The following is a 70,885-nucleotide window of genomic DNA, read 5'->3' as shown; positions in this document are numbered from 1 at the left end:
CATGGTTTATCATACAACGAGTACTAGTTTTAAAGACAGAGAGTCATGATTTATCATACACCGAGTACTGGTTTTAAAGACATAGATTTATGGTTAACCACATACCGAGAACTTGTTTTAAAGACTCAGAGTTATGGTGTGTCATGCACCGAATACTGGTTTTTAAGACACAGGATCATGTTGTACCATTCACCGAGTACTGGTTTTTAAGTTACAATGTTATGGTTTGACATACAATTAGTACTGGTTTTATAAACACAGAGTCATGGTTCACCATACACCGAGTACGGCATTTAGACAGAGAGTCACTTTAACCTTACAACACGTACTGGTTTTAAAGATACAAAGTCATGGATTACAAAACATTTAGTATTGGTTTAGAAGACACAGAGTCATGGTTTAACATACACCGAGTTCAGGTTTTAAAGACACAGGGTCATGGTGTACAATACATCGATAACTAGTTTTTAAGACACGATCTTATGGTTTACCATACACTTAGTACTAGTTTTAAAGATACCGAGTCCCAATGGGTTGATAAAATCCAAACGGAACAAATTGGCTTATTTATTTCATGAAATGATATCAAGTTTTAATTCATTAAATGATATAAAGTTTTTTTTACTTTGTATAAAGTTTAAGATGTGTAATAATGAGTATACATTAGAACCTAGAAATGTAACAAAATGTCTCAGTTTCAATTCATTACATATATTTACAACAATTGTTCACTAGTTCATTCAATAATTGTTAAAAAAAATACTTCATTTTATTTTAGAAAATCTTTCAGTAATCCTTTCTTATCCATTCTGTAAATCGAACGACTCGACTTTAACCGGAAACATTTTTTCAAATGAAGTCACAATAACGCGGGAACCCCCCCCCCACTTGAAATCCCTTTTAAACGTTACATTTAAACACTTATGGTAACAATATATTTAAAATATGATAAATTAACACTTTCTAAAATGTTGATTTATTCTTTACGGGACCTGCGGACAATACAAACAATAACAATATCAAAAGTGTTCATGTATAATGTTATGCGATGAATTGCAACCCGAACATATCCGAAGATGTTGCGTTCATCTTTTGATAAACGCCATTGCCGAAAGGTAGTTCATTTAAGGAATGGAGGTTGAGGTGTAGATATAAAGATGTAAATCTACCTTTAGGTTTTATCTTTTTCTTCATCAGCTTTATGTTTCATTTTGCTTTTCATCCTGCAATCCTACACTTTGATGGAGCAGTATTGGTGATGTCAATTGTTGTCAATATATCGAAACCTTGAACATTAGATTATAGAGATCGCAAAGCTGAATGACTATTTACAAATCTCCCTTATGTCGCTATTTTACTATGATGCGCCTTTTAGAATAAAGGGTTAAGGTTTGTGGAGTTTTGTGCTGTTGTTCAATGTTTCTTGTTTGTGATTTTTTGTTTTTGTGTCATTTGCGTTAACCCTGTGCTGTTAAACGGGGTTTATGTTTATGTTTAAATTTTGGCTACTGAGCATGTTTCCGTAGTTTTTCACATAAGTATTGTAGAATATAAGAGACAAAAATGGCAGCAGGACAACTATATATTTGTCAGAAAATATCACAGCATCCCCGCATGTGCGGAAGTTGGGACCAGTTTTGTTCTTTATGTCCCTCTAAACCCTACGTAACCTTCTCAGGATATCTTTCTGATGTAGAAGACCTGCGTCCCTGCCGTTAATCGGTAACAACTCCCACCTCTTACACGCTTTGCATCCCTAGGTCTCCCAATGAAGTATATGTTAGCTATAACCTTTATATCAACTCGGTATTATCGAGTACCTTTTTAATTTCATAAGGAGCCTCATTTTTACTGAAATCGTGAGCCTAGGGTCCCTTTAATGAGATTATCCTGAACATCCATTCTTGGGCTTATCAAGGGATCGATGATCTCTGCCAGGTATTTCATGAAATCCTTGCGTACTCATCTAAAGGCTTTATTAGAGATACATATTTTATTGTACCTTACAAGGCGATGTGTTGTAGCATAAATCCCCTATTTTGAACGTCCAAGGTCAAGGTCATTTACTTAAAAAGTCCTAAATCATGCATTGGACATAACTTTCCCATGCATACTTTGATTTAAACAAAAACACATTTTACAGATGACCATTATAACAAGAGGGAGTTAAGAGCAAAAAGATTCAAATCATCGGTCAAAACATTTCTTTAGTAACAATCCTGGATAAACATACCTATTATATACTATATATATATATAGTATGTATGCACTGTGCTGTTTGTGGAGTTTTGTGCTGTTCTTACATGTTTCTTGTTTGTGATTTTAAGTTCTATGTCTTTGGCGTTTACCAAGTGCCATTCAACCGGGTTTATGTTTAACCTTTTTGCTACTGAGCTTGTTTCTGTAGCTTTTCGCATAAATATTGGAAAGCATGATTTATTTTAGACAACAATTGTGTTACTGAGTGACACAGGGATTGACGGAGAGAGTAATATAGGTGTACAACCTTTTCATCTGTTTGCACCCCTTTTTTTACAGCTGTGAAGGTTTCTGTTTCAAAATTGTCTTCAACAGCATGTATCATATTTTTGAGAGCCTCTCTGTGAGGTAATGGAGCGAGAGATGGTACAACAATATCTTCCTCTTGATGTGTCTGCACTGGTCAATCAAAATCAACTGCATACACTTTGCTTCCAGAAACTAATTATTGACGTTAGAGTTATCACTTACTAGAGCTATTATTGAACGAGATAAATATACCCCTTACATTTCAGGTTATAGTCCATGAGTGACACTCAAAAATCACCTTTGCAACAATTCATTTCAAATGGATAATTTGACCCAATCATCATTAAAAACACGCTGTAAAGTAGATTGAATCTTAAAATTCTCAACTTTTTCAAGTCAACTTGGTATTTCTCATAAGAATCTTTGTTTTCGACCAGTTTTCTGCAACCAAGCGTCAGATCACACACGACCTTAATATCATTGAAGTCAAATATACTTATTTTATTTGCATGTAGAATAGAAGCTTTTTATTTATACCTATATATAGCTATATCCTACCTATATAAATATTTTGACACCAGTATGCTATAATTTTAAACTGTACTATTATTGCATATAATATTATTCATGTTCTACGTCTATCAATGTTTGGATATATTATGAATATGTCTAGCCATGGGGAAAATTAAGATATTGAGTTGATTTGAGATGGGAGAGTAAGTGTGCATCTTTAAATAGATACTATAAGCTCATTTTGTTAAGGGTTGTTATAGCTTACATACAAACACACGCACAAAACGTACAATAAAGTCACGTACGCAACCACGCGTAAAACGCACCCCACACACCATCCCACACTCAAGCACGCATGCACACGCATGCATATATGCGCACGCGCTCGCGCTCTCGCACACACACACACACACACACGCACGCACGCACGCACACACACACACACACACACATGCGCGCACGCGCGCACACACATACACACACACACAAACGATCATACGCACGCCCATGCACACGCATGCACACACACACGCTCTCACGCACATGTACGCTCTCACACGCCGGCATGTACACACACACACGCGCGCGCGCGCACGCACGCACGCACGCACGCACGCGTGCATAGCCATTGTACGCACGGCAGGGACATTGAATGCGGGATAATGTAGCTATGTTGGCTTCTGTATTAGGGCAATGAATGCATCGCCGAAAGATGTCTCATGAAGTTGCTTGTACGCGAAGCTTGATTGCGTGGTAAAGTTAGGAAAACAAAATAACTCGGTATGGATAAAACAAACAATGCATTGATTAACAAAATTAAAAAAAATACTGCACTAAAAACATTAACTTTAAGATCATCATTTAAACCATTTAGAACATATATTTTATTATAGTGTGTTTGTGTGAGTGTGTGTGTGGCGTGTTTGTGTGTATGGGCGTGCGTGCATCTACGAGTATGTGGGCGTATACGTGTGTTCGTGTGAGTGCATTTGTGTGAACTATAACAGCCCTTAATAAGATGAGATAAAAAAAAACAATTCAATGTGATCATTTACAATCAGTGCAAACACTCGTGTTAAACACAAATACGATTTACCACAACTAATACTATTGTTATATGCCTTTAAGAATAAATACATATCGAAAACAATGGTTCTTATGAAGAATACCGAGTTTAATTTGAAAGAAATATGAGACCATAGTAAAGTCTTTAGCATTCACCAAAAAATGAATCATTTTTGCGCTTTCTACTATTAAATAAACAGTTACAATCTTGTAATCAGTGAATAATATTTTGTATAAGTGTATTACATTGCCAACTTTGGAGCTTATCAGGGTAACGACCGTCTCTATCAAATTCTCCTCTCAATGCAATAGAAGTCTTAAGATACGCTAGTTTAGCACTTATTTATCTACAGGACGCAGTGTAAGATTAAGGCAGATAAGAAATACAGAATTTATGAGGGTCATAAAGTTGACCCGTCCTTTTATTATTAGTTGCGATAGAAAATTTCAGTTTTGGATTTAGCCATAATTAGGTAGAGCTGTTCTATAGGGGGAACGTTAGTTGATAAAGTACTGATATATCAAATCATCTCTGATAAACTTACTTCTTTTACAAATTACATTCCGTGTCTTTTTGTTAAAATCTATAATTGATCGTGTATCAAGACATTTAATTGGGGCCGTTTCCATTGAAGTCATTGATTTATAAAGCTGGTTATTCAGCGCCCATTCTGTGGAATTAGATATTTTATGCAACAACAATAACAAATATCCCTAACATAAAACTGATCAGACACTCTAAGTTTTCTAATCTTTCCATTTAATAAACAAAAACAATTAGATTGACGTCATGCTAAACGTTTAAATACACTACTTAAAATAAGTCACATACTCGTATTATAAATTGTCTTGATTAAAAGCAAATACAGAGACAATCCCATTAAGCTAAAATAAGGTATAAGGTCAATGCTCTGTTTAAAAGCACAATGCACATTGCAAAACCGAAACAGAAATATGGACAAACATATTATTAAGTACTTGTAGTTTGATCACCATCCCCACCATCATGAATCACCATCGATATCAATAGTATCATCGATCGTGAAATACACAACATCTTGATGAACAATATGCATGACTTGTACTCACATTCAATTTATTGAAAAACTACTAAGAATTGATCAATACCACGAGCTCAATATTTAGTATTATGAACGAACATTGAAAACTTTAAAGGAATGAAATGATATTTTTAACATGGAAGGAAAATATTCGTACTAGTACTCAATTGTACAGTTCAATATTTGCCGTTCATCAAAGACCAAACAAAAACAAACAAACACGCTTTTACAGAACATTGAGACTGAGACAATACGGTTTGTTCCAACCCGCACAAGCTAAAACTTACAATGGTTAAAATGTTGATAGCAAGCAATGACATGCATGTAACTTACACGAAAGCTGTTAAAGAAGTTAAAATAACAATGCATCAATTCATGATAAAAGGTCGGCATTGTTTATCATACTTTATTATACTTATCAAACAATTCATATTTTCCGCATTTAGATTCCTTGTTTCATATAGTTTATAAAGATCATCCCGCGCCTATCGGTCGCTCTAACACATTATTGAAAGCCACAGGGCAATAAGGGCACTCAATGTTAATGGCGTAAAACAAGCACGTATACCGGGTTTAAAAACATTCGAAAAATCTGTTCTTCTTAGAGAACATTAAAACTAAATCTGATTTAAAACTTGTTTAGAAATATCAAATTATTATTCTCCCTGTGCAGGCCATATACCCATCATTTACAATATCAACTTATTATTGCACAATAATTCGGTTACTAACAAATACTAACTATCAGTTGTTTTAAATCAGATGCACCAGATTACACCATTTATAGAAAGGACTGGGACTCCCTTTCCCAAACTGCCTAACTAAAGTATGTAAAACTATAAATGTATCACTGTATAAATGCTCAGTAAACGGAATGTGTTAATGTCTCATAAGAAGGTTATTGTAAAACCTGTACCATACACCCTGTTTTTTACATAACTTTTAAACAATTGGAGTAATTTAAAAAAGCATGATCATAGTTAAGGGTTTGTAAATATTCAACCTTTTGCTTTTGTAATGTTTTTACACTTTCCATAAAAGGGAAGTAACTTTGTCATTTAAGTTTCTTTTAAAAGTTAAACAATACCGCCTTTCATGTGCTGCGATAAATGCCTGTCGATAGAGATTTATGATCACCTTTATAAAACACGTAAATACATGCATTGCATTTCCTTAAGATTAAAGCGCGAGTTCTTTTTACATTTTCTTAAAGTTAGTGTTTTTTTCTTCCAAATTCAATTCGGATGTAGTAAAGCTTTTAAAAAATACAAACCAGCGGATACGGTACTACAAACATACTTGCATATGTTCGAAACAACTTTTGAAAATCACGCTTGAAGCTTCTCTTTTAATTTTTGATGTAAATAAAAATTAGGAGTAATATACATTTGTACTTCATACATAACTACCAGTAGGTATGTTTTATTAAACAGGACACAGTGCAAAAATCTAGGGCAGGATTAGATGTATTTTGAGGTGAAGGCAGCAAAGAAAAGCTTTGGCGTGTTGCAATGTTATGTATTTACATGGTTTTATTCAATATATATAATGATTGTAATACGTCACATGCTCATATTATAAATTGTCTAAATGCAAACAGAGACAATCCGTAATTAAGCCAAAATAAGGTCAATGCTCTGTTTAAAAGCACAACTCTTATGGCAAAACCGAAACAGAAGTATCGAGGAACATTTCTTTTAGTTCTTGCTGTTTGATAATGGGAACAATGTTCTTGTGTTTCAGCACCAATTCTCCATGTCAACTTTTGATGAGTTTTGAGTGACTTTACCAATGAAATGTCATGTTACACACATACGCACGTAAGGAAGATTGGCATTTTTGGCCGGAATCGGTTGAGTGACGTTGTCATAAATACTACCCACTACTTTTAACAGACATTTGAAAATTAGAATTTATTTTTGCATCAATTCGCTATTAATGATATATTTTACACGCAAGGAAAATATTCGTCCTAGTACTCAAGTGTACAGTTCTATATTTGCTGTCCATCAAAGACCAAACAAAAATGAACACAAACACGCAAATATAGAACATGGAGACTGAGACAACACGGTTTGTGCAAATCCGCACAAGCAAAAACTTACAATGGTTAAAATGTTGATGTTGAAACTACTCTCCATTAATACTGATAGGAAACAATGACATACATGTAACTAAAAAGAAAGCTGTTGAAGAAGTTAAAATAACAATGCATCAATTTATGATAAAAGATCGTCATTGCTTATTATTCTTATCAAACAATTCATATTTTCCGCATTTAGATTCCATGTTTCATAGAGTATAAAGATCATACTGCGCCTATTGATCGCCCTACTACATAATTGAAAGCCACAGAATAATAAGTTCACTCGATGGTAATGGTAAAAAGAAGCACGTATACCGGGTTTACAATCATACAAATAATCTGGTCTTCTGAGAGAACGTTAAAACTAAATCTGATTTTATACTTGTTAAGTAATATCAAAATATCCTTCTCCCTGTGCAGGCCTTATACCCATAATTTACAGTATAATCTGATTATGGCACAATAATTTGGTTACTATCATATTATCACTATCAGTTGCTGTAAATCGTTCCTTGAAATGCACCAGATTGCATCATTTATAAAAAAGAACGGGAACTGCCCTTCCCAAAATCATCCTTTTGCCGCCCTAAAGAAATATGTGTTCCTACGCGCCCGACAATACAATACGATGACTAACTTAGAAGCATGTATAATTATTAATGCTACAAATGCTCAGTAAACGGAATGTGTTATTGCCTCTTAATTATGGTTTTGTCTAACCTCTTCTATACAAACTGTTTTTCACATAATTTTTAATCAAATGGGGTAATTGAAAATGTATAATCATAGTTTAGGGTTTGAAAATAAGCATATAAGGAAAGTTGTCATTTAAGTTTCTTTTAATAGTTAAACAACCCTGCGTTCATGTGCTGCGATAAATACCTGCCAAGACAGATTCATGATCTCCTTTATGACACTCGTAAATACATGCATTGCATTTCCTTAAGATTTTAGAGCGAGTTCCTTTTCAATTTTCTTAAAGTTTTCCCTTCCAATTTAATTCGGATGTAGCAAAGCTTTTAAAAATTATTTTTAAAAATCACGCTTGAAGCTTCTCTTTTGATTGTTGATGTAAATAAAAATTAGGAGAGACATCCTTCATACGTAACTACCAGCAGGTTTGATATATTAAACAGGGCACACAGTGCAAATATCTAGAGCAGGACTAAATGTATTTTGAGTCGAAAGGCAGCAACAATCCAACATCATTTTCTTTCCAACCACAATCGAAACTTCGTGCATCCTTGATTTGAAGTTAACTTCCCCTCAAACACATAGACAATTGTTGAAACGTTAGTAATACCAGTTAACAATTAAAAAAGGAATTACAATAAAAGAAACTCCCCAAATTATGAAACTAGTCGCAAAACAATTGAGGCCGGAAAAAAATATGTTTCAGTATTGCAGGCACTTTTAAACTTTGGAGGGAGCGCTATTTTCTTTTTCACTAGTTTGCTAACTCAACCTTTTGTACGTTCATCTAGTCCTGCAGAACCCGGAGTGAACCCTGCATTGGCGTATATACAAAATGTTTTTGCATTTTCTTAAAGGCATGACTGTACCATAACAGAATCTAAATGATGCCACTCTGGCATCGATGGGCAACTCTTGGAATTCAAGATGGCGTCCAATATGGCCGCCACTGGACAATTTGTACCTTGAGTGAACAGTACGTTGGCGTCTATACACAATGTTTTTGCATTTTCCTAATGGCATGATTCTACCATAACGGAATCTAAATGATGCCACTCTGGCATCGGTGGGCAACTCTAGGAATTCAAGATGGCGTCCAAGATGGCCGCCAACGGACAATTTGTAGCTGGTGTAAAAATTGTGTTGGCGTCTATACACAATGTTTTTGCATTTTCTTAATGGCATGACTCTACCAAAGCAAAATATAAATGATGCCACTCTGGCATCGGTGGGCAACTCTCGGAATTCAAGATGGCATCCAAGATGGCCGCCAACGGACAGTTTGTACCCGGAATGAACCGTGCATTTCGCGTCCATAAAATGTTTTTGTATTTTCTTAATGACATAACTGTACCATAACAGTATCTGAATGATGCCACTCTGGAGCGGTATGTTCATTGAAACGACCTTTATGAGGTGTTGGCATGGCGCCAGTGGAATAATAGGAATCACACTCAAGCCTAAAACTCTAAAGATATGCGCACCCAGTCTGCACACATGTAGTCAAATGGAACACGACATCGAATTACTTTGTGATGAACGGCCACAAAACACAGGCAAACATAAGGAAGAGATGAAAAGCAGGATATTAACCGATAGAAAAGACCGCACTTCTATCCAGACCAAGATCAATCAATGCATTCATCCATTGTGGCCCATCGATCACCCACAAGAGCTGGTAAATGTTGTTACCGGAAAGATTGCCTCACCTGTAGTAAATGTAAACGATGCCATCGCAATTGGTATGAAGCAAATGAAAGACTTTGAACACGGATGGCCAAAACCATTCCACGAAGCCATTCCGCAATCAGTTACAACAAAGCCGCACCAAAGATGTCGCTTAAGATAGGTGAGTTGCGATCATTTGACACAGAGTTAATCTATACCAGAGTTATTGGTCTACAAGCGAGTTCACGCGAAATTGGCTTGAAATAATATGTTATCGTATTAATTGTCGCCTGTTCCCACCTCTTTATTTACTGCATCAAATGATCTCATCACATTTGAAGAAGCTTTTACAGGTAGAAACGTCTGCAAGACAATCATCAAAGCAGATAGTGTTATAATTGACGGCTCTGCAATTTTATATTTATTTCGCTGGCACACAAATGGAACGGTCAAGGGTTACATTTTCGAGATATTTAGGAGATATACTGAAAGGAAACTGGCCGACTTCAATGTATATTTTGTATTTGATATATACCCACCTTATTGTACCAGAAAACAAGAAACAGTTGATTTCTCTCATATGTGAAGATTCCCAGAAACGGGCTCAAAACACAAACTCGTTATAACTGGGGAAGATGATGTACCACTTGATGTTACAGAGAGTGTAACGATAAGACGGGAAGACATGCGAACAATATATGAAGAGGCGGATAATATCCTTGTTAAACAAATTGTTCTGGTTGCCAATGAGACTGAAAGTGGTATATGCATAATATCTGACGACACGGATGTGTTTGTTCTGGCCCTTTATCATTTTTAGTACATCAAGTGTCTTTGAAAGTATGAATGGAATCACCAATACAAGGCCGTGCAGTTATTGACATCAACGCGACTGTTGATGTTAACAAAGATATAAAACTGGATTTACCAGCAGCTCATGCATTATCCGGTTGTGACACAGTGGCGCGATGTCATGGAATCGGAAAGGGTACAGCTATAAAGATTCTTAATTCTCATTAATACACATTTGAGTCTATTGGAAATAAAACATTGACTCAAAACGTCATCGTCAGGGAATCGACGTCCTTTGTTGCTGCTTGTTACGGGCTCGACGGAAAAAATGCAATGGCAGACATAACACTTGTTGCATGGGCTAAAAAAGTATCCAGCATCAGCACCAAAGCTTCAGTCACTCCCCCCACAACTGAATTATTCATTGATAATGTAAAACGAGCGCATGAGTGATAACTCATAAGTTGTTCATGTGAAAGTCAAATGACGTGCATTAGAATACGATAGCGTTGTAATAGCTATTGACTGTCATGCAATGTGTTCTGTGCTTGTCGTGGAAAAGATATGTGCTGTAACGTACAGATCAATTAGGAAATCAATGTATAAGCTCGCTTATATAATATTTAACTAGACCGATGAAACACTGAAATCAAAACGTGTCAAATGAAACAAGTGTTTCCTATAGAGTTCTTTCATATACAATTTAAGTCTCTTTTGTGGTGTTATTAGTATTGAGTATATTAAGTACATCATTCATAAATTCCGTTTTTATCTCTTTGATATAGGTCAACATGTTTACCACAATGTTTATTTATAGTAAAAAGAATTGGAATTAAGTAGACGTGGTAACGTAAGTTTCATTACATAATCATGTATTACATGGACCTCTGCTAAAATGTGCAAAAGTATAATCATAACGTTATTCTTTTCAGTTATTTTGCCATGTTGTTATGGTTTTATATTTTCATCACGATGCATATCTGTCGTCAAAAGAACTAAAATTAAGTGGCCTTGGTTACGTATGTTACATTTCATTGTACCGTGAATATTATGGGTTGCTATTTTATATTAATGAAATATGAATATATGCAGTAAAGTTTTTTCGCTCGGATACAGTTTTATATTTTAAACACGACAATTATAAATCCCAAAATAAGAAAATGTAAATGAGTTGAGTAGACATTGTAACGTACATTACGAACATGACATAGTCATCTGCTCAAACTTGCAAATTTATTATAATTATAGTTTTGCTAGCACGTAGTTAACTTAACAATCACAAACCTATATAACACGATACACATGTACTTCATAGTATTCTCCTTTCTCATTATGCAATTGTTGTACTACTTTGGTAACTAATTTTTATCAAAAAGTGACAATTTGATGTTTTTTCATGAGCAAATGCCGTCTTTAACCAGAACATGTATACAGGAGATTGTTATTGCTGCGATGTAATCAGTTGTTATATAAACATGTATCTTAATAAAAAAATATAGTAATTGTATGTGTTTTTTCCTTTTTCGGCAGCCATGTTGGCAGCCATCTTGTTTTAGCTTGTTGCCCAAAGATGCCAGCGTGGCATCACTCGGATTCGTTAACTTAACGGTCTAACCTACTCAAAAATGCAAAAACATTTTGTATATACGCGATTGCATGGTTAAGTTGAATTTTGGCTTTTATCTGCCGGACTAATCCGTCCGTTAATTCGTAAGAATGTTTATTCGTTTGTTTCTTACTGCATTCATTTCTTCATCCATCCGTCCATTCATCCTTCCCTTTGTTTGTCGTTCGTTTGTTCGTACGTTCGTTAGTTCGTTCGTTCGATCGTTCATTCATTTTTTTATTCACTCATCCATTCAATAATCAATTGTTGCTATTCCAATTATTATATACTGTTTTTTTTTTATTTTATTTATTTAAGTTTTCATACGTTATTAGCAAGCTGAGTATATTTTGATTTCAAAATATCCAAAATTTGTCTTCTGTTTACTGCCTAACTGATGAAACAAACGGAAAAAAATCGTTGAAATGAAATTGATAGAACAGTTCTAAAACAACACGTATTTATAATGGGTGTAATGCCAATAAAACAAGCATTACAGAACTTGACTAAATAACGAATTGTGCCTTATTTGATGTAAAGGTCCAATATTCGGATGATGTTTGGTGTTATCGTTGCATTTGGTGTAAGCGTCCATGTGATGCTATCAACATGTGACAATTGTTCAATCAACCAATTAAAAAGATTTGATAAACTGAAGGTCATGGCAAATCAATCGTCGAATCTTACATTTCTATAATAATATATTGACGATTATGTTGTTCACAGCAATCAAATCGAAACGTGAGCTTAACTTAAACTTTGAAGAAGCTTGAGTTTGAGACGAGACTTGTGATACCAAACACGAATACCGTTTACCAAAAGGCGTGGTTTATATCACTATAATGGGTTTGAATTCTGTGTTTGGTACTCGTATGTGAAACATAGTAAACTGTCAGCCGTCTGCTTGTTCCAGCTATATCTTAACCATGAATGGACGGATTTTAAAATGATTTGGTTCAGCAAAAGACGGCAAATCGCGATAAAATGTCATGTCTATAGGTCAGAGGTCAATGTCACGCTTGAACTACAACCTTTCTTATAGACATTGCTGATTGGGAAGTTCTGATAACTTCGACTCTGAACAATTTCATTTTGTATTGATACATTTCCGGAAAAACGTAAATGCCTTTCTAATTTAAATCTGATATAATTTTCTTTGTTAAAAAATTGCTCAACTCCTAATTACAGCTTTGAATGTTAAAACGGATATATGAACTATTCTTACTAATTATTGAACCCCGTATTTTTACGTTCTTTCATTTCCGGTGTCGGAACATAGCGAATCCCTATTGAAATATACACCTGCGCTTGTTTATGATTTCAAAAAAAATATTTGTGGTGCCGTATCTTTGTATCTAAAATAATACTAATTTGTATGCGAACAGAAATATATTTGATTTTGAGACCAATCAGGTGTGGAACAGCGTTCCAATTGAAATGAGGTGCTCTAAAAACTACCTAGATTGTAGGAAGCTGATCCGCACCTGGACAGGTCCACCTTACAAATGCTAAATATGAAAATTATATATTATTTCTTCAGATAGAGATATTGAGAAACATAAGGTGTAGCACTGAATACTTTATAGCCTTTGTCTTGGTTAGTATTTGCTAGACAGGATGTGGTATTTATAAACCAGACAGTATTTCAGTGGGCATTTTGAGTTTTTTTTTATCAAACTCAAATTTCAAGGGCTAATGCTTTTCTTTGTTTTGGTTTTTAAATGTATTATTTTGTGTGTTTTTTTTCGGCAGGTTTTTATTAAGCTGTTACGATTTGGTATATTTTATTAACATTTTTAAACAATGGTAGGTGCTGTTATTGTTAGACCAGTGGCATGACAGAGAGTTGGATAGTTACATGTAAGGAGGAGTTGAGCTTATCATATGAGCAACCATGTTTATGTACATAACTGTTTCAGATAGTGTCAACAAAATTACATTAAGTACACCCTCTTAGCCATACTCTTTTCTACCAAGATAAAGTAAAGAAATGAATAAGATATTGTTTACCAACTACACATTACTATACCATGCTGTATTTTCCCGTGTACATTTTGCTTCTTACAACTTTTCTGTTTAAAATGCATACTATATGTTTCTTTAATTTATATTGTTGAAAGAACCAACCATTATAATGTGGTATGTAAAGTAGTGGAACCGTGCGCGTGTGGACTGACCGTACAGTCGGATAACTAGTTAATGTAATTATTGTATACTGTGCTCTAATCCATCTTACTTTTTCATTGTCTGCATGGGCATAAACATTTGTTGTAAATACCTTGTAAATACCTTTAACGTGTCTAACATTTTTGAACACTATGCTTTTAGCTCCAGGTCACCAGTTCATTGTTATGTTTTGCTAGAAAATATCTCACTTAGAGCATTATATTTTTGTCAGGCTACACCAGACTTTGAATAAAGATTATTTTTTCTTGAATTTTAGGCACACGTTAAATCTGTGGACTGCTATTTGAGAACGGGGATGCATAATCGGCCAAACGAAATTAGCAAAGTAACAATCAACACCAAACACGACATATATAAATTGTTACACCAGTATCTTGCTGCCCTTTTATACATCAGGAAGCGAGATACTTAAAATGAACTTGGTCAACATACCGTTAAATATACAATATCTTCTCTTTCTTTAATTGTTTTCAAGCATGCACGTGGTCATTGATTGTGGTTTCCATTGTTTGTCTTTGGTGACCAGACCTTATATTGTTTAAATTCCTCATACGCATTGATCTTGTGGCTCAAATATTTATTTTTAATCTCGGAAGAGTGCACTTCATTTATGAATCATCCTGTGACAAAATAACTTAGGTGTTGTATTGAACTAAGACTAAGTATCATCATCTTACCGATGAGCATACATTTTCTCATTACCAATTGAATGAACATGCATACTGATAGTCTTCTTCAATTGTTTTCTAACAATGTATTGTATATGGTAAATTGTAATAGCGTCTACTGATATTTATGTGGAAAACTACAGAAACAAGCTCAATAGCCAAAGGTTAAAGTAAGGTTAATGGCACAGGGTAAACACCGAAGACATAAAACACAAAAATAAAAAATAAGGAACATGGAACAACATCACAAAACTCCACAAATAACACAGTGCATATATATATTATATTAAAAACTAGGTATGTTTATCAAGAATTGTTAGGTACCGCCTTGGAAAGGTCAGTAAAATGTAAATGATAAAGCACTTATTTCGCTCTCAATCCACTCCGTAAATAATAATTTAGGTCAGAACACCAGAATACACCTCATGAACTGCATTGAAACAAGGACGCAAATGCTAAGTAAGAGCATCCTGACTGTTATTGTTGTATTGTCATATTAGGCTGATTGCGGTAATCAACTCTTTTTGTACATGGTGTTCGATCTGCGCTTTCAAAATTGTTATTATAAATAAAATATAATACAATAGTTTTAAGCCTGACAGGACCAGTTAAAATTCATTCGTCACGATGGCATGGATACAGATTTTCTGCTTTGTAAGTTTTATTCATTACACTATTACATTTAAGACATTTGCGAACGCGGGCACCTCTATGGTCCTGCGATACCGTTAAGTTTCCTTCCATTTGGTGTATTCAAACCTGAGAATTTTACAGAATATTAATCAACGCGTCTTCTGGCGGATAAAGTAACTCCATGACTGTTCGTCCAAGCATATAGAGGGGCAGTTGATGGCGTTCGGGCATTTGTCCTATTAGATTAGTTAAGCGGTCATTGCAAAATGATAGAAATACTATAAACATTGCTAGAATATCATTATTTTTACGTTATGAAAAAATGTAAGATCATTTGGTCTGATTGATATAAATAATCCATGCTTGTGCAAAAGGACTTATTACATTTGAATGTCATTCTCTAAGCCATTGATATTTGAAAATTACATAAGGGATCACAATTTATAAAATATAACAATGGTTTTAGAGACAAATATATACTCATTAATAAGATAAATTGTTTTTATAAAAGATGATAAAATCTGCATGCTGGCTTTCTAATTCAATAAATTAATAAATATTAAAATTGCTTATAGCTTCGTCACACTTTTTAACAGCAATTTAAAAAGCGCTTAAAACAGAACTATGGTTCAACTCTTAACTGTAAATTTTGAGTTATGAACCAGGATCCTACTTAAGTAATGGTACTTATGTTTAGAAAAGTAAATACTCATGTTTGGATATACGCTGGACTTTTTGAAACCATCAGGCGCCTACAATTGACAATGAGTAATGTATGTATTTATCTATTTGAACCTTTAATTGGATGATGGTATAAATTAAAAAGTTCATTCAACAGATAGTGAACACATTTCTCTTTGACTACTTGCTTTTTTGATAACATGACCTTGACCTTCACCACATCAATGCTTGTAGCAACCACAAGCTACTTTTTAAAAAAGTCTACATTATTTAGAATCATCTTGCCTACATTAGAATTTCAATAGGGACCAGTAAGGTCAAGGTAGCTGGTTCTAAAACAAGAATTCGCTCAAAGATTAGGAAACTTATGTAAAGACGTGCATTTGATTGCTTTTGGGGTCAGAAGAGTTATAGTCAAAACAGTCGTTCCTTAAAGCAAAACAACGGTTTCTGTTCTATTATTTCAGATATAATTGATGTATAGTTGAGGTTTACTGTTTATGTTGGTTATCTTTAAAACCGTTTTTGGCGGACACATGTTGACTGACACCGAGTGTTTTAGCTATGACTTAAATTTCTTCAAATATTTTACGTTTTCAAATCATTTGGAAGGAGAGAATATCATATACTAGTCGCTTTTATTTTTAATAATGTTTTTCTTTATTTGTTCCCAGTTTTAGTACAATGATGCTTTTTTATAATGAAACTCTATGATCACACAGTTTTCAACCTTTTAAGGCAGACTGTGTGTGAAGCTTTTGGTTTCTAACGATGACTGCATCGTATCTTTGAAAAGTATTTGCATTAGGTGCTCTGAATTGTTTCCCTCCGTCTGCAGATAGAGTTGGGATCTCTAATCAAAGAAGTACTTGGGGTTTACCTTTTCGTTTTTTATTATTATTTGTTTTATTGAAAAGTTTCCTCAAGTTAATGCATACTTTGATAAGATTTATCTTTTGCGTTTTATCTTTATTAAGAATTGTTGGGATAAGAGTGAGGTTTGTGCACATAAACTGGTTTAAACCCCCCGTAAATTTACATTTTACTGACCGTTCCAAGGCGGTACCTAACAATTCTTGATAAACATTTATTCATATATATATATATGTATATATATATATATATATATATATATATATATATATATATATATATATATATATATATATATAATTTATGCACTGTGCTGTTTGTAGAGTTGTGTGCTGTTCTATGTTTCTTGTTAGTGAATTTGTGTTCTATGTCTTTGGCGTTGCCCATTGCCACTAAACCGGGTTTATGTTTAAACTTTATGCTACTGAGCATGTTTCTGTAGCTTTTTGCATATATATTGTTTATGGTCAGTATCGCTTTTACAAAATATATAAGAATAGTTACTGCTCAGGAAGGAGAGAATACATTTCAGTGTTGAAAACTTTAAGCTTATGAAAATACTTACATTGGAATTGCATTTCGGGTCAATTGGATCATAGTTAATCACAGGTGTTGAATGTTGACTTGACCTTGCATATTGATATACATATATATATATATGCGTGTGTTACTAATATACAGATAAAAAGTTTTACTTGTTTTAGAAGTTACTTACAACAATGGTGTTCAAATGACAAAATCTATTTTTTTATATTTTTAACAAGATTATGCGATTGAAAAATATTTATTTTGTATCAAAAGCAATGAGTTAGCAATAAGGATTTTACTTTTTAGGTTAAGACAACCTTAATATTGAAGAAGTTAGATGTAGACATAAATGCTGAGATGACCGCAAATGTATACAAAGTTATATGAGTAAATATACGAATTTTAATGTAATTTTAAAGTGTGTCCTTAATTTGGGATTGGGATCAACGTGCACAATATATTCTTTAGTGATTTCATTATTATTATAGAACTATATGCACTGGAACAATATGACCTAATTTATCAACTTGTTATCTTGTGATAATGCTAAATTAAATATTGCTTCTAATTTAGTATTAGCTAAAGATAAAATAAATGCTAAGCTTTACTTATAAATACGAAAATGGTTTTAAACATAAAACTTAAGTCCAATGTTGATTTATTAAAAAATAAAGCGTCATCACACGTGAGTAAATACTGGTCTCTAATTCTCTGTGTTAATATTTGCAGATAGACATTCGAAGTTATATTATCTTGATAATTTTAATAAATATTGTTTTCAAGACAAATACTAATTATGTTATGAATCAATAAATCATCAATAGTATTTCGGATTACAAAAACAAAGTGCTGAATATATATATTAACCACATATTTCCATATTTTACCAAAAGTGTACAGTACCCGAAGAATGACGGTTTTGTTTAACATCTACTGGTGTGCTGCTAAAAGTATAATTGTATACTTAACAAAGCTGAGAGTCTTGGATTGCTTCATGTTTATCACACTTTTTTTGTTTCAGGCATATCTTCCCTGGATATTGCATACATGGAACTGGGGTAAATTAAATTTGAACCGATGAATTTGTTGGTTTTATTGATTCCGATACTAATAACCATGTTATTGTGATAAAGGTATCTGAGGTTTAACGAATAAACTATGATGTTTTAAATGTAGCAATAATAACAATTTTACTACTACGATGAAAAGTACAGAGACAAACTTTCTCGTCATTTACTTGTAAGCCCTGTATATCACATCGGGTTTTTTCTTTGCTTATTTTTCATACCTAATAAGGAATGAAAACTAATGACTCACTTAAATTCAGATAAGCGTAAATGTCATATGAATGATAAACCCACAATGAAATATCTGATCATTAGGAGATTCATATCACGTAAAATGTGGTAATAAGCATTCGTGTTAAGGACAATTGCTTATCAAAACCAAGGCTAATAGTTTAATGTTAATACTTGAAATATATACTGTACAGGTACTTCCAAACAATCCCCCCCCCTTTAAACTTTAAAAAACTTTTAGTGAAATATGTTGAAAAAATGCTGCATGAATAATTACTTAACTTATATTCTGCTGCAATTCTCGGTTAAAATGTGGATATAAACACATTGACTGCTACCAAAGACCGTTTCGGATATAATTACAAGTCAGCTTATTTGGATTATTGAATTTATTTCTCAAGTGGAGAGATTTAAAAAAAAAAAGAGAATGTATATTTTCAGTTAAAACGTGCCGTATAATACCGATATAGGTATTATTGTCAACACCCAATATTTGAGGTAAGAATCGAAAGCTACATGGGGTGACGGCACCGCAAGCCGACGGCCCTCAGGTGACTGCGCACTGTCAAAGCAATAAAGTGGAATGAAATCATTTTTTATTGAAATAAAGATCTATCATTTTGGACCGGCTGTTCGAAAAAGGATCCAATGCAAACAATTGTATTATCGGTATTAGAGGTACACACAAATATAGGGTATTGACATGAAGACTTATATCGGTCTTTTACGGCACGTGTTAACTAAAAAAACAACATCGTTCTCTTACATTCAAGTAAGGTATGCAGCAAATAACGTGCGAACACTCTAATGGCCTAGAAAAGGTCCGTATTTAAATCATATCAAGCACGTGTGGGACCTATTGAAGCCTACGTGCGCGCCCAGTCGCTGAAACCAAATCTCAGGGGGCTCACACGTGTTATTTATCAGAGGGGGGGGGGGGGCGGCCATCCACAAAATTATCTCCATTATTTGATCTTGCAGTCCATGTTAACCATATCTGTTAAGTTTGTTCCGGTGATCAATTTCAATAAAGTTCGGTTTTACATATTATAAAGTAAGTGTATTAAACTTTTATTGGTAATATGAAATTTTATCTGATTGCTATACCTAAATTATGTTAAAAACTAAGAGGCCGATTAGAAATTTGTCGATATATATATATAATAAATGTTATTGCGACAAAATGTATGTTTAAGTGATCGCACATATTCTACGAATTAAAGAGTTAAAGGGGTGATCTTGAACGGATTTAAGTATTTAAGACTATTCAAAACGGTATCGTTATTTCATTAATTTGTGATATAAGAGTCACCCTTTTTATTCCTGATTACAGACAGGTATGATGAATGCCTTGAAAGAGGAATGTTCTACTGTTATATTAGTGAGGAGTGTATCAGCATGGATAGGGTATGTGACGGTGTTTATCACTGTGCTTACGGTGAAGATGAGAGACCCCCTGAATGCAGTAAGTCATCTCTGCATATTCTCAGTATTATGTTCAAAATTATAAAAGACAAGAATAAATCGTATTTAAATAAACAATTCTAACAGACAGTCATTCACTAAAGTCATTGTTTTGTCATAAGGTGTTTAATAGTTAACATATTAAATTCATTTAAATATAATAAGCAAGGCATATGCTGTTCATAAAGTATAAATTGATTTTGTATACTTGTATTTGAGGCGATGTATATTGTTTGCAATGGTCGCAAAAAACTACACTTACTGTTATTTGTTTATAAGACCATTTAACTCTTTTATATCTAATAATGATGAGTGAATTCCTAATTTAAAACATACGTTCATATTCGTTGATTTGTGAAAAAGATGCTGCATGTTTCTCTTTCTTACAGCCATGAAGAGATGCCTTCAGAGAGGCGGGTTTTACTGTGACATCGCGCGTCAGTGCATCCATAAAAACATGGTATGTGACGGAATAGACGATTGCTACTTCGATGAAGATGAGTCTTCTCGTGCATGCAGTAAGTCATTTCTGTCGACCATCTATTATTAGTTGATAATGATAATAACAATGTAATGCACATCGTAACCTTATATTAAGCAAGACAAATGCCACTTTTGTATCTGTTATAAATTATAAAGTATACTATACTATACTAATAAGTTATTAAAGGAATAACTGTTTTAACACGTTATATTCGGAGTTTAATGGTCACAAACATCTTAAATAGAAAATATATTCTTTACGTCGTATTTATTTACCTACATCTGTAATAAACTAAGATACACATTATTCCAAATATAGCCACAAAATCTATAATCAAACACAATAAAAACTAAACATAGCTATTATTAAATATATATCAGTAAAAGAAGTTCGTTAAATTTAATTATTATATATATATTGCACTGTTAGATATTACTAAATATTTAAATTAATTGCCAATAAATAGTATTATTGCATAAATGATAACAATTCCGATCTGTAATGCCAATAAGTTTAACTGCTGGATTGAAATTTCTACGCGATCTATTTACAGCATAGTTAGGCCTAAAAAAATAAATTGTGTGGTTCCGGTCACCCGACCCTTCCTGGAAAATAGCGCCGACCCTACTGTTTTTTTTTGGTGCGACTTGCAAAAAAACCCACTCCAGAACGTCAGGAGTTTAAGCTCATAACAACCAAGATGAGTTTCGAAGATGTAGAGATAATGTTTTTGTTCGAGCCGGGGTCTGTATCCGAGATTGACATGTCAACACCCGACAAGGGGCCATGAACCCGTTTGTATGAAGAACAACTGTACGATATTCCTGCCGTACAATTTATCGGGAAATTCTTGGAGGTATATACAATGGAACAAAATGTCTCTGGATAAAAGTTTTCCCACACATAAGATTGAATGCCGGTCTAATTTTGATATACCCCACCCACAACTGCAGGACAAGGCATGATCCTTTTCACTTGTTATGTTGTTCTTTTAAACTGGGACTGAAACCTGGGTCTGTTGCCATTTGTACAGTTAATAAAGTATTCCTATTTTTACTTTTGGAGAATGGCAGAGAAATGTTTTTGAGATGCTGAAGCAGGTCAGTATTGTCACATTTAATTATCAATATGTTTTGCTTTCGGAAGGTGTGTGACGAAGGACAACAAAACTGGCAATGCACCACCTAATTGCATCGATGCTCAGCAATTTTACTTATATAACTGAAATTCTGTTGAAAAAGGACAAAAACAAAGCGAACAAACCTGTACCAAACTAGAAACCAAAAACAAAAACAAAAATTCCCTACCTACCCTACCTATTCTTGGGGGCCATGTTACCCGAACCACACAATTTATTTTTTGAGGCCTTATTATAAATAGTTCTGACATTCGTCCAATTTCATCCGAAGTTGTTTTCGATGGATAATGGCAGTGGAGTTCCAAATAATATAAATGAATAAACTTCGCTTCTGAAAGGGAGTGTATTTTGTTGTAGAATGATACTTATTTATAACCGTTTAATCATCTCAAGCTCATTCATGTCTAAAAAAATATGATTTATGATATAAATAGTTAAGCTTTGACATATGCTGTCACGTGGACTAAAACCATTGTTATTGACCGGGACGTTAGCGGTGGTAAATAATGGTTTTGCGGTCAATATGACAACACTATTTTACAGCTAGTAATCAAATAAATGTCTATGAAAACATATCATAATCTTTTGCATTTTAAGGAACCGTAAATTCTTTAGCCTAAACCTTTCTTACTACTATATTTAAATCTAATTTGATCATGTTGACTTTTAATACATAAAAGTAAGAATACTTTAGGAATCTGTTGATGGTAATTTAAAATTAGTTCATGGCAATTAATGTACCTCCGATGAGAATGCATTATAACTAATGAATAAGAATGTGTTCTTGTATTATTATTAAGTTATGTTGTATGTGGGTTAACAAAGACGATGTGTTTGAAGTGTCTTTTCTTTCTTTAGAATAATAGGATGATACGTGTTCTGAACTTAGTTTTCAATTAAAGGAGATATTTTAAGAAGCCGAGGAACATATATTGTTCTGGATGTATGCAGTAGAATAGGATGACAGGCATTTAATACATCTGTTCATTTTTTTCCAAATGAGCCTTTTAGTAATTAACCTTCATCAGTTCGTTAGACGGTAAAATTATTCAAAACGTTTTAAACTGTTTACCTGATAAGTCATTCAAACAAGATAAACGAATTATCAACTGCAGAATGATATACATTAACGTATGATATCATTTCCAAATATATTTTTAAATATTGTTTTGGCTAAAAACCGGTATGTTCGTATTAAAGATACCACAAACAAAAGTTGTGTTGACCGAGCAGTTATACGTTATAAAATCACCTTAAAACATTGAAGGGAACAATACAGGGGTATCCATACTGTCGGTTGGTCAGTTAGTCGGACGGGCAGTCTGTTGAGAAAAGTTTGTGGAGGGAAATACAACAAGTGTAGTCCTATCACTCTGATACTTGTTACACATTACCAGAATATTATGTGCCATTGAATATGAGTGTTACCCTTTGGGCTATTTTGGAGTAAACTGCTTTCACTGTTTTAAAGGAATCACTTTGACACTTTGGTACTTGGTACACATTATCAGAATATTATGTGCCATTGAATATGATAGTTACCCTTTGGGCTATATTGGAGTAAACTGCTTTCACTGTTTTAAAGCAATCACTTTGACACTTTGGTACTTGGTACACATTAAAACCTTACTCAAAGTATTGCCTAGTATATGCCCTTTCGTCCTTAGTACATTTATAGTTTTATTGGAGTTGGGGAAGCGAACTAAGAAGTATCGCTCTGATACATAGTGCCTGGCAGGTAAATCGTTGACCCAGGCCAACCATATTTGACCTTTGTGCCCTTGAACATCGTAATTAAACGTTGATTTTTGAAGTCAAGCCATACTCGCTTTATTGTTATTTTTAAATTGACCTTGACCCAAATAAGAACTACGTTAATTATTCTGTGGTGTTAAAATAAATGACGCTACAAGAACAAGCCCAGTAGGAAAAAAAGTAAACGCATGCGTGCATCACTCATGCGATAGCTTCAGTTTATTTCGCTTACAAATGCCTATTTGAATTACAGAAACATTGAATTCAGAACAAAAATACATTGATAATATTTACATTTATAAATTGAAATTTTACACAGTCATTCTTTATTTACTTTATAATTAGAGTATTGCAGAACTGTTTTCGTTTGCAGCTCTCAAACTAAAGTGTGAATCAAATTGGTCCTTAGAAGAAGGCTGCTTTAATCGATGCAAACCTGGTTATTTCGGCAATTTTTGTGAGAAAAATTGTTCAGAAAAATGTTTGAACAGGATCTGTAATGTACAAAGTGGAATTTGTACAAACTGTACACCTAGTAAATATGGCGAAAATTGCGATAAAACTTGCCCAGTTGAATGTTTGAATGGGAAATGTAATCGCTCAAGTGGCATTTGTCAGGAATGTACACTTGGTGTATTTGGCAAGTTTTGCGAGAAAGATTGTTCAGAAGAATGTTTGAATGGGATATGTAATAGCTCAAGTGGAATATGTAAAGACTGTACAACTGGTTATTATGGCAAGTACTGCGACAAAACTTGCCCAGAAGAATGTTTGAATGGGACATGTAATACATCAAGTGGAATATGTAAGGACTGTAACCCTGGTCACTTTGGCAAGTATTGCGAAAAAACTTGTTCAGATGAATGTTTGAATGGGACATGTAATAGCTCAAGTGGAATTTGTAAGGATTGTAACTCTGGTTACTTTGGCAAATATTGCGAAAAAACTTGTTCAGAACAATGTTTGAATGGGATATGTAATACATCAAGTGGAATATGTCAGGAATGTGAACTTAGTTATTTTGGCGAGTTTTGCGAAAAAAGTTGTTCAAATGAATGTTTGAAAGGGCTATGTAATAGCTCAAGTGGAATATGTAAGGACTGTACACGAACGTATTTAGAAAGTTGTTCGCTAAGATGTGGCCAAGGATGTCGCCAAAGAAACGGGTTTCCGCAATGTGACAGACAAACTGGCGAATGCTTGAACGGCTGTTATCTTACTTATGGAAGCTATTGCAACGAAACTTGTAGTAACTGCAAAAGACCTTACTCGGTTGTCCCGTGCGATTTCGACGGGGTATGTCTGTTGGGATGTGAAAACGATTATTGGGGCAAAAAGTGCAATACTAAATGCAGTGCCAACTGCCAAGGTGACGAACATGGAAACCGATGTAATTCATCTACCGGTGAATGTATAAACGGCTGTACTCCTGGGTGGAGTGGTATATTCTGTGGGGGTAAGATAAATGGTGAAAATGTCAAATACATGTATACTAGTTTAGATAAAACTGATTTGATAAAGTTACGTTATCGAAGTGCATCGACATTTATTTTATAATTATTACAATATTAATTCAAAAATACATTTTCAAATTTGTCAGATATGAGGTACTCAGTGAAACCGACCTTATCGTTAGTATTAATTTTTTATTCCCGATGACCCATTCGATTTTGCTTACTTAATACTACTGTGTAAAACAAATGACCGAAAATACATCGTATATACATAACATTTTGTATATTTGCTCTTTATTTTAAATTATCTGACTTTAATTATATACTTTGCAATCTTTACTGGACAAAAAAAATATTTTGTTGTATTATAATGGTATTTCTTCTTTTTTAATTTTATTTTCTGCAGATAAAAACACTTTCAAATGAAATCATTCGGAAATTTAAAGATTATTCAAGAAATTGTGGCCTGTTCATTTTTAGGTCGGGTTTATTTCGCTTGCCCAGCCATTTCTATTTTATTATAACCCTCTTTTGTATCAAGCTTCTTTAGATGTGAGCAGTTTGCAAACGACACCTGTGATAGTTATATCCGCTATTCTCACTGTGGTTGTCATTGTTGTCGGGAGTGTCTGCTTGTTATTGGCTCGAAAAGGGTAGGTGTCGAGGGAACCGAAGTAGCGAATACATGTTTGTGTCAATACTTATGTTATGGAATGTACGAACGTAATCTTAAATAGTCATTAAGAGCATCATTCAGATATGTAACAGTATACTCTGAAACTGCAAGATAATACAACTTTTTTGACGTTTGCATCACTTGAAACAAAAGGTATATATTTGGCGTTGGTTTAAATAAATATGATATCAAAACTGCCATATTTTTGGTATTACAACCTGGAATAAGTTGAATGACGACATATTGCAAGACATTTTTTTTCAATGTTGTTTACTATTTAATTACTGTTTCGTCATCGGTTGATCACACATATTTGCACCATATGAAAAAGGTTGTATAAATATTCTATAAAGGTGAAAACATACTTTCTATTGTTTAAATTGCAGGTTTATCCGTCAGCAGAATAACCGCATGGAACCAGGCAGTATATTTCCAGATGGCGTCCCACCAACGCAACAACCATCTGGGTCTCGGAGACGGCACAGCTCCAATATGAATGTGTATGCCGACATCAATGAAGGTACGTATCGATTTATCCAATTTTATCAAGTTTAACTTCAAACATAATGTAAATGTGTGTGCTTAATTCTCTCAAATATTTAAATCTTAGTACGTTCGCGTTGTAACGAACCATTTTTTTGCCGTAAAGACTGCTTTCTGTAATATACAGGGATACATATGAAAATAAAATGAATGCGTTTTCATGATGTTAATTGCAGATATTACTTATTTTAGAACGGTTATCAGGTTGTTGTTTCATTTTTATTATAGAAACCATGGAAAATTATCATTACATCTGTGAGCAAAACTCACCAGATCAGTATGACGAAATCAACGTCACAAACTATGACCGCGATATCGAAATCGTGCCTTCAAAAGAATTTACGGACGAAAGTATTTCTGGACGGAGCGTAGCAAAGTCTGAAGGCAAAAATGTTTTTGACAGTGCTGAAGAAACGGTGCGGGGCGTCACAGAATTTAATGGTGATATTGATCAGGTGTGTAAGTCAGACAGTACGAGCGGAGTAAATCCCAAACGTAGCGACATGAAATCTAATAGCAACAATGAACTTGTGGGCACGAACGATATTTTGGACCTTGAAGCACATTGCCAAACAACCAAGGCCGAAAACAGGCAAATGCAAGCTGCTAAATATTGCAACGAGGGAGAGGACATCAACGAAGGTACGTATCGATTTATCCAATTATATCCAGTTTAACTTCAAACATGATGTAAATGTGTGTGCTTAATTCTCTCAAATATTTAAATATTAGTACGTTCGCGATGTAACGAAACCGTTTTTTGTTGCCGTAAAGCATGCTTTTATGTAATATACAGGGATATATATGATTTTTTTAAATGCGTTTCCATGATGCTAACTGCAGATATTACTTATATATGAACGGTTACCAGGTTGTTGTTTCATTATTATTATAGAAACCATGGACTATTATCATTACGTCTGTGAGAAAAACTCACCAGATCACTATGACGAAATCAACGTCACAAACTATGACCGCGATACCGAAATCGTGCCTTCAAAAGAATTTACGTACGAAAGTATTTCTGGACGGAGCGTAGCAAAGTCTGAAGGCAAAAATGTTTTTGACATTACTGAAGAAACGGTGCGGGGCGTCACAGAATTTAATGGTGATCTTGATCAGGTGTGTAAGTCAGATAGTACGAGCGGAGTAAATCCCAAACGTAGCGACATGAACTCTAATAGCAGCAATGAACTTGTGGGCACGAACGATGTTTTGGACCTTGAAGCACATTGCCAAACAACCAAGGCCGAAAACAGGCAAATGCAAGCTGCTAAACATTGCAACGATGATGAAAACATATTTGGTGATTTAGGACAATTTCAAGTGGATTATATTCATGCTATTGCGAGTGAATGTGAACTGCTTGATAATAAATTAGATCATCAAACGGTACAGTCTTCCCTATAAATGACTTAAAACAGTGTTATTAATGTATAAACGTGTATTCACGATATAATGCCTATTAGAACTATTTATCATATACTATAGTTGTCGTAGTTCTAGGTTTTGTAAATATGACGTATGGACAATTAAATGGCTTTGTATTTTCGCGTATGCCTGCGTGTAAGACGTTTACATGAGATATTCAACATTGGAGTGTAAATATGACGTATGAAATATCAAATGGTCATATTCTTTAACATTTCTTTTTCTTTTTTGTGTTTAAAATAACTTGCATGATTTATGTCGGACTTTTTAGCATTGCTCATCGTCTACAAACGTAAAAGTTATACTATTAAGTTTAAAGATAGTTGATTATGTGTCAGCCACGCATCCAAGCTACCTTGGTACCCTAGGTACTCGATCCGCACCATGGTACTACCGTAAATTGCAAAATAATTGTAATGGATATATTACACGGAAAACAAGGGTTAAACTGGACAGATCCATGTATGACAAGTAATCCGCGTAAATACATGAACTCTCACTGTAATATTATTAAATTCTGTACTTCTTCTCGCAGTACTTTAGCTGTCAAACAAATGGTTGAGAACATTGAACTATATTGGTAATATCTTCGCAAAAAGACGCCGTATTAAGCATGTGATAAAAAGATCTGACACAAGTCATTAAATACAAGATTTTATTAAAATTGTCAGATCCTATATGTATTGAATTTGATAAACATTTGTTTGACTTCGCTTTATTGGAATGTGTGAAATAAATGCTTGTATTTTTTAACATTTGTTGTTTTATTTATTAAACCAAAATAACCTGATAGAAAATCTGAATTATGATGTTTAATAAAAGACACTACTTATAAACAATTTAAAAACTACATACCACAAAGTGTTTTTTAGAAAAAAATTTCTTGAAGTAGTGGTTCTTGGAAAACTAAACGCTTCTTCATATGCTATTGTTTTATTATGATAAATATATTTGTATACAAAGAATTTGGAACAGTCAAACTTTCAACACTTTATTGATAATATGGATGAGATTGTAAAGAAAAATGCTAGAAGACATGTTACAAACGACGAAATATTACCTGTTACAGAGACATTCAACAGAACATCATACCATTTGAGGATTATGTTTGCGAGAAAATAAAAAAATGGCAAACTTAAATACTTTATTTAGGGTAGGTATTGAAATTGTTGTGTTTGTTATCTTACTCAATCATTTTACAAGGACACCAAAAGACATAAAGATAAGGTGTTCCAATTACATTTTTGTAATCCAAAGGTGAATCAGACAGTATTTGTTTCAAACAATTTATTAAAAAAGATCTTTACAATTTTACATTTGAGAAACCTTTTGATTTTATTTATTTAGACAAACCAAGAATGTGAGTGAAAGGAAACTGTTATGGAACAATATAATATAATGGAGTTGTAAAATGATATTTCCGGAGAAACACAAAGCAACCAGATAACAAAAAGTACACCAACTATTTTTAAACACGACACTATTAGACTTCGTTAAAAAGCAAATGATGATATTACAAAGCATGAAACAAATATACAATATATCATATTGCTTACTTAGAAAACACAAGGTATTGTAAACAATCAAATAGACGGGTAAGTTAAAGCGTACAAGTATCCTAAAATAATCTTACAAAGCTGATGAAAAGGAGTTACTTGAAACCCCCCACAAATAAACACTTGAATGGAATCCGTTATGAAACATTTACAGAAAATAACAAACTAATAAGTTGGCACAGATGATTAAGAAATACTTTCAAACCAGGTTCGTATTAAGCGCAATGATCACTATAAATCTTTGGACACAACAGTGAAAACTAATGACTTCTAAAACTTAAGAGGTTGATGAATCGGTTAGAACTAACGAAAGGGATTAGGAACACTCCATGCAATTGTTCGTGCACAAAAGGACGCAATAGGTTAATTGATTTTACTTAAAGACAAACTATTAGCTAAAAAAAAGAAATTATAAATATTAGTGAAAATATAGCTTTGGATGTTGCAGGCATGAGGTTCAGCGAAATGGTTTGACATTCTGCAAGAATTTTGGAGTATGAAATAGATGACCAAACAATTATAAGTATGAATATAGAGGATATTCTTAGTGATTAGCTGGAAAAATTCAAGGTGAAATGTATTCAATGTATGGGCTTTATAAAATAATGGGTGCAAATTACAATAAGACTGTGATTTAATCCTTAATTAAATATCACACCGGTATAGTATCAAATAATATCTTTGACAGTTGCAAAGGCAGGTGATAAAATGGAGAAATATGCTATAAAAAGCAGTAGAAAAACTAGAGTCACTTAAAGCATTGCAAGCAGCATAAGCAACGCAGGCAAAGCCAACAGGAGATATAGAAATAAAAGAATTATCTAAGAAAAAATAAACATACACACCTACTTTGACAGACTTCGGGCATTAAAAGCGAACAGGGTAATCCAATATAGGGTTAATACATCTTTTTGAGGTCGTTACCATCTGCAAAGGCCCGCAAAATGGTTTACAGCCAGAGTGCGTAGCACACCATGAGTATTTTTTGTTTTTAAAAAGCTGTTAAATATCACGAAAATGCAAAAACAGTTAGTTCAAAACAACCTACATAATAGGTTCTTGTGTGACGTTACGAGCGATGTTCTAGAAAAAGTTTTACATTAAGCTCGATAAGGGCCGCAACATAACTTGACAGTTCCATTTTTGTTTTACGCCATGTTTTTCAGTGTTCAGTCGATTGGAAAGTGTTTTTTTAAATTGACTGTATTACTTTATTTATATACAATTTCTATCAGGTATTCGATTAATTACCGTTAATTTTACTTTTAACATCTATATGTTTTGAAAACTAATTTAATTTAATGATTTCGATGTTAATTTTCTATCAATATTTTCTGTTTTACCTCGTCTTTAAAACAATTCACGTGAATAAAAATACCATCAATTTATATACTTAAGACACCGTATAGAATAATATTATTACTTAAATATTGTTTCAACATGTCATCTAAAATGAAAACTTTAAGTCAAACACTTATTGTACAAATGTGAGTCTGTACCAGCTGAGGCTCAATGATGTGGGCGCGTATGGCTCCCATGGCTTCCATCTTCTCTTCTTTAGTAACGGCGTTGGTGACCTGCTGTCCCATTTTCTCGCATGTTTCGCACATATCATCTCTTGGCTTTGCAATTTTTATATGAGGGACGCATGATTGTTTTAAATGCAGACAATTTTATTTGCCGTACTTTTTTGTCTCTGCATACACTACTGTAGTCTTTATGGAGTGCAGCTTCGTTGTATCGGACGGAAAAAACACTGTAGGCAGGTTGAAATTTACTGGATACCCTTCTCCTCAGCCTGATTCAATATGAATTGGAACATGCGCTGAACATCATCGAAAATGAAATAGAAAATGTCTGCATGCACACAACACTGTCGTTTACGTGTAACTATGTTCTGGCCCGCATCCGCTTTTTGTCTCGTTTCTTTTTAACAGAATCATACTTTTCGGCACTTAGAACGCCCATGGGAAATAGATCTATTTCTTCCTTTGATTTCTTCTTACTTTATAGAACCACGCAATACACCTCATTTAATGTAAAATGTGTCTGACATCGTTTTTTGCATTATTTTATTTGTCAATTTTAACAAAATCCGCATTATTGTGATTAAATAATCCTTCAATGGTTATTTTTTGCTCATCGTTTACTAAAATTGACAGAACAAACTGTTATTTCTAGCCATATTCAGTATGATGATATTCAAAAGAATGGCTGTTCGAGCACCAAAATGGAGCCAGATTTTTCGCGCAAGAGTTTTCCAATGGGATTTAATAGGATAGAGCGTTTATACACATGCTAGTTATAAAATACATTATAAAAAATTGTTTCAATATAAAATGACCATCCTTTGAAAATGTCCAATAACAGAAGTTATAATCTGTGTCACGTTTGAAGCAATTTAAAAACATTAAACATTAAGGGTTCTGTACACCAGATTGGCACCAAAACATGTTTTTTCCTGTAACTAATCTCAGGACAATTATACAATAAAATGTTTTACTCTTTGATATTATAATTGTAAAAAATACCAAAATGTAAAAAAAAAATCGAGTCGGAGACCGGGTTCGAATTTGCAAATTGCAGTCCAGTGTTGTATCCACTGTGCTACGAAGGCTTACCCTAAGCGCTCGAAATATTTAAGCTATATACTTAACTTGGTAATATCACGTGATAACATCGACTAGCCAATCACGCATTGTTTAGATATGCAAGAAAAAATATCAATCATGTTTTTCCGGTGCGGATCGAAAAATCCGGCCCTCGGGCACGCTGCGTATTCGTAGACATTCCTAGTAATCTTTTTTTTAATGGAAAAAATACGAAAATCCTGCGAAAAATAAATTGATTGTAAACTATGTGGTACTTAAGTTTCAGTGCATTGTACATATCGATACCAAGTTAAGATCAGGTTTCGAAAATTTTCTCTCTTTTTTCGCTATTTTATCACACGGAGTACAGTCCCTTTAAGATACATTTTCACGAAAGAAACACCACCAATACAATCTATGAAATGTTCCTATTGGCCTGGGCTAAAGACTTCACATTTAAGAACATTTCCAGGCAACAGTTGTTAACACTTTGTTTTATTATCTGTTATTTGAGCCCCTAAATATCAGTTATCTTACAACATCTGAAAGCATTCCAACAAACTAGCTATTCACTCGGATATGGGTTAAGATTGTTTATATTTTTGAGCTATAATACTCCACAGGTACTGAATTTAACTGATAAGCCATCCCCCTTTATAGCTCATTTACATCCGATAGTCTGATCGGTAGTTTGAGGTTTAAGTGGCTTCGTTACTTTATATATGACTTAACATCTTAAAAGGGGACGGACTGCGTTTAGAGCTACCAACTGGCCAACCTATAGTCATTGTGCCCTGGTGGTATTCTTTGAAGTCCCAGTTTGAAATCTGCTAGGATTGAAATGAGAGCTGTTTTGAATCCATCTCAGTTATAAATAGGTACAAGAAAAACTGTGATACAAAGTATCACAGCGGGCCCACAAACACATCTACCATGTAAATATTTTGAAGTTGGTGATGGCTGATGTCGAGTCAAGGCTATGAAGGAATTAAAAGATAACTAATTTGGTAAAAGATTAGTCTATGCACAACTACAGTTTATATTAAACATTTCTTCCAGGTTCCAGTACAACTATAAGTTTTACAGGGGACAAAGTTTGGTGACATACAGACAGCACTAAATCAATATGTCTCTTGCTTACTCGGGAAAAGACATAAATAAGGCAAACCAAAGTTACAGTTCTTGCACAAGCACAGTTGTAACAATACTTTTTATATTTTGGTACCCATTTGTATATTCAGTTCTCGGGACATTTAGTTACTTATATTTTAAAAATAAGTTTCAATAACATATTAGTTAAATCACTATGTAAATTGACACTAACTTGACAATGCATCAGAGTCAAGTTTTCATAAAAGTGGTCAGTAACTTATCAATACGGCAGTATCGAGTTTCCCTAAAGCATACATTGGTCAGCTAAGAAATTGGTCAATAAATTCTCAATGAGGCAGTAATTGGTCATCTATATGCATTGGACCATGAAATGTAATGGCCATACAACAATTCAACACCCCGAGGGGCTTTGTGCGAAATGTGACAACACGCCTTTGAGGCTTAATGGACTATACAAGTTAATGAACAAATAATAAATAAAAATGAAAAGATAACACTTATTTAGCAATTAATGATTCATGCTTTATTTTTTACATCACATGAACATTTCATTAGCAACAGTTTGCCTTGTTTTCCACAAAACAACTTCGAAAATACAACAGATTAAAGAGAAATCTATTTCATTTAAAATGATCAATAATGAATTGGCAAACAACATTCTTTTGATCGTTCTTTTATGTAGTGCAGATAGTTTTCCACAAGTTGTGAGGCTAGCATTTAAAGCTACATTTACAATAAAATAATTGGTTCAAACAATTGTAAATGAAACACCTAAAAAAGTAATTTAATCGGTGATATCTTCTCATCTTTTCACCAAACCAGCAATTTAAAAAAAAACACACTCAATTCATTTCAATGAACTGCCATTTTCAATAAAAATACACAAACATCCGTCTTTATGTACACTTTAAGGAGTATATAAAATAAATTAAACAAAATAAATCTTAAAAGATCTTTAATTTCAAAACTTTGTTTTTCCTTCTTTGTCTATATGATCAGCAATCGGTCAGCAACTCTAATCTATTTCTATATCGTCAGCTAACTCGTCAGCACTTTAGTACGTGTCCAGAAACATTTCGAAAACAAACGTACGAAAGACAACTCTGTAAAAAAAAGACTGTGTCTACATTATTAATGTCAAAAGTAACATCGTTTATTTAATGACGAGACAACCATTATAGTAAGAACGACAACTCATGTATTAAAGGCAAAAATTGACTGTGTCTACATTTTCAGCTTCAAAGTACTTGATTTTTTTAGGAAAAAGAGACGCATATTTTCAACCAAGTTCTTAAGTCTCCATAAACCTTTTACTCACCACGTATTAAATATAGCGGGCCGCTGCGCAATAACAAGTAAATGAGTATTGCTAACAGGAGAATAGACCACTATCGGATGTAATGGTAGTTATAAACGATTTCAGCTTAGTAACATTTCTTAAAACGTTTTTGTTGCTATAGCATGAACACGTTTTTAGTCTTCAAACAAACAACTGTTTCGATTTTTTTTTCAATTTTGATATATGTTTGAAGAATACATGTTTGAACAAAAAGTTTTCACACGAAACATTAAGTGCTCCAAGTTTTAATCTCCAGTCGACTATTATTCCTTTTTGGCCCTCTTTCCACACACCAGGTTTGATGAAATACTTTTTAAAACATGCCAACATCGAGTAAAACGTGATATTTCCATTATTTTCGCTGCCGTAGCAGCCACAACTTTTGTTCCACAAAAGGAATTACATTGTATGGACAGTGTGCTTTTGACTCTCCATCAACATACAGTTCAAAGAAGGTAGTTTTTATCATTTTGTACTTGTCTTAATATCCAGTCAAAATGTGGTATGTTTACTATTTTCTACAGAGTTAATAAAATAACGTGCATAATCTGCCAACTCATTTCGCGTACAACACATAACGATCCAGTAGCACTCATCCCCCTCCCTAAAATTGACGAAGTGAACTGTACATATCATTATGGTCTGGAACCACTCCCGGATATATATGGTCGTCATATTAACCTTAGCAAAAAATCGTTTTCTGATCAATATATGAAGAACGCTTGGGTCTAGAGACCTCGAAATTGGTAGACCTCCCTTAAACATTGCCAGTACCCTAACTGTCCATTCCGTCCTTCTCTATGCCAGGCTCATAAATCTAAAGCTTACGATTTAAGGTCACAAAAACGTGACGTCATGTTTAAACGATTTATACATGAACCAAATCTGTACTTTACATAGTCCCAATAGTGTCATGCACACACAACCGGTTTTATTTTTCAAATCATAAACTGATTAGCAAGCAATATGTATGACGTCATAAACACAATATCTTTTTTTATTTTGCAGTGTCGTCACGTGCCATGAATCAGCATCAAGACTTATACGTCTCGCACATCGTCTGAACAGACAAGGCGATACCCTCATAAAGGCTCACACGGACACACACCTGATGAAATAATGTTCTAGTTTCAGTTTAATCATGTCGTTATATATGTTACAGTTAACTTTCAGTGATGACGTCACGGCCCTGCTGAAAAGTGACTGATGGAAACGGTAACCTAGATTTGGAAATAGAGTGCTGTTTTATTAGCGTCATAAATGCACACACATTTTGGATTTCAGGCTTAGAAGAAGTTAAAATTACAATTCATCGATTTATAATAAAAGGCCGTTGTAGTGTATTATACTTATCAAACAATTAATATTTTCCTCATTTAGATTCCTTGTTTCATATAGTTTATAAAGATCATCCTTCGCCTATTGATCGCTCTACCACATTATTGAATGCCACAGGGTAATAAGTACACTTACTGGTAATGGCAAAAACATGCACGTATACCGGGTGTACAAACATACGAAATAACTGGTCATTCTAGAGATAGTTAAAACTAAATCTGATTTGAAACTTGTTTAGAAATATCAAAGTATCGTTCTCCCTATGCAGGCCTCATAACCATCATGTTCAGCATAATCTGAGTATGGCACTGGCACAAGAATCCGGTCACTAACAGTTGCTATAAATCGTTCATAGAAATGCTCTGAGAAATGCACCAGAATACACCATTTTTAAAAATGATGGGGACCCCCCTTCTAAACTAATCCCTTTGCCGCCCTAAATAAATTTGCGTTCCAACGCACCCGAATTATCGACAATACAATTGTTAATGTATCACTGTACAAATGCTCAGTAAACGGAAAGTGTTACTGTCTCTGAAGTATGTTTGTCAAACCCCTTCCATACACACTGTTTTTTTTACATATTTTTAAAACAATAGGAGAAATGTAAAACCATAGTTTAGGGTTTGTAAATATTTAACCTTTTGCTTTTGTGATGTTTAACACAACACTTACCAAACAAGGGAAGTAACTTTGACAATTAAGTATCTTTTAAAGTTAAACAACCATGTGTTTCATGTGCTGCGATATATACCTGTTGAGAGAGATTCATGATCACCTTTATGACACACTTGAATGGATTCCTTAAGAATTAGGCTTATGTTCTTTTTCAAATTTCTTAAAATAAGTGTGTGTGTGTGGGGGGGGGGGGGTGCTCTAAATTAAATTCGTATATAGCAAGCATTTAAAGATTACAAACCAGCAGCTACAAACATACATGCGTATGTTCTAATTAGTTTTTAAAAAATCACACTTGAATCTTCTCTTTTTAATGTTTGATGTAAAAAACTGAGGAGTAGCCTACTTCATACGTAGGTACCATTATGTATGTTTTATTAAACAGGACACACAGTGCAATGATCCAAGGCAGGAGTAAATGTATTTTGAGTCGAAAGGCAGCAACAATACAACATCATTTTCTTTCCAACCACAATCGAAACTTCGTGTATCCTTGATTAGAGAATTAACTTCCCCTCAAACACATAGAATATTGTTAAAATGTTAGTCATACTAGCTAACAATTATAAAAGGAAATGCATTAAAACAAGCATTTTATGAAACTAATCGCATAACAATTGAGGCCGGAGAAAGTATTTTTAGTATTGCAGGCACATTTAAACTTCGGAGGGAGCGCGATTTCATTTTTCACTAGTTTGCTAACTCAACCTTTTGTACGTTCGTCCGTTCGTTAATTCGTACGAATGTTCATTCGTGTTTTTTTTACTGTATGTTTGTTAAAGGTAATTAGCCGACCAGCTACTAACTCATAAGAATTTAAGCATTTAACTTTTGATTCTTTATTTACAAGGAAGACAATGCCTTCCTAATGAGATTTATTTCCACTAAAAGATGAAAAACCTGTCAATTCTCTATTCCAAGATTGACTTGTTGAATGGATGTCTTGTAAAAAGATTATATCATAATTTTTCGACTATTAAATATGTAAATACTTGTAGGCGTTTTTGCTTATTGCCGAGTCCTTAAGTGTTCATAGTACAGAACGTGATATTCATTGTTTAAGGATTGAAAACATGTGTAATACTTTCTTAGGAATTGACCAGTTGTCTCTCAAAAACATAGGATTGAAAAATAATTGTGGCATTTGATCTATATTTGCCAGTGAAGAAAATTAATGAAATAAATAGCTTTGTCAAGCTTATGAGTAAATGATAAAGTTCGTGACAGACAGATAATTTTCAAAGTGATGTGTTTAATGTTTTTTGAAATTATGCATTAGCGTCATTGCAATATCATTTAACCAAAATTCAGTATGAAAACATGGTATCAATAATGCTATGTTTTAGCGCGATTGTAAGAACATATTATTTTTCGAATTATTAAAGAGATATACACAATGAATACATACAGCAGTCGTCACATGAACACTAATATAACTCACAATAACTATTGATTTCGAACAAGTGTAAGATTAATTGAATAATCGTGTAATTCTATCTATATAATATTTTCATTTGCTTGTGTAACTTGTCAAAAAGCGTCAAAACATTTAAAATAAATCATTTTCATATGATACATATTAAGATATAGTTTAGTCAAAAAGGTTAAACCACTTCCAAAGCTACCAAAATATAACACTCCTTTCACGTGTCAACATATATGCTCTAGCACAATTTACCAGTCACTAAGTATCCTAAGATAATCTATTGACATTATATTTTTTTAGTACATAACCGCACATGGTTGAATTGTCTAATGAGTAACTATAATGATCGTACTCATTATAATAATGTATGGCGTATTCGACTGGTCATATTTATCGTTAATCATATTACACAATCTACATGCAAAGCATTGTGTATATATGGCTGTAATTCACTAATATATATCTGACTCAGTATGCATTCTAAAAGAATATCCCTTTAGTAAACCTATTATATCAAATAATTATCAGTAGATGTCAGAAAAAGAACTTGATAAAAACAAATTCTTTTATCAGGGATACTTAATTTATGGTAATAAATCTAACTTCTAAATGGTTTTCCGTAAAAACGAAATAAAAACCAGATAGGTTAGGATCTCCGCTGTACTGGATGTGGTATTTATAAACCATGAAGTATTTCAGTAAGCATTTGGAGTTTTAATTATCAAACTCAAAGGGCTTGGTGCGGTTAGCTTGGAAAAATGGCCTATCATAGATTTTCACGATATTTACCATGATGAAAGTGCATTCCCTTCACATAATGGGCATGTGTTTTTTTAATGAATCGGACTATTATTAATTAAGATATGATTAAATTACAAGACCAATCAAATGTCAAATAAAAAGCCGACGTCGACGTCTTTTCGCGTATGGTTTTATCGTTGACGTTGTAACGTCGTACTAAATGCATGTCAAAACTAGAGTTAATAATTGATTAATACAATATTTTACCATCTACCATCGGCTTGTGCATAAACTGCTGTTAATGAAATTAATAAAATATCAACACGCACGTACTCGTTGCAGTACGTGCGTGAATTATAATTGAGTGCGCTAAATCGCTTATAATATTTAAAAGAGATAATACTACATGCGTTCGTATAAAAGACAAACTTTTGAAAAAAACCTTTATGATTTTTACTTAGATTACTACAAAGGTGTTTAATTCAACCATTATTGTTATTATAATTTGATCGCATAAGTTTATATCGCGATCCACCAAGCGACATTTTATTTATGGCGCGTACACATTTCCACGTGCTTTATGCGCGTTCCGTACCTGAACGTAACTACTCGGTCATTTCCGTGACATGAAGAAGTTCTCTCCAAATTCGATAATGTTCCGAGTAACACGATTAAAATGTTTATACCGAGTTCTGAAGGTTATTTCCTAGCGATATACAAGAGTACTGTGTATTATTACTAATAGTAATATGTTAGTTTTAATAACTTTAAAGTTTATCATTAAGTGATCTAACTTTTACTTTGTCGTTAGTTTTACATGAACAAAGGTGGCGGCCACTCAGTTCTGTTTAACAGATTGTGTTACACATAGTTTTGCAAAAATAAGAATGTATAGGAAAATGAAGGTCATTGATGTGTATGATTGTTTAAATAAATCGTAATACTTTCCCACGTTTAAACGATAGAAGGGAAAAACCATTGCGGGAGCTTTTATGTAAAAAAGCAACAACAACAGGTCATTTAAATGTGGTATTTCATTCGACTTTTTGGGTAAAAAAAACCCCTTAAAGTACAAATAAGTGCATATTCGTTATATTTATAGCATCTAATTATGGCATACATGCATATATATATACAGTAATGCGTTAACATATTTCAGCATTTATAAACAATACACACGAATCAAATCATATCAGTTATAACACAATGAAACATGAGTTATTTTGCGTAATCCATGAGTATGAATATATATAGCAAAGCCATCAGATAAGCAATTACTAGTTCATTATATTAACAAATCATTCCATGAAACAGTTGATCAAATAAAATGAAGAACAACAACATTTTTTGCGTAGTCGTTTAAGGAAGATAGCGTTCAAGAACAATTTAATCGACGTAAGAATCTTTATTCTTCGCCCCTTGTCGCAGCATCCTTTATGTACGAGCTGAAGTCTGTTGGCCATACAACGTTCTCATGACGACCGACACCCAAGTACCAAATCACGCTGGCAACGTGGGAACACGTCCCAACCACGCGTGCACCTGCCTTACACAAGCAATACCATGCCGTTACGTTTCTATGGTCGTGTTCTACCCAGCATTTGTATTTCAAAGCAGACGAGTGACGGCTTTGGAGCTGAGCCTGGAGTAGACCGGGGACGAGTTTGGATAGTGATAACTTGTAATCTTTGTTTGTTTCCATGTGCTCTTGTGTGTAAGATTTAGCCAGTTTTATTGTATATATCCCTAAAGTTATCTCTCTTACGGCCTCTTCTGTTAGCTTAGCTTAGGGAATCCAAGGAATTCATATGCTCTAATTTCGGTGGTACATTTTTTTCCAAGTTGTTTTGATTCATTTAAAGAATCAATTTTCAATTTCAGGTCGTTATGCCGTTTTGAAAGTTGGAAAAGATGAGTTCCAAGAGCAATGTCCGAGACTGGGTCTTCTGTATGCGAAAGTTGGCCTTTATACTTATTGCATAACGCGCATACTATTCTTACAAATTCCCCTATTGAAGGCAAATAAGATGCTGGGAGTGTTTTGTCCAAGAGCCTCCATTGTTTGAGTCTAGCATTTGCAGATTCAACTACCCACCGCACTTTTGTTACCAGTCGGGACTCGTTAGCTTCAGTCGTCCCAAGTTGTTTGTTGCCCTTTGGCAAAAATGAAGGCATTTTGGCATCAATACCCATTTTTTCTAGTACGTCTAATGAGTCCCGGAAACCTCGACCCACAACAAAAATATCGCCATTATGTACCCAGTCCTTGACCATTTCAACGTTGTTTTCTAAAACAGTGTTTAGAATACTTGCGTCGTTATTTTTGCCATCAGCGAGAAAAGGACCAAGGACGGACACGATGTACCCGGAAGTGGATACAATCATCATTGGTTTAACGAGAGACCGTTTCTTTTGAACACTGTATGTTCTTCTCTGGAACTTGTTGTTTGAACTTTTGTTAATGTATATGTATGTGCCGTCAAGGACCAATATTGCTGGTGGGCTGCACTCGTTTCTTCCAAATAAGGAAATAGCCAGCGGTCGTGTATATGACTGAATAACGTCTCGGCGGTCTATATGTTGAAATCCGACGAAGTGGGGGACAAAGTATTTCATTAGTTGCTTTCTAACCGAAACAATTGACCTCTGTACTTGACTCTTTGACAGGTTTAAAACAGTGCTGATCAATTTGTTAGACATTCCGGTTTTCACCTTCATAAGAAATACACCGAGTGTTGTTCGTTTGCTTTTTGATGACGAATTTTTACTTGTTTTTAGATAGCCGACAAGGTCATTAAATTGCTCCGGCAAAAGCCCCGTTAGGGTTACGTAATCCTCCGATGTCAGAGATCCATCGTCAAAACAGACACGATTGTGCTGAGCGGCTTTTGTTTTTTGCCTTAAATGTTCTAACAGGTTTGAAAGATCAGCATTGCTTATTGTCGTGACATTGCGAATTTTATCTTTTCCCTTGATCAATTGCAAACTGATGTCAGTCAGATATTTCCCACATATATGTTTGGGACAGCATCTAGCGCCGCTCGACAATAAAATATTTTGATCAATGAACAGTTGATGACGAGCGTCTTTTCGGACACGGACTAACTTTGGGCCTGGTTTATCGCAAATAAAACATCGCGAGTGCGTATACCCGGTACTTCGAATTGTCATAGTAACCTTTGTGGGCAGAACGGAATCATTAAGAACACAACCTTCATGGCGTTCATAAACATGTAAGTCAGTCCTAATAATTGGTTGCACAGGCATTTTATTGTCACGTTTGCACGCATAAAACTGTTGCCTGCACTTTCTGCAAGAAACCTCGTTCGTATCATTTTGCAAATGTACATGATACTTTTTAACAAAATAATCCCTCACATCCTGGTCTCTTATTCCTGACAATGGGACCCGCTCTTTAGGTTTTGTGCGTTTTGTGCAAATCACACACTTCAAATGATAATCCATCTGGACGCTCTCGACCTATAAAATAGAAAATAAACGTTCTGTAAGAAATATCAATTTATAGCAGAATCGCATTGATCGTATAGCAAAAAGGCACAGGCGCAATGTATTTGCTCTAATTTTCATCACGATTATCGTCTCATTTGTAAAAAAAAATGTTAGTTGTGTGCGACCTTTTTTGGCGGGAAATCTGAAAACCTATGCCCTATTATGTATTGGTCATATACCAGGAAATTAATTGGAAAATACCAGAGGCGTGATCAGGAGGGCAAGATTTACGGGTGGCCGCGATTGCTTAGCTTCTGAACGTATAGAAACAATTTCCCCTTGTAGTACACATGCATGGTATATATATAAAAATCGCACTGTTAATTAGTTTGACAATTGCATAAAAGTGTGCCTAGATAAAATAAAGGTTAATTGTTATCGCCCACGGTATCATTTTTAGATGGTGGGTCGTTTTGATATTTTCATATATATTTTCAATTATGACTGGAGAAACGTTTTGTTTAACTAAATTATGTATATAACAATCGCTGACATTCGTACAGTATTTTGATGGATTTTAGTAACATGTTTGACCGTAAACCAAGTAATCAAACGCATGGGCGTTTGAGGATTTCACGTTGGGAGCAGGTGGCAATTTGGGCGTAAATTACGTGAGCAACTTTATGGCATGTGTCCGTCCATTTGAACCATAATTTATATGTAAGTTTTATAAGTATATTAGCTACATTTAGTCTGACCTTGTTAATTTAGAACTGCGTATTATAAAAATTAGTCTTCACCCGAAATTCTACGTTATTGACGACATTTTTATTATAATGAAAACTTGAAGCTTTACGATTGTAAGCAATGAGGGCGTACACCCCCACCCCCAACCCTACCACCAACCACTTCTCGTTTCGCTAGGAGTACATAGGAATATAACGTGTTTTCATTTGCGGGTGCACCCCCCCCCCCCCACACACACAAACAGCCTGCCTGTGCGAACGTACATAAGTACTATTTTAATAATGCATATCAAACTTCATTAAACATTTTATAAAATGTACGACGATCAGATATGTACATAACTGATTTGGTATTGGGAGCCGTTTCAACTATAACGGTCGTTGCAGTAGATATACTGTAATTAATTGAATTGTAATTGTTGAGGGCATAAACTACTAAATAGACACAGCAAATCTTGTGTATTATCGATGTATTTATTATTTAACGTATTGTTAATATCTTTTTAAAGAATTACACACTTCGATCATGAATTATAAAATAAACAGAAAGTCCTAAGTATTTTCTTTAATAGCGACTAGTTGAACATTTAAAAAAACTTAATGATTGAAAATAAACCAGTTTTACCCGTTTTGCCATTTATACAGTACAGGTTTTTGATGGAGATGGAACAGTAACAGTTGAATGTTGAACAGCTATATTGTACGGCTCAGCCATAAACGTGGGTAGCTAAAATCAATAATAACAAACATATAAGTTGAGTACATTCTAACCTTCAATAAACAACACATAGTTAATATTTATTACTCCCCCTTGACGTAACTTTTCCATGACACCTTATGTAAACAATGCATTTGACAGTCACCACGCAGACAACTTTTGCAAAATAAATACAATCCGCATGCAGTAAACTTTACATATTATATATTTCTGCACAGGTAATGAAATGTATATTTGTAATATATAGAAAAGTAAAAGTTTATGGCTTGCGCATACCTTTTATTTCTTGAAATACTGTCGATGTAACCGATTTTCGCGACTTTCGTGTACTTTGCGATTGATGACGTCACAAATATGACGTCATGCACGGTCGTATAGCAAAACAATGCACGAGTTTATTTTCGCAACATAATTGGCAATTATTTAAAACAAACTAATTATATATTTAAAAAAACATTTGTTTTTCATTATTTGAAGCTCAGAATTTATGTTAGTTTAGGCCATTTTAAATAACAAACCACACCAAGCCCTTTCATGGGATAATGGATTTTTTTTAAATATATCTTTTTGGCAGGTTTTTATTAAGCTGTTACGATTTGGTATATTCAATTGATATTTTTACACAGTGGTAGGTGCTGATATTGTTAGACCAATCGCCTGGCAGAGAGATGGATGGTTGCATGTAAGGAGGGATTGAGCAATCATATGAGCAACCATGTCTATGTACATTACTGTTTCAGATAGTGTCACCAAGATATACTAGTAAATTACATGGCACATTAAGTATCCCATCTTAGAAATACGTTTTTTCTACCAAGCTATAGTACTAAAATAAATAAGATGTTTTTACTAACTACACATTAATTACTATACCATGCTGAAATTCCCTACGTATATTTTGCTTCTTTCAACTCTGCTGTTTAAAATGCATTCTACTTAGTATATTTTGCTTTTATTTATATTGATGAAAGAACTAATCATTATACGGTGGTATGTAAAGAAGTGGAGCCGTGCGCGTCTGGACTCGCCGTACAGTCGAGATAACTAATAAATGTAATCATTGTATAATGTGATCTAATTCAACCTATTTTTTAATTGTCTGCATGGATATAAACGACTGTTGTAAATACCTTTTGCGTGTCTTACATTTTTTAAACACTACGCTTTTAACTCCAGGTCATCAGATCATTGTTATGTTTTGCTATCTTTTGTATGTTTATTATTCATGTCGGAAAATATCTTCCTTCGCATATATTTTTTGTTTTCATATTATACCAGACATTAAATAAAGATTATTGTATCTTGTATTTTAGGCATATGTTAACCAGTTAAGAATATGTGGACTGCTATTTTAGAACGAGGATGCATAATCGGTCAAACGAAAGTAGCATAGCGAAAGTCAACAACAATCGAGACATGCATGAATTGTAATACAATTAATTATCTTGCTTGGTGACCAGATCTTATATTGTTCAAACGCATTGATCTTGTGGCTCATATATTTATTTTGAACCTCGGAAGAGTGCACTTTATGATTCATCCTGTGACAAAATAACTTTGGTATTGTATTGAACTAAGACTAAGTATCATCATTTAACCGATGAGCATGCATTTTCGCATAACCAATTATTTGTACATGCATACTGATAGTCTTCTCCTATTGTTTTCTAAAAAAATGTATTGAATATAGAAATTGTAATAGCGTCTACAGATATTTGTGTGGAAAACTACAGAAACAAGCTCAGTAGCCAAAATATTAAACATAACCCCCGTTTAACGGCACAGGGAAAACCCCAAAGATATATAACACAAAAACAAAAAATCACAAACACGAAACATGGAACAACAGCACCAAACTCCACAAACAACACAACGCATATATACTACATAAAACTCTAGGTATGTTTATCAAGGGGTGTTAGGTACCGCATTGGAACGATCAGTAAAATGTAAATGATATTGTACTTATTACACTCTCCATCCACTCCGTAAATAATTATTTAAGTCAGAACATCAGAATTTTCCTTATAAACTGCGACTGAAACAAGGACGCAAATTCTAAGTAAGAGCATCCTTTAACTGCAATTGTTTCATTGTCATATTAAGCTGATTGCTGTAACCAGCTCTTATTGTATATGGAGTTCGATCTGCGCGTTCCAAATTTCTTTAATAAAGATAAAATACAATAATTTTAAGCCTGACAGGACCAGTTAAAATTCATTCGTCACGATGGCATGGATACAGATTGTTTGCTTTGTAAGTTTCATTCATTAGACTATTATATCATTTGGTCTGGTTGAATATAGATAATCCATTTTTGTGCAAAAGGATAGATTACATTTTGAGGTCATACTGCAAGCCATTGATAATTGAAAATAACAGATGGGATCACATTTTTATGAACAATAACAAAGTTTTACAGACAAATATAATTATACTCACAAATAAAGATAAAGTGTCTTTTTTTATAAAAGATAATACAATCTGCATGCTAGATTTATAATTCAATAAATAAATCAATATTAAAATTGCTTATAGCTTCGTAACATACATTTTGACAGCAATCTGAAAAGCCTTAACACAGAACTATGAGTCAACTCTTAATTGTAAATTCTGATTTATGAAGAAGGATCCTACTTAAGTAATGGTACAAATGTTTAGAAAAGTGAATACTAATGTTTGGATATACGCTGGACTATTTGAAATCACCAGGCGCCTGACAATTGACAATGAGTAATGTATGTATTTAATTATTTGAATCTTTAATTGGATGATGGTATACATTATAAAATTCATTCAACAGATAGTGAACATATTTCTCTTTGACTATTTGCCTTTTTGATAACTTGACCTTGACCTTCACCACATCAAGTCTACATTATTTAGAATAATCTCGCCTATATAAGGATTTCAATAGGGACCAGTAGGGTCAAGGTAGCTGGTTCTAAAAGAAGAATTCGCTCAAAAGATTATTATTAGATTTTATAAGATTATTAAAGGTAATTATTGACGTATATTAATTGTACACAAGTGTGTAGGTAACTTATGTAAAGATTTGTATTTGGGTTGATTTTGGGGTCAGAAGAGTTATAGTCAAGGCAGCCGTTACTCAAAGCAAAAACGGGGATTTTATTGTATAACTAAAGATATAATCGATGTAAAGTTCAGGTTTACTGTTTAGGTTTGTTTGTTCATGGTCAATATCGCTTTTACAAAAGATAGAAAAATAGTAACTGCTTAGGAACGTGAGAATAACTTCCAGTGTATAAACTTTAAGCTTATGAAAAGACGCACATATGGATTGCATGTTTGGTCAAGTGGATCATAGTTAATCATAGATGTTGAATGTTGATTTGACCTTACATATGGATTTACATGTACGAATGTTACAAACCTACAGATAAAAATGTTTAATTTGTTTTGAACGTTACTAACAACAATGGTGCACAAATGACAAAATTACATATGATGATTTTGAAAAATATTATGCGATTGAAATATATATTTTTTTGTTTTAAAACAATAAGTTCAGGGTATTACTTACTAGGTTAGGACAAACTTAACATTTAAGAAGTAAGATGTAGACATATACGCCGAGATGACCGCAAATGTATTAAATGCAATATGCATGTAAATGAAATGAATGCCATTTTTTAGTGTGTCCTTAATTGGGGATTGGAATCAACATGCAAACTATATTCCTAGGTTTTTATATCATTATTATTATATAACTATATGCACTGGCCAAATATGAACTAATTGATCAACTTTTTATCTTGTGATAATGCTTAAATAAAACATTCTTCTAATTCAGCGATTGCTAAGATAAACGACTGGCTTAGCTTCACTAATAAATATAAAAATAGTTTTAACCATACAATTGAATTCCAATTGTTTGATTGGATAAACCATCATACCATGTGAGAAAATACTGGTCTCAAATTATCTGTGTTAACATTTGCAGATAGACATTCGAAGATATATTATCTAGATAATTATAATTAATATTAATTTTGTATGTATATTATTCATGTCGGAAAATATCTTCCTTCGCATATATTTTTTGTTTTCATATTATACCAGACATTTAATAAAGATTATTGTATCTAGTATTTTAGGCATATGTTAACCAGTTAAGAATATGTGGACTGCTATTTTAGAACGAGGATGCATAATCGGTCAAACGAAAGTAGCATAGCGAAAGTCAACACCAATCGAGACATGCATGAATTGTAATACAATTAATTATCTTGCTTGGTGACCAGATCTTATATTGTTCAAACGCATTGATCTTGTGGCTCATATATTTATTTTGAACCTCGGAAGAGTGCACTTTATGATTCATCCTGTGACAAAATAACTTTGGTATTGTATTGAACTAAGACTAAGTATCATCATCTAACCGATGAGCATGCATTTTCGCATAACCAATTATTTGTACATGCATACTGATAGTCTTCTCCTATTGTTTTCAAAAAAAATGTATTGAATATAGAAATTGTAATAGCGTCTACAGATATTTGTGTGGAAAACTACAGAAACAAGCTCAGTAGCCAAAATATTAAACATAACCCCCGTTTAACGGCACAGGGAAAACCCCAAAGATATATAACACAAAAACAAAAAATCACAAACACGAAACATGGAACAACAGCACCAAACTCCACAAACAACACAACGCATAAAACTCTAGGTATGTTTATCAAGGGGTGTTAGGTACCGCATTGGAACGATCAGTAAAATGTAAATGATATTGTACTTATTACACTCTCCATCCACTCCGTAAATAATTATTTAAGTCAGAACATCAGAATTTTCCTTATAAACTGCGACTGAAACAAGGACGCAAATGCTAAGTAAGAGCATCCTTTAACTGCAATTGTTTCATTGTCATATTAAGCCGATTGCTGTAACCAGCTCTTATTGTATATGGAGTTCGATCTGCGCGTTCCAAATTTCTTTAATAAAGTTAAAATACAATACTTTTAAGCCTGACAGGACCAGTTAAAATTCATTCGTCACGATGGCATGGATACAGATTGTTTGCTTTGTAAGTTTCATTCATTAGACTATTATATCATTTGGTCTGGTTGAATATAGATACTCCATTTTTGTGCAAAAGGATAGATTACATTTGGAGGTCATACTGCAAGCCATTGATAATTGAAAATAACAGATGGGATCACATTTTTATGAACAATAACAAAGTTTTACAGACAAATATAATTATACTCACAAATAAAGATAAAGTGTCTTTTTTATAAAAGATAATACAATCTGCATGCTTGATTTATAATTCAATAAATAAATCAATATTAAAATTGCTTATAGCTTCGTAACATACATTTTGACAGCAATCTGAAAAGCCTTAACACAGAACTATGAGTCAACTCTTAACTGTAAATTCTGATTTATGAAGGAGGATCCTACTTAAGTAATGGTACAAATGTTTAGAAAAGTGAATACTAATGTTTGGATATACGCTGGACTATTTGAAATCACCAGGCGCCTGACAATTGACAATGAGTAATGTATGTATTTAATTATTTGAATCTTTAATTGGATGATGGTATACATTATAAAATTCATTCAACAGATAGTGAACATATTTCTCTTTGACTATTTGCCTTTTTGATAACTTGACCTTGACCTTCACCACATCAAGTCTACATTATTTAGAATAATCTCGCCTATATAAGGATTTCAATAGGGACCAGTAGGGTCAAGGTAGCTGGTTCTAAAAGAAGAATTCGCTCAAAAGATTGGTAATTATTGACGTATATTAATTGTACACAAGTGTGTAGGTAACTTATGTAAAGATTTGTATTTGGGTTGATTTTGGGGTCAGAGTTATAGTCAAGGCAGCCGTTACTCAAAGCAAAAACGGGGATTTTATTGTATAACTAAAGATATAATCGTAATAAAAGTTCAGGTTTACTGTTTAGGTTGGTTTGTTCATGGTCAATATCGTTTTTACAAACGATAGAAAAATAGTAACTGCTTAGGAACGTGAGAATAACTTCCAGTGTTATAAACTTTAAGCTTATGAAAAGACGCACATATGGATTGCATGTTTGGTCAAGTGGATCATAGTTAATCACAGATGTTGAATGTTGATTTGACCTTACATATGGATTTACATGTACGAATGTTACAAACCTACAGATAAAAATGTTTAATTTGTTTTGAACGTTACTAACAACAATGGTGCACAAATGACAAAATTACATATGATGATTTTGAAAAATATTATGCGATTGAAATATATATTTTTTTGTTTTAAAACAATAAGTTCAGGGTATTACTTACTAGGTTAGGACAAACTTAACATTTAAGAAGTAAGATGTAGACATATACGCCGAGATGACCGCAAATGTATTAAATGCAATATGCATGTAAATGAAATGAATGCCATTTTTTAGTGTGTCCTTAATTGGGGATTGGAATCAACATGCAAACTATATTCCTAGGTTTTTATATCATTATTATTATATAACTATATGCACTGGCCAAAAATGAACTAATTGATCAACTTTTTATCTTGTGATAATGCTTAAATAAAACATTCTTCTAATTCAGCGATTGCTAAGATAAACGACTGGCTTAGCTTCACTAATAAATATAAAAATAGTTTTAACCATACAATTGAATTCCAATTGTTTGATTGGATAAACCATCATACCATGTGAGAAAATACTGGTCTCAAATTATCTGTGTTAACATTTGCAGATAGACATTCGAAGATATATTATCTAGATAATTATAATTAATATTAATTTTAAGCTAAATACCTTTTATGTAATGAATTATTGAATCATCGATATAATTTTTGGCTTACAAGAACAAAGTGTAAATGTACTGAAATTATATATTTACTCCATTTTTCCGTAATTTACCAAAATTGTACAGTACTCGAACAATGACGGTTTTGTTTTAAAATCTACTGGTATGCTACTAAAAAAATGAGTGTATACTTAACAAAGACGAGAGTCTGGCATTTACATTAGAGGGATTGGATTGCTTCATGTTTATCACACTAAAATTATTTTTCGTTTGTTTCAGGCGTATCTTCCCTGGATATTGCATACAGTGAACTCCTCAGGTAGATTCCATGTATAACTATAACTTTGTTGATTTTATTAATTCCGGGACTTCTCACAATGTTATAATGATAAAGTCATATCGGGTTGAACGCATTACCGATGTTTTAATGTAGCAATAATGACAATTTTACTACTACGATAAAAAGTACAGGGACAAACCTTGTTGTCATTTAAGTGTAAGCCCTGTATATCACATCGGGTGTTTTCTTTGCTTACCTTTCAAATTTGTGTAAGCCCTGTATCGGGTTTATTCTTTGCTTATTTTTCAAATTTAATAAGGAATGAAATTTATAAGTAATAAGTTTATGAATCTCTCAAGTTCTGATAAGCGTATATATTATGTGAATGATAAACATACTATTAAATATCTGATATTATAAGTTTCGTAATATGTTAAAAGTGTTGCAATTAGTATTCTTGTCAAGGACAATTGCTTATCAAACCTGAGACTAATAAATTTATGTTAATACTTGAAATATATATAGTACAGGTACTTCCAAACAAACCCTCTTCTTGATTGTATTCATCTTGCATAACATGAATGATGTCTGCATTACTTTATTTTCTTTACGCATCTGTCTCTATATAAAACACTTTTAATGCAATATGTTGATATAATGCTGCATAAATTAAAAAAAAACTGTCAAATAAAAATGGCATTATCTTTGTATGAAGAATTCATCAACTTACTTATCTTGCTGCATTTCTGGGTGAGCATGTGGATATGAACACATTGACTTCTGCAAAAGAGGATATATTTGCGGATATAATTAAAAGTCGGCTAATTTGGATTATAAGGTTTATTTATCAAGGGGAGGGAACTTTTAAGGAAGCAATTATCCCTTTTGTTGGCCTAATGTATAGGTACGAAGTTGTTTTTTTAGAAAAAGGTAGGTTGCCTTAGCAAAAAAACGAAAAAAATTATCATTGGTCTAAGATGTGTATTTAACATAAACACGTATAGGAAGTTGCAATGGTAGCATTTACTATGCCATATTTTTTCGACGGCTGCAAAATGTCGTCCCATTTTTTCCGCATAGGATTGTATTTCCTCCTGATGCTTAATACGTTTTTATGGTTCTTGACATAATTATGCTAAGCACTTTTAACTGTTCCTTGCGGTGTTGTCAGCGCTTTAATAATAATGATTATTATCGAAACCCTTAATGACCATTTGATCAGTTTTGCGAGATGTGGACATGTTCTTCATTCAATTATTAAAGCAAACATTTTAGATTTTTTTATGTTTCTATCCAATTTTTAAAATGGAATATATCGATTTTTATTGTTTAATCCAGCATATCGGATAATTGATTAACCATGTTCGTTAATTAACATGATGAATAAAAGCATTAGTATCATGAACTCCTGAAATGTTACTTATTGAAAACAGAGCCACGTGAATAAAAACGGTTGTTTTCGAACTGAGTTTTTGACAAATTTAAAGACATAGCTTCCTAATAAATAGCAATACAAAGAAACCTTCTTTAAAATTAAAAACCCTTCATAAAATTGGTCGGGAACCTGTTTTAGCAATCTGTCGTTTAAAGTATTTGAGACAACAACATTTATAGTTAAAACGTTGTGTACATTATCACTTTTGAGTGTGATATTGCCAAGTATTTTTGTATGGTTCGGTGAAGGAATTTAAAAGTTAAGTGCAACTTACATTTTACTTTAACGCTATTTATTTTCTAGTTATTGTGACGCAAACTTATGCCGGATTTTCCAACGGATGACTTTCAATCTAAATACAAGGTTTAAGACACATTGTTCTGGAATGTATTATGAATAAGAGCATTAACAATCAGTCTTTTAAAATAGATTAAGGTTTTATTTTCAAAACAATGGTGGTTATCGTAAGAGAACGTATTTTAATCAGTTAACATGTGCCGTTTAAGAACGATTTTAGTCTACATGTTAATACCTTATATTTGTGTCTACCTCTCATACGGTTAATACAATTTCATTCATTGGATCCTTTTTGAACAGCCGGTCCAAAGTTAATTGTTTTGGTCACAATCAAAACTGATTCCATTCCACCTCATTGCTTTCCACCAAAAGCTGAATAATTCTTGTCCAGTAACCTCAGTCGCAGAAGACGACGCCGATTTTAAGGTCAGTAGGTCAAAGATCATGATCGTGTTGACATTGCGCTTAACACGGGTTTCGATGAATAGCTCAAGAATGCTTTGATTAAAGTACCTCAACATTGTTAGAACGTTGGTCCTGAGCAACAGATTGTTTCTTTGATTATGAGTTCAGAAGGTTAATTTCCTAGGTCGCGGTGACATTTAGATGAAAACGGTTTACGAAGAATAGATAAAAAACATTTTAATTAGGACACCTCAAAGTATGTAGGTAGGTTGATCGCGACAAATAAAATAATCTTTTTTATGTTGAGGTGAGTAGGTCAAAGGTCTATGTCACGGTTTCACAGTTATACCACAAAGAGAATAATGGATATCAGGCTATCAATACGATACAGCATAGTAAATAATCATAGCATTTAATTAAAAAATTGACTTTTCATTTATCAGTTGCTGCTTATCTTAAAAATACGCATATTGAGCATCAGATGTAGGGGCATATGCCAAATGAGAATGCCATCTCTTGTTTCTCTTTTGTGACGAACAAGTTACCACAGATTCAAAATAACAATATCTATTATTTGCGTTTCCCTATAGTCTTCATATTATTATTTTAACACTAATAATAATGCAGTGAGTATTGAAAACTAATTCAATTATTTTAAGCTAGACAAATGCTATACATAATATTGTTATAGAAGTGCGTATGTGCAATAAGATTTTGTACTTACTATAACAACTATATACACTTCGACGAATTTCTAATTGGCCACCACATCAAAGAGGATATTTTGCTACATATCTAATTAATAAATCTTAAGTTTGGTTATGTTTGTATTGTACACATCAATTAATCGCTGTACAGAAAGAAAACATGTACTCGTGTACAAAATCATCCATGCGGAACGGTAGATTCGAAAACAGCCTAGGTACTTTGATATTTTCTTTGTGGATTGTCTTTTACGAAACAAATGGCGAAAATGAGTATGGCAGAACGCGCTCAAGCCGTCGGAAACATTCGTGCCGGCAGCTTTATCAGACAGGTATGTAAAAAGCTTATAAAAAGTGCAATATATTTTATTATTTGTTCTTAATTGCCAATACTGACAAAACATGCATTTTTATCAATCTATAACTGATTCTTATTTTAGTAAAAACGGTTGCAAAAGATAACACGTGTGGTCAACCTGTGTAATATTGGACTAACCAATCACACAAAAAAACGAGTGACATCTCCCCTCCAGGACATTTATAGTGCCAATGAACACCTACAGGGTCGTTTTACCACGGCAGCGACGACGGCACGGAATAGTGGACATACACAACCGCGCAATCGACCCAAAGACATTGCGCAATCACCTGAGGGCCATCGTCTTGCGGTGCCGTCATCCCATGCGGGTTCCGATTCTTATCTCAAGGTACACTAGTGCAAGATTATTGTTGGTCAGGCGATATTTGCAATTAACAAGGGCGGACCGTGCCAATATTTTATTTGTTGACGGGACACGCATTACACTACGCGGGAATAACTGACATGCTCGCGTGAATCGCCCTCGGGTGAGCGGAACAATGAAAACCGTCTGGTTGAATGGGATAACTTCAGGATGATTTCATCATGTTGTGGGCTGGAGTTTCCATACACACGAAATCTCCAATTGTACCCATTCAAGGACATATGAACGTGACGAGGCATAAAAAATGCCATCATTCAACCGGTTCTTCTACCTCATATCGCGGTATGATGTTGACACAGGATAATACACCTTGTCTCGTGGTTAGAAACACACAAGTAATGTATGCAGTAAACAACGTGCGATCACTACAATAGCCTACAAAAGACCCGGATTGACATCAAATTGAGCACGTGTGCGACCTTTTGGAGCTTAGCCACTACAACCAAATCTTAGGGAGCTCACGCGTGGTATTTATCTGATGAGGGTGGCGGCCATTCCACAAAAGATTCTTCACAGATACATTTATCGATGCGGACAAGGTTCCTTGTAAATGCCGCAGCAGGTGTACATACAAAGTATTGTAGCGAAATCAAATACAGCGTGATTTGATCTTTCAGTCCTTGTTATAAGGGTGTCCATGTTAACCATCTCTGTTTAGTTTGTTCCCGTGATCAATTTCAATTAAGTTATGTTTTACATATTAAAATTGTTTCTATTAAACTTGTATTGGTTATTTGATTTTTTATCCGATTGCTATTCCTAAGATAGGATAAAAACTGAGAGGCCAATTATAAATTTGTCGAAGTGTATATATTATATATGTTATTGCGACAAAATGTCTGTTTAACGATCGCACATATTCTACGAGGTAAAGAGGTTATCTTAAACGGATCAGTATAGATAGGGTATGTGACAGTGCTTATCACTGTGCTTACAGTGATAATGAGGAACACCATTTATGCTGTAAGTCATCTCTTTCGACTATCGCTTAGTTGTTTAAAACGATAATTATGATACAGTGTACATAGTAAATACATTTAAATATAATAAGCAAGGCATATGTTGTTCATAAAATATAAATATAATATTTTATACTTGTATTGGAGACGGTGTATATTGTGTGTATTGGTCGCAAAAAATACGCCTACTCTTATTTGATTTTAAGACCATTTAACTCTTTTATACTTAATGATGATGAGTGAATTCCTAATTCAACACATACCATTGGTTTCGTACACTTGTGCCAAAAGATGCTGCATATTTCCTCTTTTTTACAGACAAAGATGATTGCCTTCGGATAGGCGGGGTTTTATGTGGGATTAAGCATTGGTGCATCCCTAAAAACAAAGTATGCGACGGAGAAAATGATTGCCAGTTTGGTGTAGATGAGTCTTCTCGTGCATGCAGTAAGTCATTTCTGTCGACCAACTATTATTAGATGATAATGATAATAATAATGTAATGCACATCGTTACCTTATATTAAGCAAGACAAATGCCACTTCTAGATCTGTTATAAATTATAAAGTATACTATTCTAATAAATTATTACAGGAATAACTGTTTTTACGACGGTATATTCGGAGTTTAATGTAATATATTTACGTCGTATTTATTCACCTATATGTGTAATAAACTAAGATATACGTTATTCTAAATGTAGCCACATAATCCATAATCAAACACAATAAAAACAAAACATAACTATTAGTAAATATATTTTACCCTTGTGTTAATATTTTTGGTACCTACATGTAATTAGTGTTATATGAATGATATTCGGAATACCTCGGCCATTTTCTATCGAAAACAACCTCGGATGTATACCGGTACATCAGTAGAAGAAGTTTGTTAAAGTTAAATATTGTGTTAATAAATTGCACTGTTAGATATTAATACTTTTTTAATTGATTGCCAATGAAGAGTATTATTGCATAAATGATTACGATTCCGATGAGTAATGCAATGAAGTTTAATTGCTGGATTGAAATTTCTACGCGATCTATTTACAGCATAGTTATTATAAAAAGTTCTGACATTGTAAATCGTCCAAATACATCCGAGGTTGTTTTCGATAGAAAATGACAGATGAGTTCCGAGTGATATAAATGAATAAACTTCGCTACTGAAAGAGAGTGTATTTTTGTTTTGTTTTTGTTTTGTAGAATGATACTTATTTATAACCGTTGAATCACCTCAAGCTATTTTATGTAAAAGAAATATGATGTATGATATAAAAAGTTAATGTATAATTGTAAAGCTGTGAACAATATTTCACAGCTACTAAACAAATAACTGCTTTATGACAATTTAATGTATTATAACTTTTTGAATTTTTATATAGAAATATGCAGCATTGTAAACCATAATTTCTTAAGTCTTAAGCCACAACAAATTAATCATTTGGTCGTCGGACCTATACACGAAAAAAAAGAGAAAAAAAAATATTGCGCCCGAACATACCATTTTGCTGCGCATATACTTTTTGTTTACTATTGAATTTCCTCCATTTTCTGGATTTTCTTTACTTAGAATCTAAACCTGCAACGTCGATTCGCCTTTTTTGAAAGTATTTCCATGTTGTACATTTTTCGCGAGCATCCTTTCCTCGTGTCAGGACAAAATCAGTTCCGGGTAATCGCAAAACAGCTGATATTTGTTGTCAGTTGTTGTTGTTTTGTCGGGAATATTTTGAAGGACGCACCCTTGTTATTTATTTCCGGTATCGGTTTTCTATTTACTTTCAGTTTTCGTAATGTAAAAATACACATTTTAAGTGTAAATCAGTGTCATAGTCAATAGAGTAAACAACAACAGCGTCGAAGGCAATAATAATGTATGTGTGTTTTAAGTAATTCTTTGTTTTGTACACTCAACATTTTGAGTTAAATAATAACTAAATCAGATTTTGAATGCAAAACTTTTATTAAAATACACGGACACATGACTTACAAACATTGAACACGTTTTCGTGAGTTATTCTTTTAATTCTAAAATGCATTTCTTAGTTTTCATATTCTCATAATTGTTATAAACAGACAAATAAGTAGGACTTGTAAATGTTTTAGAAACTTTCTGTATTTACACATACAGTATAGAAATAACATCAGTAAAATCTAAAAATAAAACCTTTTATAAGTAAAATGAGTGTTTTAATTTTCTCAATTCTTTGATCTTATCAACTTATTTTCTTTGATCGAATAGTAGTAAACTGTAATGTGGCCTGTTATTAAAGTGGCCTGATTTTTACGGGCATTGACGCTATGGAGGCCGTCATGTTATTCTTATTCAAAGCACGGACCTATAAACCATATGTTCGTGGTCAGGGGGAGGTTTTGAAACGGAAACATCTTTATTCCACCACTTGCACTTAATATAATGACCGGTGCCACATTTGCAGATTTGTTTGATACTGCTTCAATTATATTGTCCCGCAATTCAATCCATAGTGTCATTTCCTAAATCAAACTAAGACCTGACCCAATCCACGTTTAAAATTTTCTGTTGCAATGAAAGTTAAGCACTGGATCTTACTGCCATTTGTTAAATATTGAGACAGATTTTAACGTGATACAATCAAAACCTTTCATTTTTAACTGAGAACCTTTGTTTGCAATTTAAAAGCATTTTTGACATAAAAGTATGATAAATTTGCCAAGAAATAAACATATTTTTCTAATTTTTCGCTTTGCGTTCGCCTCTGATTTGCCTTAAATTAAAAAAAAAGTTTTTTTCGCTCGCTCGCTCCTACTTTTTTTGCAAAATCCGTAGAACAAATGATCAATTTGTTGTGGCCTAAACGCGTGTTCTTGACTTTTAAGTTTCAGCTGTTACAGCTGTCTAATATAATTTAAATCTATTTTGAACACTGTTTAAAGGTAAAAATGTAGGCAGAAATTGATATTTTAAGAATATTAGAATCAATGATCCTGTTAACTTTGAACGCAATAAAGTTAAATTAGTTTAAGAAACTGTTGATGGAAACTTTAAATCAGTGCATGACAATTATTGCACCACCGATGAGGATGTTGCTCAGTTTGCAGTTGAAGAAGATATTTAAAAAAACAGAGAAAACATATATTGTTCTGGCTGTATGCAGTTGTATATCTTGGATAAATCAATAATACACAATATATTTATATTATACCTTACATAAAAGTGTCCCTTCTTTGTGTATATAAAGTTGATTGGTCGTATATCAATTCATTTTAATAAAAATACAGTTTTTATGACGTGAGCGGTCCATATCATGTTTTTTGCCGGTCCGGACCTCGCAAAAAATAATATGGACCGCTAACGTCATACAATATGGACCTCTGGCGTCATAAAACTGGTGAGTGCTGCTTGTAATTTCCAGAACGAGTTTGTTTTCGCAAGTAAACATTACTAATTTGATCAATAAAACGCATTAAAGGCACTTTAAAATTAAAAAGTGATAAATACGTATTCGGTATAATATAAGAAACATGACAGACCAGTTCCGGCCATATTGCATTATAACGACCCGCCAGTTAGTCCCCGAAAGTGAATGGACCTCGGCTAGCGCCTCGGTCCATATACACTTTCGGAGGCTGACTGGCTTGTTCTTATAATGTCATATGACCCTCAGTGGTGTGTAATATTTCTTAAATAAGTCAATATTGATTTATTCTGACCCATCTATTTACAGTTCAGTATTGAAATATAGACCTGAGTTATGGAAATACCAATTAATGTTTTTAGAAAGGTAAATAAGTTCTGACGATGAAAATTGCTCTTTGTCCAAACATGAACGGTTTATTCATAGGCCATATACTAATATTAATTTATAAGTATTATAAATTATTTAGAGAAACATAATTTAGTTTTTAAATGATATTTTTTGTCTAATATTAATAAGAATTATGTAATGTAAGCGGGAATAACCATTCCTCCTTCTTTGAAGATAAAATATAAAATTTCAAACTTTTAAAAATATTTATGCGAAAAACTACAGAAACAAGCTCAGTAGTATAAAGTTGAAAAAGTTAATGCATACTTTGATAGGATTTACCTTTTGCGTTTTATCTTTATTAAGGTTTGTTGGAAAAGAGTGAGGTTTGTGCACATAAACTGGTTTTAACCCCCAGTAAATTTACATTTTACTGACCGTTCCAATGCGGTACTAACAATCCTTGATAAACTATTATTATTTTTATATATATATATATATATATAGTATTTATGCACTGTGCTGTTTGTAGAGTTTTGTGCTGGTCTATGTTTCTTGTTTGTGCTTTTGTGTTCTATGTCTTTGGCGTTTGCAAATTGCCACTAAACCGGGTTTATGTTTAAACATTTTGTTACTGAGCATGTTTCTGTAGCTTTTTGCATACCTATGAACAAACATTACTGAAAGTGTTTGATTAGAAATATTCAGACATTTAACTAACGTATTTTTTTAGATTATACTCGACAAGTCTGGCGTTGAAATATATCCTCACGGTAGTAATTGAATGGTTACGCCCACTATATGGTTATAAGTAATTGGAAATGAAGAATATGTTCTTGAACATGGTTCATTTTCTGATTTAAAATAGGTTCTTGGCTGATAATAAATGGTGTCATGTCAGCATTTGAATAATTTAAATACATTGGAGCCAATAATTTACGTCTAGTCTACAAGTACGGTTGTTGCTTCATGAGGGAAGTCGAAAGGTATCACTCTGAGCAAGGGGTTGAAACGGCAGTCGTGATGAATCCGGCTACAGTATACTACTGGACTATATTTACATACAACAAAGTATGGTTATACAGAAATATTTGATGTAGCCTGACAATAGGCGTGGAAAATGCTTTGTGTGATTAACATTTTCACAACAGATGGGATGCCGTGCATTTAATAAATGTGTTCGTTTCATTCCAAAAGAGCCTTTTCATAATTAACCTACATCAGTTCTTAAGATGGTATAATTATTTAAAATGTTTAAAACTAGTAACCTTATATGTCATTCAAAAATGGTATCAACTGCAGAATAATTCAAACTAACGTATGATATAATGTCCAAACTTCTTTGAAATATTTTTTAGCTAAATAACGGTATGTTCGCATTAAAGATAACACAAAAAACTTCTTTGAAATATTTTTTAGCTAAATAACGGTATGTTCGCATTAAAGATAACACAAAAAAGTTGACCGAGAAATTTAACGTTATAAAATCACCTTAAAACATTGAAAGGGACAATACAATACAGGAGTATTCATACCGTTGAGTAAACTTTGTGGAGGGAACTACAACAAATTTAGACGTATCACTCTGATACTTGTTACACATTACCAGAATATTATGTGCCATTGAATATGCATGCTACCATATGGGCTATTTTGGCGTAGACTGCTTTCACTGTTTTAAAGGAATCACTTTGACACCTTGGTATTTGGTACCCATTAAAACCTTACTCAAAGTATTGCCTAGTATTTGCCCTTTAACATCATTAGTTTTATTGGAGTTGGGGCAGCGAACTAAGAAGTATTGTTCTGATACATTGTTGATGATTGGTAATAGTGCAGGTATATCGTTGTCCCAGGCCAACCATTTTTGACACTTCAAGAACAAGCCCAGTAGAAAAAGTCATGTGAAAGCTCTAGTTTATTTCGCTTACAAATGCTTATTTGAATTACAGAAATATTAAATTCACTTAAAAATCATTGATAAAATTTACGTTTATAAATTAAATTTTTACACAGTGATTCTTTATTCTCTTTGATTAATAAGAATATTGCAGAACTCTTTTCGTTTACAGCTCTCAAACAGCAGTGTGAATCGAATTGGTCCTTAAGCGAAGGCTGCTTTAATCGATGCAAACCCGGTTATTTTGGCAAATACTGCGAGAAAATATGTCCAGAAAAATGTTTGAACAGGATCTGTAATATACAAAGTGGAATTTGTACAAACTGTGCACCTAGTTACTATGGCAAAAAATGCGATAAAACTTGCACAGAAGAATGTTTGAATGGGACATGTTATAGCTCAAGTGGGATATGTCAGGAATGTGCACTTGGTGTATTTGGCAAGTTTTGCGAGAAAAGTTGTTCGAACGAATGTTTGAATGGGATATGTTATAGCTTAAGTGGAATTTGTAAGGACTGTAAAACAGGTTATTATGGCAAGTACTGCGACAAAACTTGCCCAGTAGGATGTTTGAATGGGACATGTAATACATCAAGTGGAATATGTAAGAACTGTAACCCTGGTTACTTTGGCAAGTACTGCGAAAAGAATTGTTCAGAAGAATGTTTGAATGGGATATGTAATAGCTCAAGTGGAATTTGTAAGGACTGTAAGCCTGGTTACTTTGGCGAGTTTTGCGAGAAAAGTTGTTCAGAAGAATGTTTGAATGGGATATGTAATAGCTCAAGTGGAATTTGTAAGGACTGTAAGCCTGGTTACTTTGGCGAGTTTTGCGAGAAAAGTTGTTCAAACGAATGTTTGAAGGGGATATGTGATAGCTCAAGTGGAATATGTAAGGACTGTACACGAACATATTTAGAAAGTTGTTCGCTAAGATGTGGCCAAGGATGTCGCCAAAGAAACGGGTTTCCGCAATGTGACAGACAAAGTGGCAAATGCTTGCACGGCTGTTATCTTACTTATGGAAGCCATTGTAACGAAACATGTAGTAACTGCAAAAGTCTTTCCTCGGTTGTCCCGTGCGATATAGACGGTGTATGTCTGATAGGATGTGAAAGCGATTATTGGGACAAAAAGTGCAGTTCTAAATGCAGTGCCAATTGTCAAGGTGACGAACATGGAAACCGGTGTAATTCATCCACCGGGGAATGTATAAACGGCTGTACTCATGGATGGAGTGGTAGATTCTGTGGAGGTAAGATAAATGGTGAAAATGTCAAATACATGTATACTAGTTTAGCTAAAACTGATTTGATCAAGTTACGTTATCGAAGTGCATCAACATTTATTTTATTATTATAACAATGTTAATTTAAAAGGAAATATTCAAATCTGTCAGATATAAGGTACTCAGTGAAACCGACCATAACCTTAGTATTAAATTTTGATTGCCGATGATCCCATTCGATATTGACAGGTATTTGCTTACTTAATACTACTGTGTAAAACAAATGACCGAAAATAAATCGTACATACATAACATTTTGTATATTTGCTCTTTAGTTTAAATCATCTGACTTTAATTATATATTGTTCAATCTTTACAGGCAAAACAAATATGTTTTGTTGTATTATAATGGTATTTCTTCTTTTTTTCTGCACTAAAAACGCTTTCAAATAGAATCATTCGGATATTTAAAGATTATTCAAGAAAGTGTGGTCTGTTCATTTTTAGGGCTGGTTTTTTCGCTTGCCAAGCCATTTCTAACTCATGATAACCCACTTTTGTATTATATTTTTTAGATGTGAGCAGTTTGCAAACGACGACTACTGAATCGACCGAGAAAGATAATGTCAGCTCCTTCAAGACACCTATGATAGTCATATCAGCTATTCTCACTGTGGTTGTCATTGTTGTCGGGAGTGTCTGCTTCTTATTGGCTCGAAAAGGGTAGGTGTCCATGGTATTGAAGTAGCGAATACATGTTTGTGTCAATATATGTATTATGGAATATACGAACGTAATCTAAAATAGTAATTGGTAGCATCCTTTAGATATGTAACAGTATATTCTGCTACTGCAAGATAATAACACTTTTTTACGTTTGCATCTCGTTAAAACACTAGGTATATATTTGGTGTTGGTTAAAATAGATAAATATCAAATTGCTATATTTTTTGGTATTACAACCTGGAATAAGTTAAGCGACATCATATTGCAAATCATGTGTTTTTAATTAATGCCTCATCATTGGTTGATCATACCTTCTTACACAATATGAAATAGGTTGTATAATTATGCTATAAAGTTGCAAACATACTTCCTATTGTTTATATATGCAGGTTTATCCATCAGCAAAATGATCGCATGGAACCAGGCCGAGTATTTCCAGATGGCGTTCCACTAACGCAACTATCATCCGGGTCTCGGAGACGGCAAAGCTTTAATGTGTATACAGACATCAACGAAGGTACAAATTCATGTTCATCAATTGTCCAATTTTATCCGGTTTAGCTTTAAGCATAATAAAAAAAAATGTGTTCGCCTAATGCTCGCAAATATCTAAATCTTAGTACGTTCACGTTGTTACGATACCGGAGATTTATACATACTAGATTGCTTCTTTGTTGCCGTAAAGACGGCTTTCTGTAATATAAAGGAATATTTATAAAAAAAATAAACAATAAATAAATGTATGCGTGTCCATGATGCGGTTACCAGGTTATTGTTTTATTTTTATTATAGAAACCATTGATTATTATCATGACATCTGTGAGCAAAACTTACCAGATAACTATGACGAAATCAACGTCACAAATGACACCGATATCGAAATCATGCATTTAAAAGAATTTACGGACGAAAATAATTCACGACGGAGCGTAGCAAAGTCTGAAGACAAAGATGATCTTGACAGTACTGAAGAAACGGGGCGGAAAGTCATACAATAAAATGGTGATCTTGATCACGGGTGTAAGTCAGACAGTACGAGCGGAGTAAATCCCAAACGTAGCGACATAAAATCTAATACCAGCATTGAACTTGCGGGCAGGAACGATGTGTTTGACCTTGAAACACATTGCCAAACAAACAAGGCCGAAAACAGGCAAATGCAAGCTGCTAAATATTGCAACGAGGGAGAGGACATATTTGGTGATTTAGGACAATTTCAAGTGGATTATATTCATGCTATTGCTATTGATAAATGTGAACTGCTTGATAATGAAATAGATCATCAAACTGTACAGTCTTCCCTATAAATGAGTCAAACAGAATATGTCAAAGAAAACGTTTGTGCAGATGACAGAAACTTTAATATAACCCAACGGTCTGCAACACAAATCAACAATGGACGATCAGACAAACACCAAAAGGCAATAACAAACGAGCAAGTGATAAAATAAAACAAAACGATTATCTCGTCCGTCCTTGACAACTGATGTTTCGGTCATAAAATCTTTATAATGGAGATTTTCGCTAAAACTTCTGAATTGTAGAAAATTATGGTTATAGCTGCGTCATGCATTATATTCGGGTGGTCATCTCAAAGCCTTTGGTATCAAAAATACCTTTGACAATTTTACAGCATTAAGAGTATATTAGTAAAGTGAGTCGAGCATTAAGTGCGTTTTTTCAGTTTAAATGTAAAGGTCATCTTTAAAATTTAATGTATCCTAGTAAGTTTTTATTTGTCATTATTAATAGAAATTTGTACAAGTTTAAGATTATGGCCATAATTATAAACTAGTTTAAGCTCTTAGTAGAATCATGTTCCAGCGAACTCGTGTGTAACTAACCGTTCTAAGGCGGTAATAATATTATTTGTCAGTTAAGCTATTTTGTGTATGCGTATGTTTGTGGTGTGTATACGTGTGTATGTGTTTAGTACGTTTGGGTCGCTATTTCGGTATTGTTTGGGCACTAGCCTAGAGCCTCTCAACATGGTTTATATTTTTGACTAACGAGCGCATCCCTTAAGATTTCATTGTATTATTGTATTATGTAGCGTGTGAATAATTGAATGGTTATATCATTATTATTAATGTATAAACGTGTACTCTCAATATAATGCCTGTGAGAACTATTGATATATTCATATACTATACTTGAATATACTTTACGCATATGCATGCATGTAAGACGTATTCATGATATATATACTACATTGGAGTGTAAATGTGACGTATGCATTATTAAATGGTCATATCCTTTTACAGTTTATTTCTTATTTATGTTTAAAATAGCATACCTGAATTATTTCGGACTTTTTAGCCTTGCTCATCGTCTACACACGTACATGTTGTACTATCAAGTTTAAAGAGATTTGATTTTGTGTAAGACCCATACCAAGGGTATTTTGGTACCCTAGGTATTCGATTCCCACCATGGTAATAGCTAAAGCCTCTAAATAAAGAACTGGTTTCTACCCAGGAAACGAACCGAGAGTGATTCATATCAGAATGTTACTTTCTTCTCAAACAAGCTCAGGTAAGTTACTTACAACTATATAAGCTAGAAATGAAGTTGAATTAGTCGAAAATAATATCAGTTTCTTTCTACGCCGAGTGTCCGTGGGGGCGTTTTTCCATCCGTACCGGACACACATGATTTATACTTATTCATGCACACCTTTTAATTGCGAAAATCAACAAAACTTGACGTTAATACTCAGCATTTGTACATTTTACAAATGCATGCGTCTTTGTTTACTAGCTGATTACGCGCATTGGCCTAAGATAGAAATATACGCATATAGCTCATTATTACATAGAAGTTAAAAACAATGATATCTAAATAAACTTAAAAGTTAAACTGTTTTTAACTGGCGCGTTACAAGTGTGAATTTAAGTTACTTTAACCCTTAACCCACCTGGTCATTTTTAAATGTTCAGAACTCATACTTCAAAAAACTGCCAAATGATTGTCACCGTTTTGATTTATTGACTAATAGTTGACAAAGACATGATACTTTTCTGGCCTGTTATTGTTTTTCAATACACGCTTAAGTGAAAACTGCCCATTTGTTTAAACATGATAAACATTGCGAGAATGTAGTGTAAGCAAGTTTATTATAAGTGGAAATCTACATAAAAAGGGACACCAGTGTCGTGATATCTATACACGTTAAATTAATATTATAGTATAAAATGTACTGTACCAGTGCGTCAATAAATACTTTTATCACATGCGTACCCTTGTTTTCCGTGTAATATACCCATTATGAATATTTTTATCTTACACATCAGACAGTTCCATTGGCTGGACTTATCACACGCAACCTAGAGATTCCGCTTTGTTTGTTAACATTATGCCGTCAACTTGGTTATCAGTAGGCGCATCTGTCAACATCGATGTTCGCGGTAAAGGCAAACAATCCATGCAGAAAACCACTGGAAATGACGAAATATATACTGTATTATTAGAAGGCTGCTATTTCGAGGTTGATAGTTCCGTGTCCAGGCTATATCTGGTTAGTAACACGAACGCTGGGAATATTGCTCGGTTTCAGAACGTCGCTGAAGACGATGTGCAGGACATTGTTGTCCAACAGAAAAACAAAAGTATTGTTTCTATAACTTTCCATGACTTTTACCTACTTTCTTCCTACCTTCAAAGTAAACGAAACGCTTGAGTTCAGCCAGATCCCCCGAAATAAGCTTTGCAATCACATGTGAAAATACTTATTCGGTGTCAAAAAACCTGATGGCTCCAACTATGAGCCCAAAACTCTCAACGGGCTCCTTGGTAGCTTTGAACGATATTTACGTGATCAAAACTACGGGTATTCTTTGATTCATGGGACTGAATTTTGTAAACAGAGAGAGGTGTTTCAAACCAAACAGAAACAACACAAAGTGAAGGCCTGGGAAATAAACCTAAGACGGCTGGACCAAATGATGAGGAAATCAGTAAGCTTTGGGAACAAAGGAACTGGGAAATCATCATCTGAAAACATCATCAACTTACACTGGTTTTATACCGCTGTATACTTTTAGTAACGGGGAAGTGATGAGCACGTGAGTACTGGCTGGGGCGGGGGGACCTTAAGCTGTGTGTAGATCATGTTGGGCAGTAATATTAAGAGTTTAAAGAAAGGCAAACTAAAACCAGGCAAGGGGCGAATCTCAGGGATGTACGGTCAGTTAAGACCAAGATGTGGGCATGCAGCATAGAACGAGAAAAATGTCCTGTTGCTATTTACAAGGAATACTCCAGTTGGGGACCAGCTGACTTTAGCAAGCCATCTGACCCATTTTATATTGCAACCCACACAGTTCAATCCAATATAATTCTAAGTGACCAATCCGTGCACACAGTAAAACTTGACGGACTTATGTATGTCACCTAAACAGCGTAAATGCATGAACTCTCAATGTTATGTCATCAAATTGTATAATTATTCATTTTTGATAAAATTATTCGTTATTTATGTTGTTGGAAATTTGTCTTTATGAATTATAAAGGGCTTTATCCGAATTAAAATATGATAACTACTAGATATTTCTATGGGGCATCGATGACATTCCTCTCGGAGTGTTTGATTGCTAAACATATGGTTTAGAAAAATGAACTATATTGGTAATATCTGCGAAAAAAAACCCGCCGTTTTAAGCATGTGATAAATAAGATCTGACACTCGCTGTCATTTTATACAAGATTTTATTAAACTCGTCAGATCCTATTGATATTGATTTTGATAAACATTTATTTGACTTTGTTATGTTGAAATGTGTAAAAAATATGCTTGCATTTTTAAACATTTGTTGTTTTATTTATTAAACAAAAATAATATAATAGAAAATCTGAAAAATGATGTTTAAAAAAAACTACTTTTAAACAGATTAAAAACTGCATGCCACACAGCGTATTTTTAAAATTTTAATTTCTGGAAATAGTGGTTCTGGGAAGACTTAACGCTTCTTCATATGCTATTGTTTTATTATGATAAGTTTATTTGTATACAAAGAAATTGGAACAGTCAAAATATCAACAAGTCATTAAAACTATGGATAACACTGTAAGAAAAAAATACAAAAAGACATATTAACTACTTCAAACGACGAAACATAACCTTTTATAGAGACAATCAACATTAAATAATTATATTTGATGATTATGTTTGCGCGAAAGAAATAAAATGGCATAATTGATTGCTTAATTCAGGGTCGTTTTGAAAATAACTGTGTTTGTTTTCTTACTCAATCATATTACAAGACACCAAAATACTTAAGATTAATTGTTCCAATTACTTTTTTGTAGTCAAAAGGTGAATCAGTATATATGCAAAAAGCTACAGAAACATGCTCAGTAGCGAAAAGTTTAAACATAAACCCGGTTTAGTGGCAATGGGCAACGCCAAAGACATAGAACACAAAATCACAAACAAGAAACATAGAACAGCACACAACTCTACAAACAGCACAGTGCATCAAAGGTTTTTGGTTTGACTCAGTCAAGGTGATAACTCTGCAATATAAAAGGATTGCATACAGTCATCAAGTATTGAATAAAGCCACCAAAGACACTAAAATACTTGTTATTCACCCATTTTTGGTGAGGAACAGTAAATTTAGTGAATGGCCAGTAATGATGGGATACAACTTGGATGGTTATGAAAGACATCAGTTCCTAGATTGCACTGCACACATGAGCAACTTCAAGAGGAAAATGACCATCAGTTATGGAGTTATACCTAAAGCAAATCAGGTAACAATTGTCAACGTGGAGACCAATGATGAAGAAAGGATAGACATCAATTTTATTTGGGACTATAACAATCAGTTTGGTACAGCGGATACAACATTCCCGACTGGAGACTTGGTTAAATTGTACAAAAGGAAAACAATCAGAGCCAAGAGTCAGAAACCATCATTTACCTATTAATACAAGGTAAAACCACACGCACCAGATAGGAGTTGGATAGATGTACATGGATCAGATGCAACACATAATAACATCTACGACCTACTGGGACACTTCCTAAAAGACGATGCAAATGATATGGAAGTATCAATCAGCAAGATTGTGGCTGAACCGAAAAGAAATATATTCAGCTCAGACAAATCTGATCTTAGGAGCAGAAACCCATTTCACACCAGAAGAATATCTACAAATTGGAGATCCAGCCCTAACATCAGGAATCTACGAAGTCAAAATCCATATGGAGTGGCAAGAAGACATCAACATCAGGATCCTTGCAAAGATGCCGACTTGTGCATGAATTAACTAACTTTTTTGTTTTGTAGCTTTGTAGTTAATTATGTTTTTAATTTTCAGAGAGCTTTAACCGTATTTGTTTCAAACAATTTTTAAATAAAGATCTTTACAATTTTGCATTTAATTTAAACATATTTCATTCATCAGCGTTAACACAAATAACAAACAAACAGAAAACACATGTACAATCTTGAAAAGGATCAGAACGAAAGATATATTTATATCTTAAAAGGTTCTTCTTCAAACCTTAGCAAAAGTACATATTTAATGACGGACATTTGTACAGCTTACACTGTAGATGACGCAATGATATTGTTGAATTGAATCAAGTGGTAGTGTTTAACGTGACTTGGCTTTATTTAATATTATTAAATAGTTAAAGATTTCTTTACAGACGATGTACAGCGACAAGATAGTAGCTAAAAGTTAAAGAGTATAAGAGAGAAGAAAGAGGGTAGGGTGGTTGGTTAAAATGAATTACTTCCAGTGCCTTTTAATCACTGAGCCCTGATTGGTAGTGCTGAATATCACATGTTTACAGAAAGGAGACAACCCAGGGTGGGGTGGGTTATTAGTAGTGGGAATCGACTGTCACTGGCTATTAAATCGTTTCGGCATTTGAATGAAGAGGTGAACTGCATCGAACAGTGTCTTATTTTGTTCTTCTGTAAGGGCAATGTCACCGTATGGTAAATTGCGAAGCGTTACGTCAGTCAAAGCTTCCACAGAGATGAGCAGAAGTCTCCTTTGTTCAGTAAAAAGGGGAAAGATAAGAAGATAACGATACGTTGTTTCCTGAACTCCACACGCTCAGAGGGATGAGGGTACAATATTTTCAACAAAAAGTTGATTGTTCAATGAACTGCATTCGTTCCGTAATTGAGTGTGAATGACCTGTTATCGACGTTTTCCATAATTAAACAGAATATTTGGTTTGGAATTATCCGACTTAAGATACGCTTTAAAGCTGGAAACAGTGTCAATGTTTTTGCTTCAGCTGGGAGACTTTTGCTGAGATTGATGAAGGAACGAATTAATTCATATATAGTGACGTATGTGTACGAAAGCTAGATATATTTGATGCGTATCGAAGTGATCTTGTTGATGCTTGACTGTCTGAAATAAATAAGAAATCGATAATTTAGGAAGAATTGTCTGTAGAGTGTATTGGGTCTGAGATGCATTGTTCAATGGCATACTGTTGTGATAAAGAGTTGATTTTGCGCCCCGAACTATCGACTATAAGTGTTCAAATCATTTTGCATTTGAGGAACCAATTGATTTTATTTTAGACAAGCGAAGGAAGTTATGTAAAGAAAAGTGTTATGATACAAAATAATATAATGGAGTTATATAATGATATTTCCGGAGAAATACAAAGCAACCAGATAGCAACAACTATACCAATTATTTTTAAACACGATACTGTACTATTATACTTCGTTAAAAACAAAACTTTAATTAACTACATTCACAAAGGCAGAGACCAGGCAAATATTTAAAATAGTAATTTTTATATGCATAAATTTAAAATAGAAAATCTTGCTGACGCTATTAAACATTTTGATGGCGTAAACAAACACTATGTCTTCAAGCAAGTTGACAGGAATGATTGCGACTTTAACACAGCAAACAAATGATGATATTACAAAACTTGAAACAAATTCACAATCTAACAAATGATTATTCAGAAAACACAAGAGATTGTAAACAATCAAATAGATGGGTTAGTTAAATCAAACAAGTATCCTAAAAGTTCTGACAAAGCTTATGAAAAGGAATCATTTGAAAACCCCACAAATAACCACTTGAATGGAACCTTTTATGAAACATTTACAGAAAATAATAAAACAATTGATTCACACAGATGGTTATAAAATAATTTCAAACCAGGTTCGCATTCAGCGCAATGCTGCTCAATATAAATCTT

At 33.6% G+C, this 70,885-nt stretch overlaps 3 protein-coding genes and 1 long non-coding RNA gene across 4 annotated transcripts; all 4 read left to right on the top strand.

Annotated features, from left to right (window-relative positions):
• Positions 1-15,392: 15,392 nt before the first annotated feature.
• On the top strand, positions 15,393-20,260 carry LOC128208097 (uncharacterized). The gene is made up of 3 exons (XR_008256844.1): positions 15,393-15,501; positions 18,584-18,620; positions 20,194-20,260. It is a non-coding gene; the product is annotated as an uncharacterized LOC128208097 (long non-coding RNA).
• On the top strand, positions 20,259-25,812 carry LOC128208715 (cell death abnormality protein 1-like). The gene is made up of 4 exons (XM_052912263.1): positions 20,259-20,325; positions 20,714-20,842; positions 24,075-25,157; positions 25,697-25,812. The coding sequence occupies exons 1-4, from the start codon at positions 20,259-20,261 to the stop codon at positions 25,810-25,812; spliced, it is 1,395 nt and encodes a 464-aa protein (XP_052768223.1).
• A 410-nt stretch (positions 25,813-26,222) lies between these two features.
• LOC128207119 (uncharacterized) lies at positions 26,223-28,398 on the top strand. The gene is made up of 3 exons (XM_052909874.1): positions 26,223-26,351; positions 26,603-27,016; positions 27,270-28,398. Exons 1-3 carry the CDS (start codon positions 26,243-26,245, stop codon positions 27,782-27,784), a joined length of 1,038 nt encoding a protein of 345 aa, XP_052765834.1. The 5' UTR covers positions 26,223-26,242; the 3' UTR covers positions 27,785-28,398.
• Positions 28,399-48,415: 20,017 nt separating this feature from the next.
• On the top strand, positions 48,416-64,914 carry LOC128208713 (multiple epidermal growth factor-like domains protein 6). The gene is made up of 7 exons (XM_052912262.1): positions 48,416-48,551; positions 50,564-50,603; positions 55,426-55,554; positions 60,910-61,992; positions 62,541-62,688; positions 63,081-63,208; positions 63,484-64,914. Exons 1-7 carry the CDS (start codon positions 48,525-48,527, stop codon positions 63,687-63,689), a joined length of 1,761 nt encoding a protein of 586 aa, XP_052768222.1. The 5' UTR covers positions 48,416-48,524; the 3' UTR covers positions 63,690-64,914.
• The last annotated feature ends 5,971 nt before the right edge of the window (positions 64,915-70,885 follow it).

Source organism: Mya arenaria, chromosome 11 (genome assembly GCF_026914265.1).
Source record: "Mya arenaria isolate MELC-2E11 chromosome 11, ASM2691426v1".
NCBI lineage: Eukaryota > Metazoa > Mollusca > Bivalvia > Myida > Myidae > Mya > Mya arenaria.
This window is presented reverse-complemented; position numbering and strand designations above follow the sequence as displayed.

What these genes read in the sequence shown, in the direction of transcription:
- LOC128208715 (XM_052912263.1), top strand. Translation starts at nt 20,259, where the DNA reads ATGGATAGGGTATGTGACGGTGTTTATCACTGTGCTTACGGTGAAGAT. An exon ending in TGAGAGACCCCCTGAATGCA is followed by an intron (nt 20,326 to 20,713) that starts GTAAGTCATCTC and finishes TCTTTCTTACAG; the next exon opens with CCATGAAGAGATGCCTTCAG. An exon ending in TGAGTCTTCTCGTGCATGCA is followed by an intron (nt 20,843 to 24,074) that starts GTAAGTCATTTC and finishes TTTCGTTTGCAG; the next exon opens with CTCTCAAACTAAAGTGTGAA.
- LOC128207119 (XM_052909874.1), top strand. Translation starts at nt 26,243, where the DNA reads ATGGAACCAGGCAGTATATTTCCAGATGGCGTCCCACCAACGCAACAA. An exon ending in GTATGCCGACATCAATGAAG is followed by an intron (nt 26,352 to 26,602) that starts GTACGTATCGAT and finishes TTTTTATTATAG; the next exon opens with AAACCATGGAAAATTATCAT. An exon ending in GGGAGAGGACATCAACGAAG is followed by an intron (nt 27,017 to 27,269) that starts GTACGTATCGAT and finishes TTATTATTATAG; the next exon opens with AAACCATGGACTATTATCAT.
- LOC128208713 (XM_052912262.1), top strand. Translation starts at nt 48,525, where the DNA reads ATGGCATGGATACAGATTGTTTGCTTT. An exon ending in TGAGTCTTCTCGTGCATGCA is followed by an intron (nt 55,555 to 60,909) that starts GTAAGTCATTTC and finishes TTTCGTTTACAG; the next exon opens with CTCTCAAACAGCAGTGTGAA. An exon ending in GAGTGGTAGATTCTGTGGAG is followed by an intron (nt 61,993 to 62,540) that starts GTAAGATAAATG and finishes TATATTTTTTAG; the next exon opens with ATGTGAGCAGTTTGCAAACG.